General features: G+C 32.6%; 6 protein-coding genes across 6 annotated transcripts; 2 read left to right on the top strand and 4 right to left on the bottom strand.

Moving 5' to 3' along the window:
- The first annotated feature begins 21,052 nt into the window (after positions 1-21,052).
- On the top strand, positions 21,053-23,999 carry LOC131608766 (uncharacterized). Its single transcript, XM_058880299.1, has 5 exons — positions 21,053-21,136; positions 21,367-21,704; positions 22,709-23,016; positions 23,105-23,161; positions 23,246-23,999. The coding sequence occupies exons 2-5, from the start codon at positions 21,370-21,372 to the stop codon at positions 23,758-23,760; spliced, it is 1,215 nt and encodes a 404-aa protein (XP_058736282.1). The 5' UTR covers positions 21,053-21,136; positions 21,367-21,369; the 3' UTR covers positions 23,761-23,999.
- A 132-nt stretch (positions 24,000-24,131) lies between these two features.
- Positions 24,132-26,624, bottom strand: LOC131608765 (pentatricopeptide repeat-containing protein At2g44880). The gene has a single exon (XM_058880298.1). It carries the CDS (start codon positions 26,457-26,459, stop codon positions 24,618-24,620), a length of 1,842 nt encoding a protein of 613 aa, XP_058736281.1. The 5' UTR covers positions 26,460-26,624; the 3' UTR covers positions 24,132-24,617.
- A 2,626-nt stretch (positions 26,625-29,250) lies between these two features.
- On the top strand, positions 29,251-30,129 carry LOC131611061 (zinc finger protein 1-like). The gene has a single exon (XM_058883186.1). It carries the CDS (start codon positions 29,251-29,253, stop codon positions 30,127-30,129), a length of 879 nt encoding a protein of 292 aa, XP_058739169.1.
- Positions 30,130-52,672: 22,543 nt separating this feature from the next.
- Positions 52,673-55,349, bottom strand: LOC131611141 (uncharacterized). Its single transcript, XM_058883246.1, has 4 exons — positions 55,249-55,349; positions 55,044-55,158; positions 53,605-53,665; positions 52,673-53,401 (listed from the first exon to the last, which is right to left on the bottom strand). The coding sequence occupies exons 1-4, from the start codon at positions 55,280-55,282 to the stop codon at positions 52,820-52,822; spliced, it is 792 nt and encodes a 263-aa protein (XP_058739229.1). The 5' UTR covers positions 55,283-55,349; the 3' UTR covers positions 52,673-52,819.
- Positions 55,350-58,522: 3,173 nt separating this feature from the next.
- Positions 58,523-64,336, bottom strand: LOC131611060 (uncharacterized). The gene is made up of 8 exons (XM_058883185.1): positions 64,249-64,336; positions 63,868-64,083; positions 61,687-61,751; positions 61,306-61,447; positions 60,191-60,331; positions 59,603-59,717; positions 59,453-59,513; positions 58,523-59,311 (listed from the first exon to the last, which is right to left on the bottom strand). Exons 1-8 carry the CDS (start codon positions 64,334-64,336, stop codon positions 58,523-58,525), a joined length of 1,617 nt encoding a protein of 538 aa, XP_058739168.1.
- A 2,085-nt stretch (positions 64,337-66,421) lies between these two features.
- LOC131611140 (uncharacterized) lies at positions 66,422-67,647 on the bottom strand. The gene has a single exon (XM_058883245.1). It carries the CDS (start codon positions 67,395-67,397, stop codon positions 66,531-66,533), a length of 867 nt encoding a protein of 288 aa, XP_058739228.1. The 5' UTR covers positions 67,398-67,647; the 3' UTR covers positions 66,422-66,530.
- Positions 67,648-72,089: the final 4,442 nt, after the last annotated feature.

Below are 72,089 nucleotides of genomic sequence, written 5' to 3'. Positions count from 1 at the left end.
AGAACCATCTGTCAGAAGATCATCCAGACTCATCTCTGGTCATTCAGAAGATGTCATTCTTGGAAAGAAGGATGATCCAATCAGAACAAGAGCATTCCTTAGGAACAATGCAGACTGTCAATTAGGTCTTGTATCTTTGATCGAGCCAACTTCTGTTGATCATGCTCTAGAAGATCCAGACTGGATAATTGCTATGCAAGAAGAACTAAATCAGTTTACAAGGAATGATGTTTGGGATCTTGTTCCTAGACCAGATGGATTCAATATAATCGGTACAAAATGGGTCTTCAGAAACAAGCTCAGAATGAGAAGATGAGAAATTCTTACGTATGAGTATCCTTTGATATGAAATTTTTTTTGTCTGTTAAGAAGTTCTGATAGAAATCAATTAGAAATTGTGTTGCAGTTATTACTAACGTTTCAGTGTCTAAGTTGATTCAGAATCTCTCTTCAAAGCAAAACAGCTGTAACTGACTATCCAGATGGTAAACACGTGTTCACTATTCCTGGACAAGCGTGCGTGCAGTTGAGGGGACGTCTTCTTAGGTAACTGTGCAAATCACGTCTTTTGTCATTATTATCTCTCCTCATGTCACGTAACATTAAATGCTTTTCATCATTTACTCTCTTTTCAGTTTTCTTTTTATACTCTTCAAACGTTTCTTTTCCCTCTCATATTTCTCTCTCTCTGCATTCGGTTTCTTTTTCATCTCTCTCTTTTCATATCATAAACCCTAGCTATTTCCATTATCTGAAAGTTCATCATGAATCCATCGTCAGGCTCTGGAAATCAAGACAATGATAAGAAACAAAAGAGAAAGGCATCTGCTGAACCTGAAACCAAACCTAAAAGAGTTAGGATCTCCTATGACCCTCTCAAAATATATCAACCCCTTGACGATTCTCGTCAATCACCTCCCTCTTCAAATACCTCCACCACCTCTTCCTCCTCATTCATCCTCTCGGAACCACCTTCTTCACCATCTGATATCTCCTCTCCTTTAATCCTTCCCTCAGATATTTCTTCATCCCTCTCATACCCTTTTCCCACCAGAACACCTAATCCCTATAGCGTTGTTCTTCCCGACTCAAGGATCACTGTCAACCCTCCAACCCCTACCACTCAAACATATCTGGAGCTCTTACATGCTGATGTAAGTGGCTGGTTGGAGATTCTTGGTGCTGCTCACCTTAATCATCTGGATGAGTATGCTACAAACAACCTCTGGAATACCTTTCGTCAGGATTTTCTGGAGAAGGCTACAGACACTCAGAGAAGGATTATGTCTGAAGCTCCTGGTGTTCGTGGTCTCCGGTTGGAAGTTGGTGAGAGCAGCCATCACTGTCTCATCAGGAACAGAAGAGTTCTTGAAGAGAAGATACCTGCAGATGAGTTGGAAGAAGAAAATCTCTGCAAAGATATCGTGGTGTGGAAACCCCGGTCTTCTGTGCTCTGGTTTCCTGTGCTGACTGGAGATTTTCAGTGGCTGTTCAACTGGTTCAGAATGAACCCTTCTGAAAATGCACCTCACATGGTCTTTCCAGTAGTGGTTTATCGTGCTGAAGTTGCTGGTCCTATTCCTCCAACAAACCTTGCAGCTATTCTTCAAGCATTGGAAGATGGAGCTTCTGAGCTGCCTGAACCAGAATATACTAAGGCTCTTTCTGAGTCAGACTCAGATGAGGAAATGGGAGATGCACAAGCTGAAGATCTTCCAGAAGATCACTCTGCTGAGATTGCTGTCCCTCTGGGCAGAAATACTGGTGCTTCTTCTTCGGGTGAAACCTCAGCTCTGATGGAGACCTTGGAAACTCTTCATCAGAATCAAGATATGCTGGCTTCTCGTTTGGATGCGCAAGAAGCAGCCAATGCTGAGTTTCGTTCCTTCATGGCAAGGCAAGCTGCAAGCACTGACGGGATTCATGCTGTTCTGGCGCGGATTTTGCGTAGGCTAGGATCTTAGTCTTTTAGTCTTTGTAGTCTCCTTTCCTTGTTGCATCTGTTTTCCTGCATTCCTGTCTTGTAATATTTTAATTATCAATAAAAAAAAAAAAAAAAGTTTCTTTGTGTTTTACATTCCAGTAAATGTTTCTTTTGTCGTTTTATACATCTGAATCTTTTTATATATATACTTTTTGATGTTATGACAAAAAGGGGGAGAAAGATAAATGATAAATGATTTGATTTAATCTATCAGTTGCTGGGTAAAGGCTCCCACACATTCACTAACAAGAACTGCAAGTTCTATACGGTTTAAGTGTTTTGCAGGTACAAAGAAGTGAAGTGAATCTTCAAAGCAAACACTAGAAGCAAAACCATTGAAACTGAAGCAAGCTGAGTGCTGTCAAACTTCAGAGATCAGAAGCAAGAAAGAAGAATGAATCAGAAGCACTGATAATAGAATTTGAATATCATTGTCTATCCTGTTCTGACAAAATTCTATTTGCCCTGATACACATAATGTTATGGCTCTGATACATTACTTGCTCTGATACATGTTTTTAGCCTAAAATGCTCTGATACATTTGGCTCTGATACATATCATGTATTTGAATATACATTTTATGTTCTAACTCGTTCATGCTGACTTTTGTCGTTTAGTTTTTGTTCTGTAACATTTCAGGATGTAGAGATGCTCAAATGATGCTCTGGTACATTCAACAATGTTCTGATACAAATCTAGCATGAAGTGATGTTAGTAGACATTCAAAGTTCTGAAGCTATCCGAGGGAAGCAGAAATCAGAAGATGTGAATGTTCTAAAAGATCCAGAAATTCAAGTTCTGAAGCTGTCCTGAATGGAAGCAGAAGTCAGAAGCTGTGAATGTTCTGAAGATCAAAGAAATTCAAGTTCTGAAGCTGTCCTGAATGGAAGCAAAAGTCAGAAGCTGTGAATGTTCTGAAGATCAAAGAAATTCAAGTTCTGAAGCTGTCCAATGGAAGCAGAAGTCAGAAGCTATGGATTCTCTGAAGGCAGAAGCTCATATGATCGTCTCTACCGAAATAATCAGGGAAGTCTTTTATTAAAGTTCTTCGAGTATTTATTTCAGGGGGAGATTATTTATCTCAGGGGGAGATTGTTGATCTCAGGGGGAGACATATTCATATGCTTATGCTATAGCTGTGTAATTTGTCTTTTGCCGTCTACTCTTTCTGATCGCAAATTCATATCATTTATATATGTTTTTGTCATCATCAAAAAGGGGGAGATTGTTAGAACAAGATTTGTTCTTATCAATTATCTTAGTTTTGATGATAACAATAATATGAATTTTGCTTAAGATAATATGGTACTCTAATCCAATGCAATTTCCCTTTCAGGAAATATATATAAAGAGTACGCATAATTCAGCGCTCAGAAGATGTGTCTCAAATGGTTCAGCATGCAACATCAGAACATGGTCTGGCAAGACATCAGAAGATGGTCGAAGCAGAATCAGAACATGGGTCTATGGAAGCATCAGAAGAACATGAGATCAGAAGCACTGAAGATCAGAAGATGGTATCACGCTCAGAAGCACTTCAAGGTCAGAAGATCAGAAGATGCTGTGCACCAAGCTGTTTGACTCTGATGATATTCAAACGTCGTATTCACAAACATCAGATCAGAAGGAAGTACACGTGGCAGACTACGCTGACTGACAAAAGGAACGTTAAAGCTACTAAAGGCTACGTCAGTAGACACAGCGTGAACAAGGCTCGAGGTAGTTGACAAAAGCGTATAACATTAAATGCAAAGCTGTACGGAACACGCAAAGCATTAAATGCATTCAACGGTCATCTTCTCAACGCCTATAAATATGAAGTTCTGATGAGAAGCAAGGTTAACGATTTCGCACCAATACAATTCAAATTAACTTGCTGAAACGCTGTTCAAATCTAAACTCAGAATCTTCATCTTCATCAAAGCTCACTACATTGCTGTTGTAATATCTTAGTGAGATTAAGCTTAAATTGTAAGAGAAATATCACAGTTGTGATTATCGCTTTTAAGAAGCATTTGTAAACTCTTGAATTGATTACATTAAGTTGTAAGGAACTAGAGTGATCAGTTGATCAGTATACTCTAGGAAGTCTTAGCAGTTAGCTGAGCAGGAAGTCTTGGCAGTTGGCTGAGCAGAAAGTCTTAGGAGTGAACTAAGCCTAGAGTGATCGTGTTGATCAGTAGACTCTAGAAAAGTCTTAGGAGTGAACTAAGCAGTTGTTCCTGGAGTGATCAGGTTGTGATCAGAAGAATCTGGAAGACTTAGTTGCGGCTAAGTGGAAAACCATTGTAATCCGTGCGATTAGTGGATTAAATCCTCAGTTGAGGTAAATCATCTCTGCGGGGGTGGACTGGAGTAGCTTCGTTAACAGTGAACCAGGATAAAAATAATTGTGCATTTAATTTTTATCGCTCAAGATTTTAAGTCACACTTATTCAATCCCCCCCTTTCTAAGTGTTTTTCTATCCTTCAGTTATGAATTGTGTTGAATTTCCTCAGTGAATGCATGACATAGACGTATGATGTTTTATTAAATATTGAATTTGTGGCACCCTTGTTTTCATGTACTCTGAATAATTTATCTAATTGTCGCGAGGTTTATAAAGGTGTTACATGAAGTTGTTATTATTAGTTTCACTATTGGAAATCTCAACGATCCCTTATAAATGATACTTTGTTTTTATTTTTCACGTGAAATAACAAGTGGTTGAAATAAGAAGTGGTTGTACCACTGAGAAGATCAAACATCGCTCATTGAATAATGTTATCTGCAACTTTCCAATCTTATATTAGGTTTTGTTAGATATTAAATAATAATTATATCTAAAAAAATTATTTATTTATGATGTTCTTTTTAAAAATATTTTATATATTAATTGCAATTACAAACATTAATAAAATATAATTTATTCATAGTTTGTTAAAATGATATATGATATTAAGATATGTACAAGAAAAAATAAAATTAACTTTAAAAAATATTAACTTTTTTTTATGATAAAATGTTAATATTTATGCTAAAAAATTATACAAATATTATCATAGTAATCAATAATAATAAGTTATTAATAACATTTATAATAACTAACATTAATCAACTTAATAAAAATAAAAATAATATTAAATTAACAGTGCCAAATTATTAATCATAAAAATAATAATATTTTTAAAATTAATATACAATAATAATATCTCTAAAGTTTTTTTTTGGAAGAAAATGTAATTTTATTTCCAAAAGGCAATTAAGCTCACGCCGGTCCAATGACCCAGGCTACAAAAAAACCAACACAAATTCAAAATAAACTACTTCAACTAACACACTAGTGAAGCAACATCAATTCTTTGATCACATGATTTTTCAAGGTTCTGCGACCACAGCATCTCAAAACCACAGCTTGCTTAATATTACGCACCAAATTAGCAGGATCATGGTTCTGGAAAATGACATCATTCTGAGCTTTCCAGATGTGATAAATTGTTTCCGTTATAGTCATCTTTAGGATATCTCTTCGCCAACCCTTATTTGTCGTTTCCACAATGAGCCAATCCTTCTCTCTTTCCCACTATTGCACCGATCGAGAATACCCAGTCCAATTCAGCATATGTTTCCAAATAAGATTAGTGTATCTGCAGCTAAAAAATAGGTGAGTCAAGTTTTTAATACCCTGGAAAAACACACAACTCCCATCCGTGAGAATACCAATCTTCGCAAGCCTGTCTTTAGTAGGGAGTCTTCCTAGCATAACCAGCCATAGAGTGAAACAAGCCCTTGGTCGAGTGTGATTGTTGCAAACCAACTTCTTCCAGCAGACGTCACCACGGTCTCCCCTTATATCTTTGTACATATCCGCTGCTATGTACTTTCCAAGTTGAATGCTTTTTCCCCAGTATTGGCTATTTTGCACCAAATCTCTACACTTCATTATACTACACAACATCCAAGAACAATTTAGAGGCATCTGCCATTGCATAATAGGCATGTCTTTAATGTAGTAAGCATTAAGCCATCGAATCCATAACTTGTCTGCCTTCATATGAAGATTCCAGATTAATTTTCAGATGGATTTCTTATTCCAATTATACAAGTATTTGATGTTTAAGCCACCTGCATTCTTAGGGTCGCAGACACTCTCCCAAGCTACAAGAGCTTTCCTGCCAGTCGCTTTTCCAGACTAGAGAAAATCCTTGCAAATTGAATTAATGATAGTAAGCACTTTTTTTGGAATGGGGAATACCTGCATCCAATAGCCAGAAATCGTTAGTAAAATACTTTTGACCAATTGTTGTCTCCCAGCATAGCTAAGCAACTTAGCAGACCAATGTTGGACCCTGTTCAACACTTTGTCAATTAAAGGCTGGCACTGATTTATAGAAAGTCATCTGCTCGAGAGAGGCACTCCAAGGTACTTGAAAGGTAGCTCTCTCTCCTTAAAACCAGTAGCTATCAAAATTTTCTGCTTTTCCTAATTACACGTACCACCAAAATACGCCTTACACTTTGCAGGATTTGCCTTCAAGCCTGTTGCCTCTGAAAACTGCTGGAATATATGCATCATAGTTTGAACAGAAACTCCATCCCCTCTAGCAAAAAGTAATAAGTCATCTGCAAAACAAATATTACTTATTTGAAGTTTAGCACATTTAGGGTGATAAGTAAAATTCGGGCATCTGCAGAGATTCGCCATACACCTATGCAAATATTCCATCACCAACACGAATAAAAGGGGAGAGATAGGGTCGCCCTGTCTCAAGCCCCTTTTAGCCTTCAGAATGCTGCTCATCTGACCATTAATAAGGTATCTGTAGGACACTGAGCTAACTGCAGTCATAATCCAGCTGGTGAATTTCTTGGGGAAGCTCATTTCCTGCATTATCATTTCCAGGGCTAACCGTATCATATGATATTTGTAAATAAATCTGCAGAGTGCACCTAGGGGACAAATGTTTTCTATTGTAACCTCTAAGAAGCTCATGGGCCATTATGATATTATCATGAATGGTTTTACCTGGAAGAAAAGCTGTTTGGCTATCATCAACAATTGCATTAATCACTCTACCCAGCCGATTTGTAAGGATTTTGGAAATAATTTTGTACAATGTGGTACAGCAAGCAATTGATCGCATGTCTTTCATTGTCTTTGCTTCCTTAGTTTTGGGAATCAGTGTTACCAGAGCACAGTTTGCAGCCTTATGGATCCTGTTATGCTGGAAGAAATCTTTGACAACTTTGATCACATCATACCTCACCACCTCCCAACCAGCTTTAAAAAATTTAGCATTGAAACCATCTACTTCTGGTGCCTTATTATCCCCCATACTATTGATAGCAGTCCAAATCTCCTTCTCAGTAACTTCTACAGTGAGAGCACTTTGTTGATCACCATTGAGCTGAGCACCATTTCTAAGGGCAAGGATATCCACATGCTTTAAGCTATGAGCATCAGTGCCAATAAGGTTTCTATAAAACTCAACAATCTCCCTCTCAATATCTTTAAACTCATGTAGTTTATTTTCCTGGGCATCTTCAAGAGTAGTTATGAGGACCTGCTTATTTTTTGCTTTTAAGTTGGCAAAGAAATAAGCATTATTACCATCACCAAGGGTTATCCAGTCTACCTTGGATTTTTGCTGTAGAATTTTCTCCTCAACCTCATTTCTCCTAATCACTTCATCAGTCCAAAATTTAACAGCTTGACAATATTGTGTATTATATCTCTAAAGTTTTTTAAAGCCAAATAAATTGACAGGTTAACTTTTTTTTGTTTTGTTTTCAAATTCTAATTATTATCCACAAAGTTCTTTGCATTCTAAGTCTTATATCACGTTTTTATATTTTCTATCAATACCATTGATTCTAAAATGCACTACCATTATGTCATTAAAACCTATGGAATTTTTAAATCATTAAAACCCACCCTCATTTTCAAAAACAAAATCTCTACTTTCCAATAGTTTTACACCAATGAAATATTTGTAATTAGTTCAATTAAACACATAATTTTTTAATAGATAATTAATGTAATTTATGATAAAAAAATATGATTTTTTCAATAAATAAATTATTAATATTTTTAATTATAAATTAAACTAATAAAAAATTTTATTTCTTAATAATCTAACTAAAACTATTACACTATAAAATACCTATTTATATAAGAAAATCCTCTTAATATATTATTTTTTACAACTTACATTATACAATGAATTAAAGAATATCTACATGCTTTGCATGATGAAGTTTCGATATTGAATCAGATAGAAAATGATGGTGTATTTTATAAAAGATAAATAATTGTAAAAAATTTCATTAGTGTTTTTTTCATATTTACAACCTTTGAACATATAATTTTATTCCTTTAATTGTTATTTTTGCGTAATATATACCATTATTAATTTTAATATATATATATATATATATATATATATATATATATATATATATATATATATATATATATATATATATATATATATATATATATATATATATATGAAATGATACAAGAGCAAAAAAAAAATTTAACTCCTTCCAACCAGAACTTTAGATAAATTATTTTTATTTCCAATATAATAAATAAAAGAAATATTTATTTAATTTTAATATTCTTAAAATACTTGACATATTATTAATTTAGCTATTTAAAATTACTATAATTATAAATATTTATTGAAAAATCACTCATAAAGTATGAGTCTATACATAAAATAAATGATTATTTTTTCACCAAATTTTTATAGCTTAATATAATATAATGAGTTACTCATTATTTATTTTAAACAAATAAATAATTAGACTTGGTACAAATATATGACATATTTAAAGTATAATGTTTTTGAGAATTTAACATTAATAAAAAAACTGTTTGGGTATATTCATCACATACACGGTGAACGTTATTTAGTTGAAATAATTCTAACACAATATCTCTTTAATAATTAATGAAATAATTCTACACTATATAATTAATTAATATATGGATCGTAAATAAGAATTGACATATTTTTATTTATTATTTTTAATAATATATTTTTTGGAAGTTAAATGTAGTACACTGACTAAGAGAGTAAAATAATTTAACAGTATCATTCAATTGGGATTCATCAATCAGCCCCTATCATATAACTTTTTTTTAAAAAATAGTGTGACTTGATACTTAACATGGTCTTGATTGGTTAACAGTAAAAAATTATTGTACATTGTCTGTGTATATTTTTTTTCTCTATTTTTTATTCGTATTTTTTTAATCATTACTTTAACATAATTTACTCACTATTTATAATAACGTTTTGCGGCCCGCCGTCCTCCAAATAGATTTGATGTTTCTTTATCTTTTGATTTCATTCTTTTGTAAGCTTTTTCAGTATCAATACATATTTATTAAACTCTTTTAGGTCATTTAAAGATTTATATTATAGTTTTAATTATTATTTAATTGATAATACTCATATTTTACTTTATAGGAGACATTTAAAATATTAATTATTTAATTTAATTATATAAACGAGAATAAGTTACAAATATTTTTATAAACATGAAAAAGTTTACTGTTGATACAATTATTATTATTATTATTATTATTATTATTATTATAAACTGTAATAAATTATAAATATTTTTATAAATTGGAAAAGTCAACTGATGGTACAATTATTTTTATACACGAAAATAAATTACAAATATTTTTATAAACAATATTTTGATCACTAACTTTATGTTCCGTTCATATGTTCCAAACCAACCAACAATTGAATTTACTTAATGGTAAAATAAATTTATTTTTTATTAGCTAATTAAATCAAATATTATTTTAAGTATATAATAAAGATTATTAATTGTTATTAAATGAATTTAGTTTATATGAGCCTATTAAAATGTGTTTATTTCAATTATTGAGAAATAAATATTAGTAATAAAGTGTATATGAATATAAAATTAATTCTTATTATCATAATAAATTGTGTCTATTTCCAATGTTTGTTTCCCATTCATTCAATTTATAAGTGTATATTAAACTACTATAGTTTTATTTTTATTTTATACGAGAATATGACTTGGTTAAAATAACAGACATTACCCAAGAGCACTTGGGTGAGATGGCAAGGATCTCTTCCAGCTTAATCAGAGGTCCTGGGTTCGATCCCGGCTCGAGGGATTAGTCTCTGCAGTTGCGCGCACCCCAACAGACATTAACTCATCAAAATATTTTTTATTATTATATATTTAATTATTATTTTTTCACGGGTAAGATATTGTTCTATTAAAAAAATATATTTGAAATAAATGCGCGGGAATATGAAGTTATTGATCAAAATATTTATTATTAACGGGACATGAAGTTATTGATCAAAATATTAATTATTAATGGAACGGGACATGAAGTTATTGATCAAAATATTAATTATTAATGGAACATGAAGTTATTGATCGAAATATTGATTATTAACGGTACATTAAGTTGCTCATTAAAATATTGATTATTAACGGAACATGAAGTTACTGATCAAAATATTGATTATTAACGGAACATGAAGTTATAAATCTAAATATTTTTTAAGGTACCGAACTACAGTTCGATCCCCCGCAACTTCGATCGGGAGGGGGCTGGAACCACTTGATACAGTTCGATCCCCCGCAACTTCGATCGGGAGGGGGCTGGAACCACTTGATACAGTTCGATCCCCCGCAACTTCGATCGGGAGGGGGCTGGAACCACTTGATACAGTTCGATCCCCCCGCAACTTCGATCGGGAGGGGGCTGGAACCACTTTATGCCAGAACTGACCCCCGAACCGGACTAAACCGGTGGTGATAAACCAAAAAAAAAAAAAATTTTTTTAAGGTACACAAGAACATGAAGTTATTGATTAAACAAATATTTGTACATGGGAACATGAAGTTATTGATTAAAATATTGATTATTAACGGAAATGAAATTACTAATCAAAATATTTAATAATTATACATTCAATTATTATTTTTTCACGAATAACCAGACATTTTTCTATTAAAAAATATATATTTGAAATAATTGCGCGTCCCGTATCAGATCCCGTGCGAACACACGAATTTGTTACTAGTTCTATATGAGATAAAATTCAATAAAAAACAAAAAATTACAATAAAATATTCAATAACAAATATGTTAAAAATTTGTACCGAATGTTTTAAAGTTTCAAGTCCTTTTTTATATAATCGATAGAAAAATCTCTTTAACATAATTTATTTTTCCTTTATTCATATAGATATTATTTTAAACTTTTTGATAGCAACGTGTTTTTAACGTCACTATAAAATTTTTCAAATTTTTATTTTTTTGTGAAAAACTAAATTCTTTTTTTAATTATTATTTTAAAGGATTACGACACATTTTGCACGAAGCAACGTCTCTTTGTAATGTCGTGATTAGAGCTGTCAAAATGGGCTAGCCCATATGGGCCGGCCCGCCAGGCCCGAAAAATCATATGGCTTGGGCCTTAAATTTAGAGCCCATATTTTTCAAGGCCTTTTTAGCCCAGCCCGCTACCCATTAGAGTTAGCCCATATGGGCCGCGGGTAGCCCATCAAGCCCGCATTATTATAAATTTTTAAAAAATATATTAATATTACATTATCTTACTCCAAAATAGCATATTGACTTTTCTCACTTCACTAAATTTTATCTCTATTTTATTCGATATTTCTCTTTTAAATATTTTACATTAATATAATCAACATTTTTTCATCATATTATATTAGTTTTTCTCTTATAATAAATATTCAAGTATTATTTTGTGCAATTTAGACATATATTGTATTTAGAAACACATTATAGTATTTATAAGACATAATATAGTATTAAAAATGTATTATGTTTAAAATAATTTAATTTTTAATTTTATTTATAATAAATATTATGGAGTTTTTATTTTAATTTTTTTAAATAAAAAAGCCTATTTAGGGCCGGGTAGCCCGAAGCCCATCTAGGGACAGGCTCGGGTAGTAAATCTCGAGCCCATATTATACAGGGCCTTTTTGGCCCAACCCTGAAAAGCCCATGGCCCGTTAGGGCCGACCTGTTTAGCGTCGGGTAGCCCATATTGACAGCTCTAGACGTGATAGTCACGTATATGTACGGAAACAAGCCTTGGTTTCCACATGCTATGAGTTTGGATATAATTTTTTTTCCTAAAACAAATATGAGAATGAGTAGTATGATATTTATGTCCAAACTCTATACATTTTCATCCTTAATTTATAAGAGGTGCTATTTTAAAGAGAAAATATTAATATTGTAGAGATAAATATAACACCTTATGAACAATTGTAAAATATTTCAAAGAACAAATTATTAATCACCTTATAAACAATTGTAAAATATAAAAGTAATAATTCTATATAAGATAAAATTCAATAGAAACAAAAAATTACAATAAAATATTCAATAACAATTATGTTTAAAAACATTGTATTGAATGTTTTAATTCTCATATTTAATTAAGTCTCTTAGATATAATGGGTAGAAAAGTCTTTTTAACATAATTTATTTTTCCTTTATTCATATAGATATTAAGTGCATGAGCGCGTGTTCAAATCCGCGACATTTCATTTATTCATCATTAATGAAGTGAATTATTCAATAAAAAACCTTAAATAAAAATATTATACATGTATTATTTCATTACTTAAAAAAACAAAGAGTTACATCTTAGAAGTACTATTCCCATCCATTAGTTGAACGCTTTTCCATTCTTGACAACCCTCATATGATCCTTTATAAAGCTTACAACCACCATTTTTATTTATTTTCCAACCACAAATTTTGCAGTTATCCATGGCTTCATCGTAAATGTCAAGATAGTGAAGATAAGGGCTTCCTTTCCATGTAAAGCTACAAAAGAATAAAGTGAAATCCCAACTTGGAAACACTAATGGTCTAAATCGAAACGAGTAAGTTCCTCCAAATGCGAGTGTATGAAATCCAAGATCATCATCTTTTGATTTGCAATGGACAGTGAAATCTAAGGGGGTTGGATGTGGATCGATATCATTCTGAATTATAACCGTTACTTTAGGATTTATAGAAAAATCGATAGCCTCAACTACAAGCATAATGATTAATAATATTGAAAGATTTAAGGTGATTGAGCTTTGATATGCCATAGTGAAATGATACCTACAAGGCTTATATTGATCTTAATTTATAGAACACTAAATTGTCAAACCTACTTCTTTTTTAATTTTGAAAAGAATAATAATTTTTTATACACCTTTTTAAGGGTATAAATATTATTAAAAAAAATATTTATTAAATATGGTCAAATGTTATTATTTATTTATTTGAAAAAAATGAGAAATAATTTAAAAGTCAAATAATATTAATTATCATTTAGAAGTATCTTCCCAACTAAATTTAAACTTAGCAATTAAAATAATAATTTAACTTTTACTAACATATAACAACTCATGGACCAAAAATAGATGATGCAAAATTGACACTATCAACTAATTGAAGATCATGTATTTTGTAAAGTCAGACAAATTTTTTTAAATTACTTATATGACATGGCAGAGTGATATATTTTTATTAAATAGCAGTGTAAAACTTTTTTAAACAGTAAATTTTTTTTACACTATCAATGGATCTCCATTAAACTTCTAAAATATTTAAATAACACGAATGATGATTGCCTTTCCAACATTTTTTATTTTTGGCTAATTTGTCAATTTATCCTTAATCAATAAATACGAGAAAAGACCAAGTAACAGAGTTATTTGTTTTAATAAAATATGTTGAATACAATCGATGCTAAATAGAGTGTCATGAAATATATCGAAGTTTATTGGAAAGAGAAAGCTAAAGTTTCTTGGCATCATGAAGGAGATGTAACACCTTTTTTTTCTCTATAGAATGTCCGAGATATAGAGTTCTAAATGTAACATCACTCACCTGAAGGACGAAGATGATATCATTCTTGACCCTCAAAGGACTTCCTCTCATGCCACAAATTATTTTTCTAATATGTTTGTTAATGCAACTACATGTCCTGTTTTCCCTAATTTATGGGAGATTATTCCAACTCTTATGACTAATAAGATGAACGAGATTGACTTCTTTAGATGGTGGCATCTGAATTTGAATAGTAAGGTTTCTGATTTCTAGATTGATAATCTCTAAACTTTCCCATCTGCATGACTGGATCTTTTCCAATTTTTAGAAGATAGAACCAAACCAAAAACTTTTCCATTAATTCGGACAGTGTTGACTCTCTCTTATGGAAAACTTATAATAATGGAACTTTGCCCTTGAAATATGCTTACCTCTTTAAGCATCATCCTCAAACTGCTCCCGCGTGGATTGCTCATATATGGAATTCTTATATTCACCCCTCACATTTTTTGGTGGTTTGGAGGTTATTACTTTCTAAGCTTCCCTCTGATGATGGCCTTGAAAACTGTGGCTGCCACATGGTATCAATGTGCTCTCTTTGTTCCATTTCCCAAGAATCGAATGATCTCCTGTTTTTCAGATGTCCTTTTGCTCTTTGGCAATGGTTGGGCCGTTTGTTACATGTTTCGGTCCAGATTGATTTATCTACTACTTGGAATCTATATTCGAAATCCAGCTCTCCTCAAGGTATGTTCATTATCCAAGCTGCTTGCTCTTTCCTTATGAATGCAATTTGGAATACTATGAATGTTGTTCACTTTGATGGAAACTCTGTTTCCTTCGCCACTGTTTGTTCCTTGATTTTTACCAAGGTGAGTTTTTCATACTCTAAATCTCCTTATTCTTATAAATATAATGGGTTCCATTTTGTAGTTATTAAGTTTTTCAATATTCCAATTCTCCCTCCAAAAGCTCCTAGTATCAAAGAAATACTGCGGAATCCTCCGTTGCGCAATTGAGTTAAATGTAACTTAGATGACGCTTATTCTTCTAATTCAGGGTCTGTCGGCTATAGAGGAATCTATAGGAATAATTATGGTATTTTCATTCTTGCCTTTGCGGAGCCTTTTCCTTGGGATAATTTTCTTTTACCTGAATTTTGTGGGGTTCTTCGTAGCATCTATATTGCGAATGCCAAAGGTTGGAATCATCTTTGGATGGAATATGATTCTATTACCGTTGTGAAAGTTTTCTCTTCTTTTTAAATTGGATTTAGTTCCTTGGAAATTGAGATTCCGGTGGTCGCTTTGCATTAAGATTATTTTAAACATATATTTCATCATCAATCACATTCATAAAGAAGGCAATAGGTATGTAGATTTTTTTATTTTTTAGGCCGCACATCTATGTCCTTTAATTTACTCTTGTTAAATTTTTACCAATTGACATTATGAGTGTCTATGTAAAAAAAAAGGTTAGATTTGTCTTTTTATAGATTTCGATACTTTTAAGTGGGTTTTGGCCTAGTTCTCCCAACTTTTTTTGGATCAACCTTTTTATTAATATATTATCTTTTTATTTAAAAAAAAGTGTCAAATATCATTTTTTTCTCTTTCTATTTTTTAAAATCTCAAGAGCTTTAGTTTATATCTAAATTTTACTTATTTGATAACAATAAGTTCTTTTTTTTAAAAAAAAATTATTATGAAGATAACTTTTTTAAGTCAACCATAATATTTATAAAAAAAATAAAAATCAATACGTTTTTTTACAAAGATAATACTTTTTCATTGTTTTTAAAAACTTTCATAAAACTTCACATTAATAATTTTTTTTTAAATAGGGGCTATTTGAGTAAATGAAAAGGTGTTACACAAAAAGGAGAGGGGGGGAGGAACCAAACCCTCTCAGGAGTTAACAAATCTGTAAAAACTCATCCCCAATCCATTCTTTACAAAATCACATCTAATGCCTAAGAGGATGACATCAAAAAGAGTTAGCGAAAGGGAATTGCGGCCTAAATTAGCAAAAAAGTCCGCACAAGAATTTCCTTCCCTGTAGATATGAGTAATAAAAAACGACATATTAACAATTATATTTTTACATCTAAACCACCTATCCCGAAATTGCCAAGGAATTAAGACATCCTTTGAAAAAGCTTGGACTACAATTAAGGAGTCACATTCAATCCAAAGCTTCAACCATGCCCTGTCTCTACCTATTTCAATAGCTCTGAAAACAGTAGAGAATTCTGCATGTAAGGAATTCAGCTCCGCTACCGGCTCAGCAAAGGCAAGAGCAAAATGACCAAGAGAATCACGAAAGATACCACCACAGCCACTGGTAGAGTTGGCAAGAGAGCCATCACAATTACACTTAATCCAAGACTGAATCGGAGGATGCCAAAGAACCTCAATAACCCGAGGGGCCCGAGGGAGATTCGCGAAGATCTTAAAATAATTAAGCAAGCAGAAGTCAGACATAAATGAAGAGGCACGCAAAACCAAACAGCTCCCTGCCAATCTAATTTGAGCCAGAATACTCGAGACTGCCGAATGAAAAGAAGGGGTGATTTTCCGATGTCTAGCTCCATTACGGGCCAACCAAATGTAAGAGAAAACATAAACAATGGCAGCAGAAATAACAAGCAGACCTTGAGGAGAGTTACTACTGCGGCAAAGGGACCAAACAGAATCCATGGAATGAATGTTGATAGGACTGTTAATCAGACAGTAGAGCCACTTCCAAATTTTAAAAAGAAGATATGAGAAGCTGTTTCGCTCTAAAGACTACAAAGGCTGCACCACGAACAGAGGCTGAAGCCGCGAGATTGAATGGCGTCATCCGTAGGCATCTTGTTGTGAATGAGGCGCCAGACTAGAAAGGACTTCGAGGGGGCAATATCTTTATGCCAAACAGCAGCAGTCCAGGGAAGCTTAAGCGAAGGTGACGCTTTAAATTTGTAAGCATCTTTCAACAAAAGTGTACCATCATAAGAAGAGGGCCAAACCATAATATCTGGAAGAGAAACATGGGGGAAAATTGGGAAATATGCCGAGGAATAAAAGGAAATAAATTGTACCTGAGGATTGGAATGTTCCATCTCCCGTTATTCAGAAGATCGCAGAGACGAATGTGAGGATCAATGCCATTCATGACGAGAACATGGAGATGAGTCTTCTCTATAAGGGGCGGCCCGCACCAAGCATCCGTCCAAAATTTTATGCGAGTACCGTTGCCAATCGACCAAGCGGTGTTAGAATAAAGGCATTGGATTTCAGGCTTAATGCTGCTCCAGACAGTAGAGAAAATATGATGACGGATAAATCTGAATTTCCTGAGCACTCTAACTCTAAGAAAACTAGCCCAGTTTTCCTCACTATTTATAAGATCCCAGCCAAGTTTTAAATTGGAAGCATTGTTGAGGGTAATCAAGGAGCGTAAGCCAAGCCCGTCGTGAGTTTTAGGTTGACAAACTTTATTCCAAGCCACTGTAACCAGCTTTTTAGGATTGATAGAGCCTCTCCAAATAAAGTTTCGGGAAGCTTGTTCAATGTCCTTAAGGAGAGAAACATGCCAGGAATAAATGGAGATCGAATGACTAAACCAACCAAAGTAATTCTACCTGCATAAGAGAGAAGGGATCCCTTCTAGGCAGCCATCTTGGATATCATACTGTCAGCTAACTCTTGAAAATGGGCACGTTTGACTCTCCCTTTAAAGATAGGGACACCGAGATAACGAAAAGGCAATAAACCTCTTCTGAAACCAGTGAGACTAGAGAGGTGTGTGGCTCTGTTTTTGTCCATAGCTCCACAATAAATAAAAGATTTGGCGGTGTTAACATTCTGACCCGAGGCTACCGAATAATTATGAAATAAATGTTGGAGGGCAGTGATGTTGGAGCTCTTTCCTTTGCAGCAAATAAGGATGTCATCCGCGTAAAGAATATGGGAAGGAATGCACAAGGTTTTGGTAGCATTCATAGGCAGAAGCTTCCCCGTAGAAACCAAAGAAGAAATATGACGACTTAACACGTCTTCCGCCAAACAAAAAAGAAGAGGGGATAGAGGATCACCCTGACGGACTCCCCTCTTGCAGGGAAAGTAACCATGAGTGGAACCATTGAAAGCTACTGACATGTAGGTAGAATCCAAAATAGTGGAAATCTAATGACAGAATGTACTGTTGAAACCGTACCTATTAAGAACTTTGAGAAGGAAGCTCCAATTGATGGTATCAAAAGCTTTTGTGATATCTACTTTTAGAACAACATTACCACCAACATATTTTTTATCCAAGAGGTTTGCAATTTCAGAAGCAAGACAGAGGCAGTCTTTGATATTTCTCCCTTTTATAAAGCCCTTCTGTTCCGTTGACACCAAAAAAGGCATGATGCAAGAAAGCCTATCCGCAATGATCTTGGAAATGATCTTGAACTTAAAGTTGGCGAGGGCAATTGGTCTGAAATTCTCCATAGAATCAACATCTTTAGATTTGGGAATCAAGATAATCAGAGTAGTTACAAAAGAGAATGGTCAACTATTATGTTTTTTAAAAAAACATAACCATAATTTAAATTAGAATTTTTTTGTTTTAAAACATAAAAAAATAATTATTTAATTAGTTAAATTATATTTAAATTGAAACCCTTAATATCGAAAACTGAAAAAATAATGAATGACAGAGGGTTTCAAAAAAATCTTATTGAAAAATAAATTGTATCTAATTCTAAAAATGAAATAAACTTTATTGATTAAATATGATAATATCATAGTTAAATGAATAAACATAGTACTTTGAATTAAAAGAGACAATATTTCGTGTTAAAGTAATTTTCACTGCGACAAATAGTATATTTTTTATTTTTAAATGGGAAGATTGAAGTTATTTGTGAAATGGTCATTTGGATTGCCTGGATATTTGTAAAACAACATGGAGAAATGTTCAAAGTGTTTAAGTTGATCTAGCTTGCTAAATCTATATGAAGGTACATAAGGTACACATGTTGTACATGATGTCCTAGCATGTGGCTTGACATTTGGGCCTTGCGCATAAGGACTTGGCTGCTATATTTTAGAAGATTCTCTGATCAAATATCTGATTAGTTTTTATTGTTATTAAGTTAACAATATGATTATATGATTTGTTGGACAACTCTGAAGATCAAATCAAATTTAAAGAGATTTAAATTTGAATTTGTAACAAACCAAATAATATCTTTTTGTTGAAGACATTCAAGGAATAAATTAAATCCCCAACATAATCTTCATTATTTCTGGACGAAATTAAATCTCAAATCCATGAAGAAAAGCCCAAAAAATTGTTATAAAAGGAGGACACAGACAGCTTTGGAACTCAAGCATTCAAGTGTTGTATATTGAAGATATTTAGAGTGCTAGGTTTCGTGTCTTGTATTTCATGGTAATAGGATTAGTGTATAATCTATATGTAAACATTTATGTTTTAGTAACTTGGCATAAAGTGGTTTTTTAGTTGAGTTGTAAAATTAAACATCATTCAACATGTTGATTAAAGTTGATCACTAGGGTTTAGTAGTTGTAACACCCTGTCATGGGTTGTGTGATAGAGAAAGAAAGTGAATAGATTCTCATATTTAGTGGTAGATCTAAATTGAAAGTCATTGGGTAGTGTGAGGAAGAGGCATCGAACAACATGGAATTATTGTTGCATGTAAGTCTAAATGTACTAAGTTACTAATAGTAAATTTCCTTCCAACTATTAGGCATTGTCTAATACCCTAATGGTTGGAGTGACGACAAAGATTGGTTGATACAAGATACAAAGGAGAAAGGTTGAAAGTGCCAAAATTTGAAAATTGCTACTGCAAAAACTATATATTTCATACGACGGGCTAGAAATGAAAAGCGACAGGTGCCATATTTAGGTTGCTTGCGACTGATACTTTTAGGGATTATTTCCATCTTCCCTTAATTAAGGGATTTAGATAACATCCGATCGGGAAAGAGCCACTACTTGGTTCAATAATTAATTGAAGGAAAATTATATCCCTCTTCGTCATCAGATTCTTATCCTTTTTTCCGGGGAAATTTTGGTTTCACAAAGATGCATAATTCCCCGTTAAAAGAGAGTATAATAAAAAAAATATAGTTATGAGATGTAAGATTCATAGGAAATCAATTTACATATGAATTTTACAAATTACATCATAGTGTATTAGAAGTTGGGGGTTGCCAAAATAATTGTGTAAGATTGTTTGAGATAATTGCCTAGAGTATATGAGATCTACTAAAAGATTTTGGATAATAAGAAAGCAGTGCTCTGGTTAAAAAATATCAATATTTTTCCATATAATACAAATTAAGATATTTTTATTTTAAAACACAAACTCATAATTATTAAATTAATGAAATTATATTTTAATTGAAACCCTTAATATCGAGAACGAAAAAAAATAATGTGTTTGAAAGAGTATTTTTAAAAATATCTCATTAGAATATAAATCATAGCTAATATTAAAAAAAATATTAAAAAAAATGTATTGATTAAATAGAATTATTTTTCAAATAAAGTTTATCATATTTTATAAATCATTATGGCTTAAATACAATGTTTCAATATTCTACAATTAATTAATTCTATTTTTCTAATAAAATTTTAACATATTTTATAAAATCAATAGGGCTTAATTAAATACAATGTTAGTTCTTCAATTTCTTTCAAAATTAAACTTTAATCTTTTATTTTTAAAAACTTAATTAATGATCCTCATATTTATCACATATGAGTTTCCTTCTTTTTTTTTTTTTTTTTTTTTTTTTTGATTCAATCACATATGAGTTTCTTGGTCACCAAGGATGTGGCAATAATTTTTTTATAGTAATTTATTACATATCATAAATAAATTTAAAAGTCGAGAGTTCAAAAGTTGCAATAAAATATATTATATAATAAATAAGTGAGTGAATTTTAAACTAACAACTTATATTGTGAAACAGTTGTATAAAATGAATATTATTATTGTTGTTATTATTATTATTATTATTATGTGTTAAATTAACATTATTGTTATTAATAATAATACTTTTATTATATTAAAAAGTCAAATAATATAAGTAACTAGAAGAATATAATTATTTATTAAATTAATATTATTGTTATTTTAGTAATAATTTTTTTTCTAGTAAAAAAAAAATCAAATAATAAAGTAGATATAAAAATACATAGAATTTAACTAAACAAAAAACACAGAAAAAATCTGAACAGTCACAACAAGTTCATGATCAGAGGCAATTTTACCTCGTAAGTGGTTCTTTTTCTCATCCTTTTCTCCTTAATTTCAACCGTTTGATTCCTAGGTTTTTCGTATTTGACTGTTGTTTGTGTTTTTTTGCTGAATTTTGTTTTTGATACAACCATAGTGTATTGTTTTCTTGTATAATTTGTGTGAAATTGTTGTTTTTGATGATTTTAACATTGGTTTGTGAGCCTGTTTTTTTGAATCATGAGTTGTTAATATGATTTCTGAACAGGTGATGATGGAAGAAGAAGAAGAAGGTGACCTAGGTAAAGAGAATGATGTAAAAAATGTTGAATTTGATGTTTCAGTTTCAGACCCAAAAGGGAAAAATGTTGTTTTGGATTCTGAAACTGAGAAGAATGGAATTGGAGATGAGGGGGATGTGGAAGTAGATATAATTGGGAATTCTGGGTTCAAGGGTGTGGAGAATAGTTGTATGGAACTTGCTGTGGTTGAGAGTTCGAGTAACAGCTCGTTTGGGGATGCGTGTGCTGGTTCGGAGTTAACTGATTCTGATGAGGCGGAATCGTCGATGCGTGAGGAACGGAGTAAGGGGTTGCCTCGATTGAGGTATGTTTTGTATTGTATTGAAAATCAGACCTAACTAGGATCGGATGGTTGAATCTCGTTTGTAACGAGATTGAACTGTTTTTTGGTTTAATTGAATTTGATTTTTTCCATTTATTTATTTATTTATTGTACTTGTTAATACCGCCGAAGATAGAGTTAGGTGGTTTCGGCATGGAGAGAGAATACTTGTTGATTCTGTGGTAGGGAGTGTAGAGGTAGAGGAAAACCTAGAAAAAGCATCAGAGAAGTTATTAAGAAAGACCTCGAGATTAACAATTTGGATAGAAGCATGGTCCTAGATAGAACATTACGACGAAAGTGGGATAAGGCTTGGTTGTTGTTAATAGTGTTGAACCGATTGAACAAATCAAAGCATGACCTGGAGGTTAACGATTTGGATAGAAGCATGGTCTTAGATAGAACATTATGGCGAATGTTGATCCATGTAGCCGACCCCACTTAGTCGGATAAGGCTTGGTTGTTATTTTTTGTTGTTAATACTGCTGAACCGGTTGAACAAATCAAAGCATGACTCAGAGGTCTCATTGGTTTGATACGCGGGTCTGAATTTTATAACATTGATGTTTTAGACTAGTTTCAATTCTTCTATTTTTGAGTTTTAGGTGTATCCCGCGTCCAACACAATTCAGACACGGACATCCTGTGCAGCATATTTCAGACACCTCATTCAAGTGTCCAATTAAAAAGGAACTCTTAATTTGGCTTCGACAACCCTCCGACATGGCCGGGGCACTCGTAACAGACGCCTTTTCGATGATGTATTTTGCCTATTTTTTATGATTTTTTTGCTGCGGGATATAACGGGTACATATTTATCTCTATGAAAATGTTTCTCTGCTTTTGATTGGTTGAGATAGGCCCTTGTGATTGAAGTTGTCTGTGATACGTCGTAAATGACATGTTTGTATCCTCAAATTACCTTGTGGCTGCTATATGTTTTCACTCGGTTGCATGTTCTAACTTTTACACGGGTAACGATTCAGAAAGAAAAAAATGACCGATCATTGGAAGAAGTTCATCCATCCTTTAAAGCGGCGATGTAAATGGTTAGAGACGCAATTGAGGATACTTGACTCTCAAGCAAAGAAATACGAAGAAGCAATTGCGGCATATGATCAACAAAAACAACTTCGATTTTTGTTGCCTGCAGGAGATGATTCGTATATCAAGTCGGTACCTAGATCTGACGGAATTCAAAGGAATGAAGTCATGATGAGAAAGAAAAGAAAGAGAGTTGAAGAATGTGATTTATCATCATATATGTCTAACCATTGCTTATTCTCTTACTACGGTACGACATTACTTCGTTTGTTGTAGTATTTTTTGTGCTTGTGTATTTCTCTTTAATAATAATGATTTATTATTCTGCCATTGTCCAGAGAATAAGAACCGTGGTCATGATGTTCCCGTAGAAGATTCTCGTAACGATGTCATGAGTAAGTAGCAGCAATATATATGTTTCTACATTCTATGACATTCAAATTTTCTAATCCTACTTTTTGTTTCATTGATATGAGAAGGTTGTAATGCTGAGGAGTTCAAGTTGAATGATACGCGGCCTTCTGTAGATCATCGTACAGATACTGATAAATCCTTCCTTGAGTTCATTGAAAAGATTGAAGAGTTGTCGTCACAAGTTGAGAACTTGAAAGCTCGGATTAATACTGTCATGAATAAAAATCCAGGAAAGTTGAATTCTATAACTCAATCGAACAGAATTAGGCCATCTCAACGTAACTCTGAGTTACGTGCACAAGATCAACCTTTGACGGATAATCCATTATCAACTTCTGAAGGGATAACTCCTTCCATGGAAGCTGCCAATACGACTCAGTTTGAGGTTCCAGGGGAAGTCAAAGAGGAATCCAAGGAGTTAGTTCAGGAGCAAAAACCTGTTTCTCCAGCTCAAGCTTTAGACTCTGACATGGTCACTGAGAATGTTGTACCGAACGATCGTTCTTTTAAACCGTGTTCATCATCAAGGTCGCCTTTCCCGAAGAACACAAGAACGGCAAGGAAGAGATCTAGCTCTTAGAGTTTGGAGATGATTGGTGGCATTGTATATACAATGATTGTTTCTTCAAGAGCTTGTGGATGGATTCCATGAGTTCAAGAAATGAGTTCATTTTATACTGTGTGAATATGAAGAACATGTTCTTTGTTCAAGAATGCTGTTATTTTTACTTTTCAGAGAAATTTTATTTAAAGGAATATTGTTTCTTAATGTACTTTGGGATTATTACTTCAATAATTGAATGAATACTTTATTTTTTATTCTTCATTTTGTCATTGCATGTCCTCTGGTACCTTTTTTTAATGGTAAGAGGTCGTTTTGATATGCGAGCGAGTACATCGCTATTTTGGTCCCAGTAAGCTGAGAAGAGAGTGAGCATAAAAAACGGACTTAGTCGGAGAAGAGTTTTGTAGGTTAAGGCAAAAAAACAAGGATTATTAAAGTAATAACCAAACTGAAAATAACATTCATTCATCAATTGAGACTTTTCAACTAGTACATGGCCAGAGCAACAACTGTCCTTAATAGCCTATGGCCAGAATCATTGACACACAAGTCACAACAGGAACTCATCTTCTGCATCATCAGTGACAGAGTTGCCTCTTCAATCATACTCACTTTTGATGAAATACTCAAGACAGTGAACTAAATTCCAATAATGTGGTTTGCGCTGTGAGCTCTAGGTTCCACAAGTCATCGATAGGTACGTTTCGGCTGTTTCCTTAAACTTCTTAAGGGTATTAGAGTGAACTCCCCCAGATGTTGATACATGATTTGATCGGGCATCCCTTTCTTTGGTGTTGTCATGAAATTCCTTTCTTTTCAAAATTTAACTTCGTTTTAACCTCGCTCTTTCAACTTTTGTCGTCTTTCAAATTTCAATAAACTGTTTCAACTTTCATATGCTTCCATAGCTGTGCCAATGTTAACTGAATAGCTTCCAGATGCGAATGCGAATGCAAGTAATAACCTGCCACAAACTCTCTAAATCTACCATCGACCTCAATAACACTCCAAGCAACCTCTTTATTTGATCCTTTTTTCTTCATCATTTGTTTAACATCCTCCACATCAGCCCACCGTCGTTCTGTAGCATACAGATTTCTCAACATCACGTAATCTCCAGCACCTTCCTTCTCCGTTTTCACTGCCTCTTTAAGCACTCTTTCAGCCCTTGAAACATCTTCGAAGTAACAACAAGCAAACAGAAACGAAGTCAATATTATCTCGTTAGCATCGTAAGGCATGGCCTGAATCAAACTCTCAGCCTCATCCAAACATCCAGCCCTTCCTAGAAGATCAACCATACAACCGTAATGCTCAATCTGAGGCACAATTTGAAATCTCTTCATCGCTTTGAAGCATCTTCTTCCTTCCTCTACCAAACCGCAATGGTTGCAAGCAGATAACACACTAGTCATAGTTATCTCATTCGGTTCAAATCCTTCCCGTAACATAACATCAAACACCTCCAACGCTTCCTTCGCACATCCATTGACTCCATAACTGTTTATCAAAGCATTCCAAGAACCTGTATCTCTTTCCCCCATCTCCTCAAAAACCAATTTCGCTTTTCCTATCTCCCCACATTTCGCATACATATCAACCAACGCATTACACACATGAATAGATTCGCCAAGCTGCTTCCTTTGCACAAACCCATAAATCCACTCACCCAAATCCAAAGCACTCAAATCAGCAACAGCAGGAAGAACACTCACAACAGTCACTTCATTCATTTCCACATCCACATTCCCTCTCATCTCACAAAACAACTTCAACGCGTCATGCGGCCGTCTATTCAAACAATACCCCCTAATCATCGCATTCCAACTCATCACATTCTTCTCCGGCATACAATCAAACAAAACCCTACCAGAATCAACATCCCCATCCTCACAATAACCATGAACCATACTAGTCCACGAAATAACATTCCTCTCCCCCATCTCATCAAAAACCTCCCTCGCCAAATCCATACACCCCATCTTCACATACCCATCAATCATCACATTAAAAACCGCAACATCTCTATCACTCATCACATCAAAAAGCTTCCTCGCCTCCCTCATATCACCCTTCCTACAATACCCAACAATAACCGCAGTCCACGAAACCAAACTCCTCACAGACATTTCATCAAACACCTTCCTCGCACAACCCACCTCCCCAAATTTCACATACATATCAACCAAACTAGTCCCCACATACAAATCAAAACAAAACCCATTTTTCAAAACAACCCCATGAACCTCCAAACCTTCCTTCACACCATCACAAGCTCCACAACCCTTTAAAATCGAAGTAAACATATAAGAGTTTTGCATAAAAAATCCATCTTTACAAAAAGACCGGTAGAGGGTAAAACAATGATCAAACTGACGAATGGATAAATGGGAGTTAATGATAGTATTACAGAGAAACTCGTCGCGGTTATTGGGTGACGTGTGGTCGAAGAAACGACGGGCGTGTTGAACGATTTTGATGGCGTGGGTTTTGCGGGAGGTGGAAGAGGCGAGTGAGGTGCAAGATGAGATGAACTTGGTGAGGAGGTTGAGGTTGTTGTGGAGGGAGTTTGTGAGAATGAAAGCGTGGATTTGAAGGAGGGTTTTGAAGGTTTTGGTTTTGGTTTGAAGTAGGTGTAAGCATTTTCTTTCTGTGATGCTCCATAGTGTTTGTTGTGACTTGATAATGGTTTTTTCAACCATAGGTATGCTCATTGTGACTCAATTTTGAAAAGAGTGTGTTATGAATGTGATTGTTATAAAATGAGATTATTTGAACACAAGAAAGAGGAGTATGTTGGTGATCACCATGGTGCAAAAGTTTTTGGCGCGGTGGTGGGTGTCTCTAATGAGGGAAAGTGAAGAGATTGTATTTGTAAGAGTGTGTTTGTTTATGAGATAATATTCATTGAAATCATATGTTTAGGATATTTATTTCTAAGAATAATATTTGAGAAAATCTTAATGCACTCCATGAAATTTCATAGACATTTGACGTCATTTATGTCTCTGGTTTCGTAGATGTACATTCGAGAATATATATATTTTTATTTATAAAATTTGGTTTTTTTCAGAGGTGCAGCTACGAAAGCATTTTAAACTAATGAACGTTGAGAAAATTTTAAATTAATCCAGTTCGGGATTTTTTTCATTGGTACATCTACGGAATGACTTAGCGCTAGAATTTTATGTAGATGTACCTACAATACTATCTGATATAGTTTGAATAAGCATGATCACTCCTCCATTGTTGATTTTCTTCTTCAACACGCACCTCCACAACCTAAAAACCCTACATCATCAATATCATTTTTTACTCTAAAACTCTAACTTTTTGGTGCAACATATCAAAGGGAGCAAGAGAAGACAGAATTTCAGGTAAACATTCATCTTTATTTGTTGCATTGCTCATATTATCAATCAATTTTCTGTTGAAAAATGCAACGTTGCTTCCGTAGGTACATCTACGGAACGCGTTGAAGATGAACACGTTTTAGAGGTGCATCTACGAAACATGTCAGTGTTTTTTTTTCCAGTTGTCTTGTGATTTTGTGTTATTTGTGTTATTGTTTACAAATAGGTATGATGCACCCCGATAATATCTCAAGAGAATTACTTCCTTCCGTAGATGTTTCTCCGAATGTTGAAGCAGTAGTCGTAAAGGCGGTAGATATCGGCAGCGACTTTAATAACAAGCAAGAGTTTGATGATCGTGAAAAAGCATGCTCACATGGATTCGTAGGAATGCAATTGACCTTGGTTTTGGTGTGGTAATAGGAAGATCAGATAATGGTACGACAAGAAGAAACACTTTCGTTCATCATCAAATCGAACTAAAATTTTAAGGGCATGTTTGCAACTCATGTATCTAAATTTTGACTGTTTTGAATTTGAAAACAAGGTCTGGGCTGAGAGATATGTGCCTCACATTGAGCTGCAAATATGAGTTATTTTTCAGCTTTTTTATTCTTATTTGTAAGTTAGTTTTTCTTTGTGATTTGCGGTTGTTAGCACTTGTTTGTGAATCACTTTAAAACTCTATTGTACCCTTAATTGATTACAGTAGATCTATTTCTTTGGTTTGGACGACTCATGGTTTTTACTCATATCGAGGTGTTTTTCACGTTAAAAATATCGGTGTTCTTTTGTGCATTTACTTGTTTGATTTGTCGTCTTATATTTATTGTTGATTCTCAAGGTTCCTACAAGTCTGGAGAAATTTATATCCGTTGCGTATTGGTCTGTTATTGTATCTTAATTTCCCATCAAACATTGGTTAGTTGTCAAACGAATCTTAAGGTACCTAAGTGGCACTATTTCACACAATCTTCTTCTCATGCAGCTTTACTCTTCACGCTTATAGTGACTTGAGTAACCCGGATGATAGACGCTCTATTTGGGGTTCGAGTGTTTTCTTTGCTCTAGACTTGGCTACTTAGAGTTCAAAGAAGCAACCTCTTGTAACCTCTTGTGACATGCAAAAAAGCTGAATATCGTTGTTTGGCTCACACTACCTATTAACTACTTTGGATAGAGCCTTTACTCTCTGAATTACATGTTTCTTTCCCACAATTCTCTTTGATAACATGTCTGAAAATAAAATATACAAAAGTTTAACATTCCACTATACTTTTATGACCACTTACAATAAACACCATATATTTAGTTCATATTGTTAAGAGGTAGATATATTACATCCTTACATAGTTCATATCAAATGATCTTAAATTCTTATTTAACTTTTCAACTTAAGAGGTTGTTTCTCTGCATAATTAAGCAAATGTCAAAGGAAAATTGTGATGTTTTTTAATAGCAAAATAATACATATTACTCCCTCCGTCCCAAAATAAGTGTCACATTTACTTTTTAGATTCATTGAATATTTAATGTATCTGGTCTCTATACAGACCAGATACATTAAATATTCAATGAATCTAAAAAGTAAATGTGACACTTATTTTGGGACAGAGGGAGTAATAAGGAAAAAAGTTACAAAGAAATATTTGATATATATACAACTTATAAATAATATATACTATTTTATTATATTTTCTTTACTAATTTAATTATTATATGTTGAAACGTTTAAGCCAACCCATGTTAAAGAAAAAATATATATCATCCATCAATGAATCCACAATTACATCCGAAATTATTTCCAAGTTTCCAATTTTACTTCTCACTTAGAAATCACATTTGAACTAATACAAATCATCCAATATGATTTAAATTATTTAAGGAATGCAAATATATTTATGCACAAATCAACCGGTGCACTATCCTTCTTCACATTGTTTCAAATTTTCAATCTTAGCTATTATAATTATAACTCAAATAATGACTTAAAAAAATATGCATATGATGAAATCTCTTTCCTTAAATAAAGATATTTGCATTAACTCAAATATTTTAAAAATAAATAACCCTTGTCATCGAATAAAAAAACCACAACTTCATTCTCCAACAATAGGTTTGTTTAGTTTGCTTGCTTTTCCTAATTTTTGCCATGGCATCTGAATCCTCTAACACCTCAGCCACTTCACAAGAGCAAAGTGATTCTTCTCACTCTAAAAAAAGGGTGAACATGAAGGAGATTGAACAAGATCAATCCTCAAACACAAATTCCAACAATCTTTTTAGTTTCGTCAAACTACTAGAAGACGATTCCATTCCAGAGTCGTCGAATGTGCAAGAACATGATTTTTTTAGTCCGACTCAAGTTGATTCAACATCTCGTTTTCCTACTAAGAACAACAACGAAGGGAGAGATGAAAACAAAAAGGAAGAGAAGAATTCGGATTCAAAGCTTTTTTCATGCTCTTTTTGTAAGAAGTTGTTTTCAACTTCACAAGCTTTAGGCGGACATCAGAATGCTCATAAGGCAGAGCGAACTTTAGAAAAAATGCGTAAAGAAAGGTACGACGACAATGCTTTACGTTTTGGACAACCTCGGGTTCACCCTTATTTTAGTTATCAAAATACTCTTTATAAACCTAATTATTATAACTCACTTGGGGTTAGAATTGATTCAACAATTCAAAAACCACCTTATTTTAACCCTAACCCTAACCCTAGGATTACTTCACATAGTTTTGGATATGCTAATGGTGCTTTGTGTTTACAAGAGAGATTAAACCCTTCTCTCATGTCATTGACAAACATGAGGAATGGTAATAGCATGGTTGGAAATCTAAGTATTGGTGGTGCAACTACTTTGAAGATTGAAGATGGTTCTCATAGTAAATTTGGACACTTTTCTTCAAATATTGCTACAAGTTCAAATTCAAATTCAACCAAGGTTGATATTCATCAATCAAAGTCCAACATTAAAGAAGAACCCTCCAATTCTGAATCTTGTGAACTTGATTTGACACTCAAACTTTAAATAAGTTGTTATTAATTTATTTATTTCCATATAATAATGTTTTGTTAATTTGATTGCTAGTCTCTAGTTGAACTTATGTCTTGGTATTTATTTTTTGTGGTACTCAAATTATTAGAGTATATTTAAGAAGGCAATTATTATTATTAATGAAGTTTTGATTTCCTAATTTTTTTTTCTGGAAGTTTTGATTGCTATTTGATTAGTATTACTTTTCCTTGCACATATTAGTTTTTGATTTAATTTTTGCAAAAAGTATTTTGTTGATATTAAAAATTAAACTGGGTTTGCAGTATTGTGCCATATTTATAAATAAAAAATATTGATAGTATTTTTTGTTTTGTAGACTAACATTTAATAAGCAATATTAAAAGAAAAGAAGTTAAAAAAAAAAAGAAAAGAGCACACTTCTTAAAATAAGAAATCACTGCAACGCCTTATAGAGATATAATAATAAATAATGTTATGTTACTTAAGCCCCCACAAATGAGAAAAAAAAATGATTACTAATGTTAAATAGATATTTTTTGAAATACTTTTTAAAATTAATCTAAAAAATTAAATTATAGAATGATGTGATGTGATACGATTAGATGCATATGCAATCATTCATATATATATATATATATATATATATATATATATATATATATATATATATATATATATATATATATATATATATATATATATATATATATATATATATATATATATGAAGCATATCAAGTGAGAGCATTTTAAAATGAGAGATGAGAGGAATAAATACCAATCATTGGATTCATCAAGAGAGAGAAGGTTAATGCATTAATGTGGCTATTAATTTCTCTCTCTTGATGAATCCAATGGTTGATATTTATTCCTCTCATCTCTCATTATAAAATGCTCTCACTTGATATGCTCCCTATATATATATATATATATATATATATATATATATATATATATATATATATATATATATATATATATATATATATATATATATATATATATATATATATATATATATATATATATATATATATGAGGAGGGATCAAATTACACCCTAAGAGTTACACCACGAGTTACACTCGTTCAATAACTACATTTCGAATTAATATTTTTTAAATTCAACCGTTGGATTGAAACATAATATCATATAGATCATACCTATAAAGTTTGAGCTTAATCTATAATGATTTGTTATACGATCAAGATATCCAAAGATTAACGTCAAAATGAGCTTTCATATAATGTTAATTTTGATGTAATTCAATGACATAGTAAATCATTATAGATTAAGCTCAAACTTTATAGGTATGATCTATATGATATTATGTTTCAATCCAACGGTTGAATTTAAAAAATATTAATTCGAAATGTAGTTATTGAACGAGTGTAACTCGTGGTGTAACTCTTAGGGTGTAATTTGATCCCTCCTCATATATATATATATATATATATATATATATATATATATATATATATATATATATATATATATATATATATATATATATATATATATATATATATATATATATATATATATATATATATATATATATATATATATATATATATATATATATATATATTTGTAGCTGTCAAATTATTAGAGTATATTCAAAAAAACAATTATTAGTACTAATCAAGTTTTAATTGATTATATTTTTTATTAAATTGTTTTGACTGGCAGGCTTTTTAGCGTTATTTTCCTTGTTCATATTAATTGTTTTCTTAGAGATGTGTTGTTGAGATTAAAAAATATATTGACCTTAAAATATTATGCTATCTTAATTACTTTATTTTCTTATTTTTTAAGTAGAAATAATTAAAAACCTCTACCAATGTCTTTTAATAAAATTTTAATTGTCGAAATAGAAATCAAATACTACAAAATAATGTTGCATAATACTCTTGCAAGGTTTTTTTTTTCTTTTTCTTTCAGAACCAAGAAAACCTAAGGAGGAGTAAGATATTCCCACTCATGAAGTCGGAAAAAAATGGATGATTTATTGAATGGATCATCCGCAAATTTATGGATTAACACATGTTTTTTTTTTCTTTTTATTGAAGTCAAAGTGAGTGCATCAAACTTGTGTAAGCACCGTAAACTTATGGATTAACACATGTTTGCCACACTCTCTTTAACTTCATCCTCTTTTCCTTTCATTTTGTATTACATTATGAGACATGTACGTTTCTGACACATTTTATGAGTTTATGTTGTTGTTGTTGTTGTTACATATAAAAATTGTCTGTTGTTTAAGGTTTGTTGTTTATGAATGTTGTTGTTAATATTTGTTTAAGATGAGTTTATTATATCTTATGTCGTTTGCATGTTTTTCCAACATCTTACCGAATATATAATTTTTCGGATTGCATTAGAAAATTGTAATATGATAGATAAAGTTATATTAGAAAACAAGTTATAGTACAATTCTAGACAAGAATTCTGCAGACAATTATCTGCATTTCACTCTTTAACTGTTAGGACTTGGTTTAACGCTTCTTGTTCTTCAATCTCCCCTTCCTTCACTGATAATTTTGATTGCAAAGTAAATAATATGTTGCAAAATGAAATAGAGGTGAAAGAAGGGGGGTTGAAGATGTATGAACATTAAATCAAATTCTAACAGTTAAAGAGCAAAATGCGGTTAAATAACTGAAGAATTCTTGTTTAACATTGAACGTGTAACTTGTTCTTCTAATATAACTAAATTTGTCATATTATAATATTCTAGATCATATTGAAAGATTATATGTTTAGTGAGTATTGGCGAAATAAGACTTCCACATAATTTATAATAAACTCAGTGTATATACCACAACAATTGTTTAGAAGAACCGTTGCTAAATATTATGCGTTAAAGAATATCATAATGCTTGTTTGCAATAACCGTTGTGGTAGGTAACACACCACTTGACTTATAATTACGATTGCAGGACCGTGGTGGAAAACATGATACACACAACCACCTCTTACCTCACAACAATTAGTCATACATTGTTCTTCAATCTCCCCTTCCTTCACTGATAATTTTGATTGCAAAGTAAATAATATGTTGCAAAATGAAATAGAGGTGAAAGAAGGGGGGTTGAAGATGTATGAACATTAAACCAAATTCTAACAGTTAAAGAGCAAAATGCGGTTAAATAACTGAAGAATTCTTGTTTAACGTGTAACTTGTTATTCTAATATAACTAAATTTGTCATATTATAATATTCTAGATCATATTGAAAGATTATATGTTTAGTGAGTATTGGCGAAATAAGACTTCCACATAATTTATAATAAACTCAGTGTATATACCACAACAGTTGTTTAGAAGAACCGTTGCTAAATATTATGCGTTAAAGAATATCATAATGCTTGTTTGCAATAACCGTTGTGGTAGGTAACACACCACTTGACTTATAATTACGATTGCAGGACCGTGGTGGAAAACATGATACACACAACCACCTCTTACCTCACAACAATTGGTCATACATTGTGGTATCTCTTTTCCAACCGTTGTGGTACAATACTACGGAAAAATTGCAAGATTCCGACCTTCGTGCTTAGTGGTTTGTTGATGTTTCCTTGAAATTTTTGTCTTTTGTTGGAGTTTTGGGCGCCTAAACTCTAGTTTGTTAATCATTGGTTGGTTTCTGGCCGTCTGTGTTGTTGCAGAGTTTTTTATCTCTTGTTTTTTTATTATTGGTGGTTTTTTTGCAGTTAATTTTTTAGTTTTTTTTTCGATTCTTTTAATTTTTTTATTGTTGTGTTGTTGTCTTGACACAATTTGTGTTCATGTAACTTATTTATATTTTTTTATAGGCTTTTATCTTTTTTATATTTATTTATATTTATTTGACTATTTTAAAATATAAAAAAAGAACTTTGCAAAAGAGTTTTTGAAAGAGAAAGACATTCAAGAGACTCCAATTTTATTTGAGATTAATGGTTAAAAATGCTATAATCGTGAAAGTTCATACCTTATTCTTACTTAGAAATATTATTTTATGAAATTGTATTCTAGACCAAACAAAAAAAAGTAATTGTATTTTTTTAACTATTATTTATAAATTTATAATTATAGATAAAAGATACATTATTTTGTGCTGATTATTTCCTAAAATACTTATACAATTAAAGAATTTATAACATCCATGGGTTACCAATTTTTTTTTAAGGAAAATGGAATAAAATTAGAGCACTAGGGGTGCTACAACCCAAACATACAACAATTACAACAAAAAGGGAACAAACCCCACAATCCATCAACAAAAAACTAGCCTAGGGTCCTTGCACCAAACCTCCCAAAAAACCATTAACAAACCCTTCATAAAAAACTAACAACCAATCCCACGAGAGCAATTTGATCTACCCAAAATTATAAGGAGTTTAATATCTTCACCTTTTCAAGAACACATATGAAATTCATACTATTTTGAGTTAACACACTCTCTCACTTAACTCATTTAAACAAAAAAACTTTATCTCACTTTTCCAATTTTTATTTCATGGCTTGTATTTACATGTTTCATTTCTAACTTCTTCTAATTAGATTCTCACATTGAAAACATAATAAAAAAATGAGAGAAGAAAAATTGTGGGCAGTCTTGCAATATTAATGAATCAACCCACCATAAAGTGGAGGTTTAATTTTGTATGGTTTTTTTTATTTCTTTTATTTTGTAAATAGAAAAGTAGTTATTTACTCTCTTTCTTTCCATTTTTAAATCCACATACATAATAAGAAGAAATATTAAATGATGTATATGAGTGTTCTTATCTTTTCCATTATATTATGTTGTGGAAAAGTAATAAAATTACTTTTAACACATTTAAAATAATTAATTTTTTTATACTAAAAAATAATTGTTTGAGTACTGAAGAAGAGAATTGATTTTAAGGTTTAATTGCAATTTTGGTCCCTTATTTTGTATCTTTTTCCAATTTTAATCATCCGTTTTTAAAACTACGATTTTGATCCTCTTTTGAGTTCTATGTTGAAAAAGAAACAAAAATATAGACTAATTTTACAGAAAAAAAACAAAATAGAGACAAAAATTTTTAAAAAAAAAACTTAAAAAGAGGATAAAAATAATAATTTTTAAAATAGATAGGTCAAAATTGAAAAATAAAATAAAATAGAGGGACTAAAGTTTGCAATTTAGATTTTTTAACATAAAATTATAGAGTTGCAATTTAGATTTTTTAAGTTAGTTTTTTATACAATAAATATACACATAATTTTATGTTGATTTTAGATTTTATTTATTTATTTATTTATATCTCATAATCTTGACAGATTTAATAAAAAAATAAATTATTATGCATAAATGCATATCCCAAACTTTTATCCCAAAATTAAATTAAATAAAGTTAAAATTATTTTTATATTTATATTTTGACAATTTGAATACAAAATTTTATGTGGTTTTTTTAAAGTGCAACTATTTGATAAAGAATAGAAATATATTACAGAATTTTAAATTTAAATCAATTTGTATTTTAAACTCATATATTGTCAAATATATATATATATATATATATATATATATATATATATATATATATATATATATATATATATATATATATAAAGAGAGAAATCGTTAAGATTTAAAAAAAATTATACAGAGTAATAAAATAATACATTTGATTAACCTATTTTTAATTTTTGAAATATTATAATAATAAAAATTATATTTAAATAATTTGTCTAAATCTACTAAAACTCTCTAAACCCCATCTCTAACATAATTTTTTTAGTTATCTCAAATTAAGAGATTTTGATATTGGAATAAATATAAATCTTCAAAACCCTCCTCATCTAAACCCTTTCCTCTCTTTTTTTCTAATCTGACAAACAAAGTATAAGAGAGAATTTCTTTTTTAAACAAGAACAAGATGAGATGGCACACATGATAAATATGACATCTCAATTAAGTTAGCCTCCTACAACTACTATCTATCATTTGGGTCACATGACTGAGAATGAATTCATGAAATATATACAATCAAAGTCATTGTAACTAATAACTTTTAACACACGCATGAAGAATGTATCGAATTAAGAATAAGGTTTAAATGACTTTCACTCCCTGCAATAGTAGCGAGATTCGGTTTACCCTTTTTTAAAAAAAAAAATTGGATTACCCCTGTAATATTTGGACACCTCCCTAAACGTGTAAAAACTAGGGGGAAAAATAAAAAAATATATTTTACAGGGAGTAATTTTCCTTCTTAGGGGACAAAAGACTTACAATTTTAATATTGTAGAGAGTAATCCAATATTTTTTTTAAAAGGGGTAAACCGAATCTCGCTAGGAGGGTGAAAGCCATTTAACCTTAAGAATAAAGTTAAATATACTGTTAGTCACTTTAAATATTACAAATTTTATTTTAATTTTTATATAGTTTTTAGTCTTCCATTTTAATAATTTATACTGTTAAATATAAGTGGTCTACTGTTTTTATGAAGGGTCTTGCTAACTAGTGTCTTCAGGGCAATGATTAAGCATTTAAAAAAATATTTTATAAAAAATTTAATATTTTGATTTTCGAAACATTAAATACGTAGATTATCGTGATAAATTTATTATTTTAAAATTTTAACCATTACCATGACGACACTAGTTAATATTAAATATTATTAGGAATTTACAACCACTTAGTTCAAATAACGGCAATGCTATTTCTACATCTGGAAGTTCATTTTAACTCTAGCACATATTCTAAGACAGGCAAAAAATACTAAAAAAGTAGGAAAAGATAGACTTGATGGTATATTTCTACGGTCTATATCTCATTTTTAGTGTCATTATAGCATTTTTCTTCAAATAACGCATATTAATTGAGTTACATCACTCACTTTAATATGTTTGATTGTCTTTATTGACACGTTATCTTGGTGCTTGATTTTTTTTATATAAAATTTAACTTCTATATATTCAACAAGTATTTGTCTCCAATTATAACAATATTATTGAAGTGTTTTAATATATAGATTAATTTTATTTGTATCCCTAAAACCTCTTACAAATATATCTAAAAAAAAAACCTTTAAAATTTTGATTTGGAGCCTAATTTAGAAGATTTTAGATTATAGAACTCGAAACCCCCATTTAAGCCACAAATCTCATTTTCTTCTTTTATTTTTTACTTATGCATTTTCATGCATTTCATACGTAGACTGTCCTATTTCTTCTTAATTATTTTACCCTTACATGCCTTATGCTTCAAGGATGTAAACTGTCATAAACATTGTAGCTAAGACAACATCAATGATCTCCATCAATCATATTTCAATCACTTGGATCCCACAAGGACACTTAAAAGGGGCACAACGAGTTATAGGACATGAGCTGAACACGTGGGGAATGTGAGAACATCAAGTTCTAGCGATCAGGAAGCCCTAGTGGAGATGCAAGTCGCTATGGATGAACTACATCGCTAGAATCAAAAGTGGTAACTCCGCTAGTCATGTCTAAGAGATTTATTCCATCCTCTGCATCAATCGTTCATTAGGTGTCATCAATCCATGAATTCCATGATGTCGTGAAATTCAACCGTCCTTAACAAGATTGCCTTATACTCATGACAGACACTGGCATTCAACAAAGCGAATATCAATTGGAGTTAGGATTTCTAGATCGTGAAAAGATCAATGGAATTCAAAACTTCGACCTGCCTCTAATTCTTGCAGTCACCATCGCTGAACGAAACCTGACATGATTCCCTGTGGATGACGGAAGCTCTTACAATATCCTTTACACGGACAAATTAGAACTATTAGGCTTCCAACAACATATTTGAATTCTTATAGCGGGGGGTATATTTTAGCCTTCAATGGCAAATTTGACAGTTATGATGTGAGAAGGAATGCACGAGAGATATGTAATCCTTAACTTCCTTGTAATCTCGTGTAAGAGCGCCTTTAGAGGTGTCCATAGGAGATCTTTCCTAGCAAGACTAGACATCGTGGCATCGCCGATCCATCTAAAGGTAGGACAACCATTATCAGTACCGGCGTGGAGTAGGCAAAGCATATCGAGGAGCTCACCCGCAAGGGCATTCTCATGTCAATGACAAGAGCAGAAAAAGAACCAGTGAATGCTGTAATGTTTGACCTAGTCGCGCACGAGGATGAAGTTTGATATGTTCCAAATGGTGAGTTTGACTTTGTCCAACTTCGCAATAACACTTCCGAGTTGGTAAGGGTGGGTTCCAAGCTTCCCTTGGAGGTGAGGTTCACCTTGATTGAATTTGTCCAAGCCAACAAAGACCTTTTCGCTATCGCCCCGCATGATATGCCATCAATTGAATGTGGGCTCCACCTCCCACTATGTCTCCTATCGGTGGAAGAGGTAGTCCACATAGAAAGTTGAAGTCACAACAAGCATGGTGAATGGTCTATTAGGCGCTAGATTCATTTCTAAAGAAAAGTATACATAAGGGCTGTCTGATGTTATTATGGTGAAGAAGGCCTCGGGAAAATGTGTGTCGATTACATGTATCTTTATAAATCACGCTTGAAGTATTCTTACTTGCACATTAACAATGACAAACTCGTAGATAATTCAGCCGGGTACCAGTTACTCTCGTTCATGGACAGTTCCTCCTGATACAATCAAATACTTATGTTTGGGGCTAACTGAATAAAGACGACATTCATGATCAAACATGTCAATAACTAGTACGATGTCATGCCCTTCGGGTTAAAGAACGTGGAACAACTTATCGAAGAATGATAAATAAGATCTTTCAGGAAGAGATAAGGGATACAATAGAGGATTACATAAACAACAAGATCGTAAAGTCCAGTCAGGAGGAGCTTCATGCTAAACACCTTCAGTGGGTGTTCTAGAGATTCTGGCAGTATAACTTGAGCTTAACCTAAAAAGTATACTTTCGGGGTCATAGTCAACAAGTTCATAGACTTCTATCTAACTTAGTGAGAAATTGAAGCAAACATTAGCAAGTGTGAAACAGTTATCAAAATGAGTTAGCCAATGTTGAAAAAGGAAGTCCAAAAGTAGAATGGTATGTTAACTTCTTTGAATAGATTCATTTCAAAATCCTCCATGCATGCTTTGCCATTATATAGATTTTTGAGGAAGAATATTGATTTCAAGTGGACGGATGATTGCGAATATGTGTTTGAATCCCTGAATAAACCATGGATACAGCTCCGGTACTTACCCAATAACTTTCGAGGGAAACATTGTACATGTATTTAGGTATTGCCAAGAAAGTTGTAAGTGTAGTCCTAGCGGGGGAAGAAACACAATACTAAAAAATTGTGAAAGAATCCTTGGTGTTGGTGACAACATCACAGAATCTCATAAGATACTTCCTCGCACGTTCCATAGTAGTCTGGACATATTTACCCCTGAAGTTGGTGCTCTACCAGCCATGAAAATATATGTGTTAGACGAAGTGGGCCAAAAAATTGTATGAGTTCGAGGTATCCTTCAAGGAAATGAAAGCTTTGAAGGCTCAATTATTCATTGACTTCTTGGCCGAAATGACCCTAGTACATCCAGAGCCAGATTGTAACACCCCAATTCTACCCGATAAAGTATTCGGTAATTATAACGAAAAATTAGAGTTATTCAAAAACTTTATCAACAATTGAGATGTCACATTTCGTCATTCAAATCATTTACGACATATATATCACGTCATTAAACAAAATTATTTAATCTCGCAACGGAATCACAAAACTTCACAAAATTTCAATTTAATCATAGCATCTTCACAGTATAGCTTTAAGCTACAGTTCAACAATAAAACATCACTAAAAATTCAGTAATTAAAAAATAATTAAAACACACGTTTATCCTCCGAGTGCTACGTATCAAAGCGACCACCAAAGCTGTCAAATCTATCACCTGCAGGTTACTAGTATAAAGGTAACGGCGAGACAAATAAAAGGTGAGATATCAAACCATATAAATGAAGTCATGATAAAAAGTATATTACGGTTCAAGTTATAATATATCTCAATTCACACCACCAAAAACGATTTAAAAATCAAATCACAATATCTCACACAACGTCACAACAAATCAAATGAATGAGATACGACATATGCAATATGCATGTGGTACCTAGGGCTGCAGCCCCCATCACCAATTGCCAATAAATAGAGGCATTCCAACAGGCATAAGCCTACGTCAGAGTTGCCAAATCAAGGTCGTTGCTAAAACATGCAATTCATGAGACACTGATGAAATGCAACAAATCACAAACATCACCGAATAACGTTGCAAAGGCATTCGCCTACATCACCAAAATATATCAATAATTATTGATAAGTAATCGTCACTTTATTTTTCCTACAAAATCACAAAACTCGCAATATTTCATAATATGCGTTACGTCACAACATGGCCAAAAACGTCACTAAATTACATATACCCAAATCATTTCCGGTCTCGCCTAAATTATAATACCCGATTAAATAAATTCCGGTCTGCTATTATTTAACTCCCTGTTACGGATATGCTCAAAATTACTACTCTGCTACTTCAAAACAATTATTCTGCTAATTAAATTAACAGTGCTAACAATTATTCATAACTGCTACTTGTCTGTTACTGATATACTTCTATTTCTTTATCATCCATATGCACCAGTTATACTACTACACTACTATCTTCTATTTATTTCCTTTTTATCCTATGTCGGATACTTACATTATTTAATCTATCTGTCACTTCATTTCAATTGTAATTATTCAATCCATAGGTAGTAATTTAATTATGCAATTTACATGTTCATCCCTATTAATTTAAATTCATATGGTACAAAAATATACTAACTCGGTTTACAGGTACCTAATTAGTGGGAACATACTAAATATATCACTGAGAGATTAGGTGTGCCAGTTTTAAAGAGAATTGGAAATGAAGCAATGCTGGTGGCCCCCATCCCACATATGGGGCGCTTACCCCAGGGCCAAAGGGGCGCCCACCCCACACTCTGGTGGCCCTCGCCCTCTAATATTTTCTTTAAGGGGCGCCCACCCCTTTTGCTGGTGGCCCCCACCCCTAAGCAATTTTCCTTCTTCTTCTCAGAGCCAATTTTCAATTACGGTCTCAGTTTCCAGTCCACAAACAATTTTCGATTTCAAAAAATTTCACCGTCACAGCATCACAAACTCATTCACATCACAAAGAATATACATTTATCATCATCGATTATAAATTTAATTTGTTTCAACATTACAATATCACAGAGTCACATAACAACACAATTCTTCAAACAATTTCCGGATTAACAACACAACAACATCATCACACATATTTCATGCAATTTTTAGACAATCAATCGAACAATTACAGAGATAATAAAATTCCCCAAACCCACATACAATCCATCATGTCCCCGTTTATAGAGAAAGAAACCCACCCTTACCTTGTATTCAGAGTTCGCTCTACAATTTGTTCCCGTTGAATTTTCAGCTTCCGGCTTCGCACAATTCCTCAATTTATTTTCCTTTTCATGGCAAAGCTCCCGTACCACCACCAAAACCTTATTTTCAGCTTCATTACTACTCTTCTATTGCTCCCAAATGTTATGTTTCCGGTTTTCTAAAAACCTAGATGTATACCTCACTTCTCCATTATTCCAATTTTGGCCTATAAAAAATCACATGCACATTAACTCACTTATTCACTTAGCCCACTTACTGAATTAATACACTCCCTTATTACTCTATGTCTCAAATTTTTGGTCTAATCTTAATTACTCGGAAAATCCCAGAACGATAGAGATCACTCTAATAATATCTCTAATACTAAAAATATTAAAATTCTCGATTAACTATCGATCTGCTATCCCGAAATAATACCGACTAAATCGCTCAAAATACGCCAAAACTCAATAAATAATAAAATAATCCAAATTAATAATAAATCAAAATACGGGCGTTACACAGATCACATCTAGGTGGAATTCACCAATATAATGTCTAATAGACAGCAAAGCGATGCAAACTCTGGGATGGTAGTAGAAGTTTCCCTGAGGTTCGAGTTCCCTACCACCAACAACCAAGCTGGGTACGTGAAACAACCGGATCGAAATCATCAGATTAAAAATCAATAAAGTCGCCATCGATTGTTTATTTATCCCAAGAGATGGAAAAGGAAAACATCGAGTAAAACCTAAAGGAGAAAACAAACAAAGGTCTTACGACCAAGAGAAAGGGTAAGGGTGTCGGTTACGCAAGGAGAAGGGATTAACACTCCTAACGTCCGTCGTACTCGATAAGATCCGCTCTTGTTAGTCTAATCTATGAGTGTTATCTAAAAATTTAAAGCCTAAAGCTAAAGGGAAACACACAAAAAGAAAGAGAATAGAAACACGAGGAAAAGAAAAAATATATACAAGATTGTTCTCGTTCAGGCCCCGGGACCTAATGCCTACGTATCCCGATTAAGGAATCAGAGCAGCCGTAGTTCGACTTAAATTTTTTGTATGTTTTGTGTTTTTTAAGTGAACGATTTTAAACGTCTCATTCCACTGCTGCTCAACCTTTTGAGACTTACACAATTGTCGTGGAAAGGAATTAACATGTTCTTAAATAAAAAAGAAAATTGAATTGGTTGGTGTTTTTTAATGTAGATAGTTGTGAACTGAATCCCAATGCAAGGATGCTCACCTTTCTCTATTTTTTAAAAGTCTAAAATTTATTAGGTATTTTATATTCGGAAATGCGTGTTGAACATGATGATGATATGAAAATCACTGTGATGCTTGATATTGTTTGCAGGTCGCTTGAGCTAAAAATGAAGGATATGATGCTGTTGTGTATAGAGCTGAGGTGAATCGTGAAGATGGAGGTCCTGAGCGATTGTTGGTGGTTCGTTCTGTTATGGTGCTTTGAATTTGAAGATGCGTTGGATTTGTTTTGTCAGTGAGGATGATATGAAACTATGAAAGAAGTTGTGATATTGAAGGAAAGTATGACAAAAACGGTTTAAAAGTAGGAAAAAACCGATTCGAGAAAAATATTAGCAGAAGGACTAATATGATCCGGTTAAGTTTTTGTAAAGGATTAAGTTGGGTCTATTTTTTTGTGAGGGACTAATTTGTCTTGCGTAAAGTTTGTGAGGGACCAAAATGGGTCTTCACTCTAAAAAATTAGTTGGTTTTGATTTTGGATGAGGGGTTAATCTATGAGCTCATTGATGTCTTTGATTGTAGATTGTTGAGGAAGAGAGTTTTGGTATCTTTTGATGTCTTTTGCTTCGCCGTTTTTCAGTGATTTGTTTGTTTGTAAGTCTGATCTTTATTGATGACAAAATGGAATTTCCTATTGGATATGATTTTCCCTTGAATTCTTCATTTTCAAGGTTGTATCTTGTTTCTTCTAGGATCTTTGTGATGCGATTTCCATATGGCAGGGATGCTCCTTCTTTCCTACTTTCTATCATATATTTGATTATTTGTTTTTCCCAATTTACTTTGATTTTTTTTTCTAATGACAAAATGGTTTCTACCTTAGTTTGGGTTAGGTGGTCATGGTTTCCTTGCCTAGGAAGGAGAGTGTGAGAGATCACATAGTGGGTCATTCTTCTTTCTAGAAGGACATGTTCCTTCCAAATTCGCCATATTTAGGCCTTCTAATCGGTTGTATTTCTCTTTAACTAGTTAGATTTCTCAATCTTTATATTATTAATGAGATCTTCATTAATGTTGAGATTTGATTTTCTAGGCACATCATCAGGCTGACTTGGATTTGATTTGAAATTATGGGTTTTAAGCATTTATAATCCGTTAGCACCTTGTGCTAATAGGTTGTAATTTCTCATACATGCCTCCTTGGTGCTTTGATTGGATTGTTGAGCTTTGCTGCTTCCTTAACACCTCCAATTGGTGCTTTTAGTACCCCTAAGCATAAAATACTTGAGCAAACTCATTTTTATGGGTTAGAAGTAATTAATTTAAAATGATTTAATTAAAGCATGAGCAAAATAATTAAAATAATTATTTTAAGGGTTTTAATCTGATATAACTAATTATTTCAACCTTAAATTAATTTCATACAGTAGGTACATTTGTATGCTGAATGCTTTTTGTTTTCTATCCACCTTGAAAATATATCTTCCTTGTAGAGTGCCTTTGAGCATATTTTATCCTCTTTGTTGGAAGATGACTATTTCATGTTACTCCCTAAGTTGGATGTCTTTCCTCCACTTTACTCAACCATTGAAGAAACTTCCTCATCTACTTTGTTGTTCTTTGAACGGGAGAATCCTTTGTTTGATGTATATCATTCATAGATAGAGTATGTTCTTTTGAAGGATTGAACTAGAGTTATATGATATGAACAGGGTGAGGACGGTGGCTCTTCAATTTGGATTTGTTCATCTTTAAATAGTTGAATCATTTCGTCTATCTTTATGATTTCCTTCTTTCTTGATTTTTGCTGAAATTCATGAAGGTTTCTATCTATAGATTTAAGAGTTGGATAAATTTTCCAATTCTTAATATTTAGATATGTGTTACCAAAATAGATTTTAATAAAAATCCTTTGTGTCTATATTCAGAGTTTATATTTAAAGGGGGTGAATTGTGTAGTTTGGAAAAACTTGGTTTTGAAAACTTTTATGTGATATATTCAGAGTTTAAAAATATTTTTCAAATATTTAAGCATGTGAAAGTAAAAATACTGAATTTACATGCGGAAAGTAAAAAGATAAAGAGAAGAAAGAGAACACCTAGAGTTACATAGGTTCAGTCAAAACTAAAAGGACCAGCTCCTCTCTCCAAGAATTGATCTCAAGAGTTTCCAATAATTCACACGTGCTTTTAGTAGGAAAGACTCATGAACCCCCTTATACAAGAAAATGGTGGTTATGATACAACCAAATGATACAAGATTATAAATATGGGTGTTTGAGTCTTTTCTCTATTAACTTGTTGAGATTGAAGTGGCCAAGCTTCCTTCCAAAGTTTAGATTGAAGCATTTAGTCTTCTCTCCTTGGACACAGACCTTGTAGCGATTAGTCATCAAGTTCTAAAATAACTGAGCTCCCTTTTGGTTTAACAAGATAACCAAATAACCTATTAGATTTTAGCCAGGATGATCTCAAACCAATGATGATTTTGAGACAAAGATAATCTTCAACCTTATAACCAGGTTTGATCATACAATCTCCAAAAGTAATATTTTAACGGGTTTAGCTTATAACTACATACATAATCCTTATTTAGAAAGTATTCAACCAAGGTTTATAAACATGATTACCTTGGTGAGTGCTTACATTTCTATCCTTCTAGAATTACAATGGAGATCTGACTCACAAATTGTACTTTCCATACAAAAGCATTTGGCTATAAGAACTAGTGAGAGAAAGTTTAAAATAAAACTAAGAGAGAGATATAGAGAGTGAGTGTCAATACACAAATTCATGTTCTGAATTATTTGAAATGAGAAATGAAGTATCTATTGATAGGCTTGAGGTTCCCCAAAAAAGGAAATAACATTTAAGCAAAAAGTTGTTATCTAATCGATTGGAGTTTTTTCTAATTGGTTAATTTTTGAAAATCAATCGTATATAAGTTTACAATATGGAAAAGTAAGATATATATATATATATATATATATATATATATATATAGTCGTTGTATAGAATCTGGGTGCATTCAACTTTCCTTGCGCCTTAAGTTCGCACCAATCTAATCAGTTAGCAATTTTCTCCAACTGATTAAATATAGTGAAAAAAATCTTTTTTATGGTTTTTTAACTGCTTCCATCTTTTTCTATATAACTTCTATATTTTTTTTCAAAGTATTTTATTTTGATAAATCATTTTAAAAAAAAATTAATGTATGTGTACTCATAACCATGAACTTCTATGAAAAAGTCCCTTTGCTTTTACATACTTTCACTCACTTACTAATTTAGGATATTTTCTATAAGCCTTTGTCGGTTGTAATATTTTGCATTGACACTAGCTTGAGATCTCTTGAGGCTTTTGATAGAATCTAGTTTGTTTGTCTTCATCTAATAGTCAAGTTTATCAAACCTTTATATTCATGGCTTGTATCTTTAACTACTTAAGTTCATTACTTGGCTTATCATTAGTTGCATCTTTATCATGATGCATGTATTTCTTCTTTTATTTATAGTTGTCATCATTAAAAGATTATGTCTTTACTAAGAGTCTATTACCTGTTAAACAAGATTCCACAAAGACCCTTTACTGTAGTGATACCTGAAGACCACTAACGAGATATTGGCGAGTTTCTGGGTGTTTTAGATTTCCCATGTTCCACGATAAGAGAACATCCACACCGAATTATTTATAAGGTGCCCTAGGATCAATCAATATTTCGTCCAAGAAACTAGAAAACCCCAAGCATCGAGTACCGAGGGAAGTGGTAGCAGTCGTGGAAAACTTTGGCGAAAAGAAGAGCAAGAAAATATACGATGTTTAAAGGGAATTTGTATATAATTGGCTTATCTACATCCTTGTTCAAGTGCTTAGGGAAGGCAAAAGCCATCTACGCTCTTTTGGAAGTGCACAAAGGGATAGACGAGCAGCATCTCGGAGCTAGAGTATTAGCTAGGAAAATTATGAGGACAAGATATTTTCTGCCGACCTTGGTTTGAGATCCGTGAGAATACGTGAAAAAAATGCAACCAATGTAACCGAAACAATGATGTTTTCAATTCCCCTACTACAGAGTTGCATGTTTTGATGTCGCCATGGCCATTCCTACAATGGGGACATGACATCCTCAGCCCTTTCACCTCGGCATTAGGGCAGTTCAAATACCTTATCATAGTCGTTGATTATTTCTATAAGTGGATCGAGACAGAAGCTTTGGCAAAGATCACAGTAGCAAATGTCTTAAAGTTATTCAAAAAGTAAGTATAAGCCAGGTTCAGGGTACCTCAAGCCACTATAATAGACAATTGGACGCAATTCAGAGATAAAAGTTTGAAAAGCCTTTTTGAAGATTTGATTATCAAGCAACACATTGCGTCAATGGAACATCCGCAAATGAACGGTCAGGCCAAGGCAGCCAATTAGGTGATAGTAAGAGGCCTGAAGCAAATACTAGAGGAAACCAAAGGTAACTGGGCCGACTAACTACCAGACGTCCCGTGTGCTTATCGTACTACCCCTAATCAACTATAGGGAAAACCCTTTTCCGGCTCACGTACGAGGTAAAAGCGGTCATTCTAGTAGAGATTTAAGAGATGAGTTAGAGGACGGCTAACCCGTTTCCAATAGAAGGGAATGGAAATGCCATCAAAGAAGAAATAAACCTTTTATAATAAAGAAGGATGGTGGACACTTTCACTAGTATCGTCGTTAAGCAACCCGTTGCCTCCAGGTATAATTGTCGCGTCCGACCAAGGTAGTTCCATATTGGGGATTTGGTGCTACGGAGCCGACACAGGGGGGAAAAATTCCCAATATGGAAAGCTAGCAGCAAATTGGGAAGAACCTACCAGGTGTATACCTGCACCGGGAAGATGGCATACAATTTGAAGTTCCTCGAAGGGGAACAAGTACATAGTCTAATGCAACTGAATGCAACTGGTATTATAGTTGAAGAACATGTTTATATCATTTTTCCACCCTTTTAATGTAACACATTGTCATGACTATAAATGCAACTGCTTTTCTGTCAATTTTTCCATAATTTTCTTTTCTCTCATTATTTCTTTTATGATGCTAAAGGTCGGGAAGATAAAAATGACACACATTTCTACGTAGATGGCGTACCCCCCAAATCTAGCCAATCCAAGGGAGTTAGGCAGTGGAACTCAGAGATGTCCACCTTGATCCAAGTTATGCCTTGGGGACATGGACGAGGATCCACGTCTCGCTGTTTCCGATCCCTACCACGGAGAACAAAGACAATACGCAAAAATAATGAATGCTAAATATAACTAACAAACACTAGGATAATGAATGCTAAATACATCAAATACACACTGAAAAAGTAAACCCTAAATACAACGTCCAAACAACACAAAAATCTAAACATTGGAAATGAACAATATGGAAAATATCATTCAACGCATTAAATAACAAGTTACAAAAAATTATGATCAAACAAATGTAAAGGAGTCATTAAAAGCCCGAAGTTTAGGCACGAGGAACTCGAGCTAGCGTAAAACATTATGAAAGGCCACTTCTTTCAGAATGTCAAATGAGAGACCTAGCAGTTTTGGAACCTAGTTTTGCAGGTAATAGATCCTTATCAAGACAATATCTTTTAATAATGACAACTATAAAAGAAATAATAGATATATCCATCATGAAAACTATGATAAGTCAAACAGAACACTTAAGCAGTTAAAGATGCAAGCCATGAGTATAAAGGTTTGATAATCATGACTATCAGATAAAGGCAAACAAACTGGATTATATCAAAAGCTTCAAGAGATTTCAAAACAGAGTCAACGCAAAAGATTACAACCGACAAATGGGTAGAGAAAATACCTTAAAATAGTAAGTGAGTGAAACTATGTAAAATCAAAAGTACTTTTTCATAGAGGTACATGGCTATAAGAACACACACACACATTAAAATATTTTTATCAAATTATATTCCAAAAGAAAATAATTTGAAAAACATATGGAAGTTGTATAGAACATAACCGAAGCAGTAAAAAAGCCACAAAACAATTTTTCACTATATTTAATCTGTTGAAGCAAATTGGTAAACGATTAGATCGACGCGCCCTTGAGGTGAAAGGAAATTTGAATGCACCCATATTTTATGCAACAAATATATATCTTATATTTCCATCTTGGAACTTATATACGATTGTTTTATAAACCTTAACTGATTGAATCAATCGATTAACAACATCTATTCTTTCTTAAATGCTATTTCCTTCTTTGGGGAATACCAAGACTATAAATAAAGGCTCCCTTTCTCATTTAAAATTATCCAAAACCCGAATTTGTGTATTGAGACTCACACTCTCTCTCTTTAAAAATTTATTTTAAACTTTCTCTCACTAGTTCTTTTAACCAAATGCTTTTGTGAGGAAAATACCTTTTGTGAGTGAGGTCTCGTAAGTAATTCTTGATAGGTAGCATTGTATACATTCACCAAGGTAACTGTGTTTATAAACCTTGGTGAATATTGTCCAAATAGGGATAATATATGTGGTTCGTAGCTAAACCCGCTAAAACCTTATGGTTGGGAATTGTGTGATCAGTTCCTAGGTTGAGGATTATCTAGCTTTGGTAATCTTCCCTTGTGTATTAATCGGTTGAATATTAGCCTATATAGAAATCTTCATAGGTTTTGAGATCAACTCGGTTAAAATCTTAAGGTTATTTTGGTTATCCTGTTAAAACCAAAAGGGAACTCAAATATATTTTAGAACTTAAAGACTAACATCTACAAGGTCTGTGTTCATGGAAATAAGACTAACTGCTTTAATTTACAATTGGAAAGGAAGCTTGGCCACTTCAGTTTCAACAACTTATTAGAGAAGAGACGTAAACGCTCATATAATTTGTCTTGTAAAATTTTGGTTGTAGGACAACCATCATTTCCTTGTATAAGAGGGTTCGTGAGCCTTTCTTACTAAAAGCATTATTGGAGACTCTCAAGACCTAGTCTTGGAGAGAGGAGTAGGTCCTTTTTATTTTTGAATGAACCTATATAATTCTCGGTGTTCCTTTTCTTCCTTTAACTTTTTAATTTCTGCATTTCAAATATTTTATACTCGTTGCTTATAATTATAAAATGTCTTCAAACTCTAATTTAAACTGCAAAAATTTTTCAAAACCACATTTTCTAAATCACACACTTTACCCCTTCTTGTGTGTGAAGTCTCAAGTTCAACAAGTGGCATTAGAGCCTATCTCTTGTTTAAGGATTAATCGTCTCAGGAAGAAGATGACTTCTAACACAAGATTGTTTTTAAACACACCACCTCTTTTCGAAAAAGACAGTTTTGATATTCAAAAAATCAGATTGTAAATTTTTTCTTCAAAGTATTAATCATGATTTACAGAAAATATTAATCAATGATCTAGTTTACAATACTCATCAAACAAATGATGAAGTATTAGAAAAACCTTATTCTCTTTGGACCAAAGAAGAAAAGATAAAAATAGTTTTAGATCTCAAATATTTCATAATAATGTGTTTAGTTGATAACAAACTTTTTGATGTTCCTCATTGTAAAACCGCCAAGGAAATGTGGGATACTCTAGAAAAGATATATGGAGCTTCTCCAAATATCAAGATAGAAAATATGAACACACGAGGCAAATATGTTAACTTTAAATATACTCATAGGAAAATTTATTAGAAATTATCTTACTAACATATATCTAAGAATTAAGAATTGGAGATTTTATCCAACTCTTAAATCTATAGATGAAAATCTTCATGAATTTCATGAAAAGTCAAGAAAGAAGGAAATCATTAAGAAGATGAACGAACTGATTCAACCACTTAAAACCAAAGAGTCATCGTCCTCATCTTGTTCGTATCATATAACTCTAGTTCAATCCTTTGAAAGAACATACTATATCATTGAACGATCAACATCAGACAAAGGATTCTCCCGTTCAAAGAACAACAAAGAAGATGAAGAAGTTTCTTCAATAGTTGATCAAAGAGGAGAAGAGACATAAATCGTGGGGAGAAACATAGAAGACTCATCTTCCAATGAACAAGATAAAACATGTTCAAAGGCATCCAATGTACAAATGTACCCACTGTAAGAAAGCACGTCACTTAAAATATTTTGGTCTTAAACTGAAAAGATCTAAAGGTAAGAACCTTAGATCTTCTATGACTAATGAAACCTTAAAGTATGTTGCAGATTTTTGGGTTGTAGCTTGAAATTTCTAAAGAAGAAATTATTTGAAAAATATGAGTAGAAGTATACTCCAGAAGTATACATGTTTTAAGCCTTTGATCCTGAAGATGAAACAATGAAGACAAATGTCTACCATTGTGATTAAAGCAGCAAATTTTGAGTATTACTCAAAATTCATTGATCTAAGATGATCAGTAGAATGAATAAGCCTTAGATGGACTTATTCATTGTTGTAATTTTGCCAACTCTCGCATCCAACAATGTGTGGAGGACACACCAGTGAGGTATTTTCCCTTAAGGGTTTCTCATCAAGAAATTTCTTGATAAAATAGGTAAAATTATTTTAAAATTAAAAAAATAAATTGAATCTGATTAAACTCTTAAAATAATAATTTTAATTATTTACCTCATGCTTTAAAGATTATTTTTAATTACTCTTTCTTCAAAATTGTTTATTTCTAACCTATAAAATGAGCGGGTTCAAGTATTTCAAGCTTATGGGTACTAAAAGAATAGATATAAGGTGTTAAGGAAGGAACAAAGCCCCTAACAAACCAACCAAAGCACCTAACAAACCAACCAAAGCATCAAGAAGGGCTGAAGAACTAATTATAACTGATTAGCACAAAGTGCTAACCGATTATAACTATTTGAAACACATAATTTCAAAACAAATTCAAGTCATCCTGACGCGATTGAAAGATCAAATCTCATCATTAATGAAAATCTAATCAAAATATGAAAGACTGAGAAGTCCAGTCGGCTAATACAAAATGCAACCGATTAGAAGACTCTAATTTGGTGAATTTAGATACGATTTTTGGACAGCACAGTCTTCACTTAATTATTACTCAGAATACAGGCCCAAGTCCATTAGAACTCGCGATATATATAGGTATTGTATTGTTACCTTCTCTTTCTTATCACACTTTCTTGCCTCTATACACAAATAAAATTATTCTAAAAAAGTTCATAATGAATCCTAGAAGATTCAGCTTCACATCCAGCCCTCTCACCGATGAATTCACAACCAAAGAATAATAAACTAGATTCTTCAAAATACTTTGCCAACTGAACAGTCATGAGAGTTCATACCATAGACCCCAAAGACTTCAAAGAATTCAAAGAATGCTACTTATTCAAAACCCTAGAAGAACTCAAATTCTCAAACTTCCATTTCACACCCTCAAAAAGAATTTATACCACCTTAATAAAAATGTTCTTCTCAAACCTTTCATCTAACAGATGGAATTCTCTAGAGCAAAGTAAGAAAACATCACATAAACTTGTCTGTAGAAGAATTTAGGAAACTACTAGACCTTCCTCAGGAATATTATCTCACCGAGTTAGGCGACAAATCCAATAGGTACAACTATGTCGCAAGTGCACCCCCTTAATGAAAAATCCTTTTCACACTTTTCTTATCCAATCACAGCAGGATATATCATTCTTGAAAGTAGGATGATTCACTACATCATGATTCACATCCTATTTCCCAAAACAAGAAACTTCGGTCCCCTAACCCAATCTGATGTAGAAACCATGTGGTATATTAAAACAAAGTTAAAATCAACTGGGCCCAACAAGTAATTGACGACATGCTGGAAAGCAGAACTAAAGGAACACAACTACCCTATGGAAACTTGGTTACAAAAATATTGGAATAAACAAGATTCAACTTTGAGGAACAAACATATTTCAAATAAGGAACAACTATAATAGGGAAATTTGTCCTAACCTCAATGCAGTATGAGCATGATATTCTTTTCACTATTGATAAAAATATATATAAAATTACACTTACTTTATATATAATTATGCTTGGAAAGAGTATATGACATGAATATAAAATAGTATATAAACTATAATAGAACAGTTAATCATTAATCATGAACCTTTTTACACAAGACACAATAATCTCCCTTGGAGGTGAGTTGATGTGCATCAGATAGTTTTATCATGTCTTGTGTTGCATTGGATTCTGATGTAGTGTTTGGTACGTTTTGTAGTGAATGATCCGGTGCAGTTTCAGGTGAAGGTGGAAGAATGTTATCAACACTTGAGGCCTTTGATGTTGCATTAGATTCTGATGTAGTGTTTGATATGTTTTGTTGTGAAGGATCCGGTGCAGTTTCACGTGTAGGTGGAAGAATGTTATCAACACTTGAAGCGTTTGATGTTGTGCCATTTCCTATGAACATTAACCTTAGGATTTTGACAGTAATTAGAGCCAATACAGTAGCTGAAGGAACAAACACAACATCAGGAATGGCATTCATAAATTTTAGCTGAGGCAGCGTTTTTTGTCCAGTTCTTTTAGCCACCATGGCTGCTGGTGGTGCCACAATTGCAGTGACTATCATAGATTCATCTACTTTGTTGAGAATCACATTCTTTTTCACGAAGTCTTTGAAAATCTCCTCTCTAGCTTCTTCATTAGATTCCTTCCAACGATTGAAAATTTCCTTTATGATGGAAAATATGTGAGCATTTTTGTATACATAATTTGTTTAGCTACTTTGTGCACAAGTTTGAATGAATTTTCTTTTATACACCAAAATTGTATCACATAGTTAGAAATTCGAGATCACGAATAATTTTTAAAATCACATTTTTCTATCTACCAAGACACCTAGAGGAGGACAAATTGTTTTAGAAGATAACTAACCTTTACATCCTTATATGATGGGGCATCATAATGCTTTTGCGTTACTGCCATGTTGATTGTGCTGCATAAAATTAGATTCTTTGTTATGGTGATAATTTGATCAAATCATTGTAAGTATGCTAATTTTATAGTGTAATTTTTTTATTATCATGTAATAGATATGAAGTATTAACTATAGGGGCAATCAGGCCGACAACCCAAGAACTTAAAAAATAAAGGGTCTCATAATTTTATTTTTTGGCTTTAGAAATGATATAATATATTATTAATATATAGAGAGAGTTGATAAGGTAACAGTAAACATGTTGAAGCCTAGCTGATCTATGTCTCTAATTTTACCCTTGTGACTGTAATTCGATCCCCGCATCAAGCAGGAAGGACCTCTATCCGTTGTTAATTATTTCTTTAGTTTTTTTTTTTCATTTTTTTAACATAAATTTTAAATAATATTAATATTTAACAAATAAATATTTTAAAAATTATTATTAGACAATCTCATTTATTATTAAACTTTTATGATAAAATATAACACACTATTATATATATATATATATATATATATATATATATATATATATATATATATATATATATATATATATATATATATATATATATATATATATATATATATATATATATATATATATATATAGAGGGCATATCATATGAGAATGGTATTTTTATATGAGAATGTGAGAATGAATCTGAACCATTAAATTTTAAAATAAATGGTGGAGATTATATGTGAATCTTTTTTTCTCTCTCCTATGTCATTAATTGATTAGAGATAAAAAAAGATTCATATATATATATATATATATATATATATATATATATATATATATATATATATATATATATATATATATATATATATATATATATATATACAAAAATCTTATTTGTAGGAGTCACATTTTTAATAAAATATACTCAAAAATCTTATTTGTATGAATCATATATATATATATATATACAAAAATCTTATTTGTAGGAGTCACATTTTTAATAAAATATACTCAAAAATCTTATTTGTATGAATCATATTTTTAATAAAATATACTCTTTGGATTAAATAAGTAAAAGAAAAAAAACTATAATTTTAAAAAGTAGATGCATAAAACTTCAATTGCAAGAACATTGCTGAATTTCTTTTATTAATTTTTATTGTTAATTACAATTAATATAAATTATGACTTTTTTAAAATTTGTTTCATTTCTTTTTGTTAAAGACATATTTTAAAATTAAAATATTGCCTCCAAATTAATTATAATATAATATTTTTTTATGTTAGTTACATAAATAAATGACTAATTGAAATGTTGTTGATATTATTTATCATTTAAATAGATATGATGTTTTTTAAAAGTTTTTTGGGTAGAAATCTATTTTAATTATTTCTATAAATGTGATTAGAAACTAATTGCATGCTTACTTGAAGGTATCAAGAATAGCAACATGGAATTCTTCAAAGTCCTTGACATCTTTCTCATTAAATTGGTCATACAATTTATTCATTGCCAAACTCAACACCGGAGATGTTGAAAATCCTGTCATGCAAACTCAAAATGATAATAAAACATTAATTTGTAGAGAAATAATGAATATTATGAAAAAAAGAACAAAAAATAAATATTGACCATTTCCTCTCATTAAACTTGTATTCATCCCCATAATCCTTTGTATAGTTGTACAATTTGTACTATGATGAGTTGAATAAATAAATATTGTGGAACAGAAGGATAGGGTGTTGTGCAAGGTTAATAAATGGCATCTATAATTTTGCTGTTAAAGGAAAGAATTACTTTCTACTTTCCCTTAACTTTTACTGTTTATCTATCTTATTCTTAGCATGGAATAGCTTGTAACTTAAGCAATATAGTTTAAGACCATTTTCAATTGCATATCACAAAAGACACTTAAACCATTATAATGCCTCTATTTGACAAAATTTAGTACAAAATAACATATATTAAACAACGAGAATTGTTTTTAGAGACGAAGATTGGAACGTTTTAGATGTTGTTTGGAGTATTAAGGTTTTGGTTTGGAGATAATGTTACATCGGAAATATTACACATTTCAATTGTAATTTTTATGAATTTAGTAAAAACCCTTTGTTTTATCTCTTTTAGGTTGCTATTGGAGTGTAATCTTTCTTTGCCGAGCTTCGTCTCGTCCATTTGTATCCGGGTTTGAGAACCTTTGTTCTCTTATTATTGAATCTTGCTTAAAAAAAAAAAGACCACAGAAAAGGATCTTAATTGTATGATTCAGTGTTAATATCAATCTTTTAACCATCAGATTATACTCAATGGCTAATCATGAACAACTAGTTTGGATATAGGAAACGGTCCTTTGCCAATGGTGTATGTTGGAGAATTTCCAAAATATATTTGAAAAGTTGCAATGGTTAAAAAAAGACCTTTTAAAGAAATGGTATAATGCTTTACAATTGAAGCAATGTAACCATTCATCAACAAACTCTTTCGAAGGGTTGTTTCCCTTCACCAAGTGACATGAATTTCTCTATAAATAAAGATAATTTCCAAACCTAAAAGGATACAAACATAATATATTTCAAGATCCAAAAATCATATCTAAGTCATTTTTTTTATTTTTCTAGTGCACGAGAATAAATGAGGAAACTTTATTCGGTAAAATATCGTTGGTCGATATGCTTAATGTGAATGTGCGATTCATGTTAAGGTTTCTAAAGTATTCTGAAGGAGATTCGTCGGTTAACTCATTTGCATCCAATTGCCTAAATTGGTGGGGGCGAATCGAACCTAAAGCTTTGTGTAAACACACGCTTTGGAATTTATTTTGTGCAACTTTCATCGTACCGTTTTTATCTTCTTCTTGTCCTGTAGCAAACCCCCAACACAAGTTCTAACAGTTTACCTGTTCATCATTCCTTTGTCGTTATTTTTTATCTTTTGGTAAGGAAATTGGGATAGCTCGACATAACCAACAAGGCATCTAAAGGTGAAGATCGAATGTGATGGGTAGATCAAAGATAAAACTTAAATTGCAACACCAACAAGCTACATTAGACTAGGATTTACAGTAATACCAATTATTGTAACAATGATTGCAACAGTAACCTATGAAACACAGACTCCGACACATACACCAACACGATCAGATACTCTAATACGGATAATGTTAAAATATATAAGATTGACACTGTTACATATGTGATAGTATTTGAACTTCTTTTATCCATCTATAATTAAAATAGTTTATTATAATCAAATTAAACACTTTAATTATTCATTGGTAACAACATTGGCATTAACACTTTCTAGATATGTATGTCGAAAAATGATATGCTTAAACTATTTTGTAACACCTACACCGTATTTCTATACATAAAACATACTATTTTCATTTTTTTAACAATTGATTTTGCTTTGATTTGTGTGCAAGACAATTTTTCTTTGTTGCAAGTACGGTGTAGAAGTACAGTGTATATAAGAGAGGTATGTCATTTGAGTTGACTGGTTGTCTGTGTATTTGATCATATTTTACTATATTTTGGATTGTGTATATGGTGATGAGTTTTATTCACATATGTATGATATCTCTGTGATTTTCTATATTCTATTTGTTTTTTTTTTTATTTTCTTCTTAAATTGCGTATTTGCGATAGTTAATTTCATATGCGATTTAATTGGTGCTTGTTTAGTTCTCTAAGTATGACATCCTATTTTTGGATTTTATTCTAATTTGGATTCACTTGGTTTCCTTTATTTGTTTCTCTCTATTTGATATTCGTCAAACAAGGAGAATGTCTCGAGATATTATAAATATTCACGCACATTAAGTGTTTAATGCACTGGGAGATTTAAAGTTTTTACAACTTAAGCAACAAATTGTACAGTAATACATCAGATTCATCTCACCGTCAAATTCCAAATAGCGCCCAGAATAATTGATCAACAATAATATCTCAAATTTTCTAAACAAAAAAAAGGGGCGACTAAAAGTGTAGTCATGCTATCGTATGGTATCATATTTGTTTTGATTTTTTTGTCAATTTGATATAGATATTTTAGTACATGTGTATTTGTAATTTGACTTTATAATTGTGTGCTTCAACTTTATTCTATTCCCATTTCATTATTAATCGCTTCGGCTATTGTGTTGTTGTATCACTAAGAACCATCCTTACTCATTATAATAAGAGTTTTTGATCCTTGATAATATTTCTTTTTTATCCTAGCTTGTTGATACTTTGTTGTTACATCAGGCGTAGCTTGAATCACAAGTTAGAACTCTCATATCTATATTTTCATTCATTTGATTTGAATCAAGTGTAATACATGATACGAATCAGAAGCTGTGTGAAAAATGAGATTTGTCTCTAGAGCATTTGATTCGAATCACAAAATAAACATGATTCGAATCACAAACTCATTTGATCTCAACCAAGTGTAAAAATTGATTCAAATCAACTGATTTCATGAAGCTATATTTGAGCTCTGCTCAAATTTATTTGAATCACAGTTTTCACTTAATGTTTATCAAAGCTTCCAGACCCATTTTTCATCCTTGATTTAAATATTTGTTTCTTTGATGAAAGTAACAAGTGGGTGAAACATATGGGAGAAACCCATAGAGACAAAGTGTGATTTTGACTTCTCTTCTTAGTGTGTCTATAACCATCACCATGAATCTTTTTCTTCTGCTCTAGAACAACTTCTTTATTATGAATTCATGTCAAACCCATTCTCTTTTTTTGTTGCGTCTTGTTCTTGTGCAATTTATTATTGTTTTGTTGCATCTTAATTTTAATAAGTTGTTCATGATTAATCAATATCTTGATAACGATCAAAGCCAAGACCCATATACCCTGAAATTTATGAAAACCTTGTGTGTTGTTCATTCAAATTGATCTAAAACCCTTGACTAACACCTTGTATCTTTAGAGTGATTGTGAGATATTCTAACAGTGTTCAACATCGTCATCCTTAGTCTTTGTCCATTTTTTAGGACTTTTATCTCTAAAGATTGAGCGCTAAGGGGGTCTAGTGGTACATTAGGGTATCTAATATTTTTGTCTTGTTGTGAATAATTTGATGCAGTTTTTGGTATGTCTTGCTCTGAATGATCCGGTGCAGGTTTTGGTATGTCTTGCTGTGAAGGTTTTGGTATGTCTTGCTGTGAACGATCCGGTGCAGGTTTTGGTATGTCTTGTTGTGAACGATCCAATACAGGTTTTGGTATGTCTTGCCGTAAATGATCTGGTGCATGTTTTGGTATCTCTTGTTGTGAATGATCCGATTCGGGTTTTAATATGTCTTGCTGTGAATGATCTGATGTAGTTTCAGGTGCAGCAGGTGGAAGAATATTATCAACACTTAAAGGCTGCACTACATGATCAACAAGTGACCCTGTTGCAACCTTTGATGTCGTGCCATTGCCTATGAACATTAACCTTAGGATTTTGACAGCAATGAGAGCCAAAACAGTAGCTGAAGGAACAAACACAACATCAGGAATGGCATTCATAAATTTTAGCGAAGGGAACGTTCCTTGTCCGGTTCTTTTAGCCACCATGGCTGCTGGTGGTGCCACTATTGCAGTGATTATCATAGATTCATCTACTTTGTTGAGATTCACATTCTTATTCACGAAGTCTCTGAACATCTCCTTTCTAGCTTCTTCATTAGATTCTTCCCAACGTTTTGAAATTTCCTGTATGATGGAAAATATGTGAGCGATTTTGTATACATAATTTGTTTTGCTACTTTATTCACAAGTTCGTAAACCCAGAGGTAGATCCAAACATTACATATTGGTGTGGCTAAATCATAATTGTGTAAGAAGATAACTAACCTTTATATCCTTATATGACGGGGCATCATAATGCTTCCCCGGTAGAGCCATGTTAATTGTGCTGCATAAAACTTGATTCATTTTTACTCGTATTAACGTAATATTGTCATTAGTATTTCTATAGCGATTAAAAATTAATTGCTTACTTACTTGAAGGTATCAAGAATAGCAACATGGAATGCTTCAAACTCTTTGATGTCTTTCTCAACAAATTGCTTATAGAGTTTATTCATCACCAAACTCAACACCTGAGATGTTGAAAATCCTGTCATGCAAAATCAAAATGATAATGAAACATTAATTAGTAGACAAATAAGTGTATTATGAAAGAATTACAAAAAATCAATATAGACCTTTTCCTCTCATTAAACTTGTATTTGAACAGTATCGGACCGAAGCAATTAATTGTGACGAGTTGAAGAAATATTGTGGAACAGAAGGATAGGATGATGTAAAGGGTTACTTTCTAGTTTGTAACATAAAATTAGTATAATATGTCATATCTTTTTACTGTTTATTGATATGATTCTTGGCAAGGAATAGCTTGCAACTTAAGCAATATATAGTTTGTGAATTTTATATATTTGTGTTCTCATTTTGAAGTTGAAGCTAATTCACAGCGAAAAGATAAAGTTATTAAATAGTACACTATTGAATTAGATCCTAATTTACAAGAGAGTGAAGAGAGATTAGGTTCCTAGTGAATAGAATAGACATGGCTTTGAATATGGTACATACTAACATTAAACTGATCTTGTAGCATCCTAATTCCTAACTCTCTCATCAACATGCTAGCAAGAGTCCCTTTCTTCTTCTCCTCAATGATACAACAGTTTTCACTTTGTTCTCCTAACTTTCTTAGTACTTTCTTAGCACTTCCTAATAATATTTCGAGTATTACATCATGTCTCAGAGTCTACATGTAAGAATAGTTAGAATAATTTAGTTTATTTCGATTTTGCAAAAAACATATAAAAACTCAAATATAGGGAATAAATAAATTTAGAATTTAAAGAAGGAAAAGTAGAGTTAGAATTGGTATGTTTTGTGATGAATAAAGTACAAGTTTTTGGTATGTCTTGTTGGTATAATACTTTAATAGCTCATAACAAAATTGCATTTTTCATCACTTTCCTATCATGTTTTGAAAAGAATTGGTTTGAAAACAATGTGGTTACGAGCTGTATTGAGCATTTTCAAACCGTTGTAATCAGTTACACAACCTGTAATCGGTTATAGAAACAAAAATTTCAGTATTTTGAGAAAAAATAACCATTGTAACAAGTTAACCAAACCCTGTAACCGGTTACAGTCACATAAATTTTGAAAAAAAATACTTTCTCAACTACAGCTGTAATCGGTTGCTCAATATAGTACGTAACTGGCTACGCCAATAGTAATCATTCATGAAGGAACCAGTGAAGTAAAAAGATCAAAATTGAAAATATTATGTCAAGAGTATGAATTGTTCAGAATTCAGTGTAGAGATCCTTGATTAGCAAAAAAGATTTGTGCACTTGACAAATAACTTGATGACTCATTTCTCTAATGATGAACTTAATCTTAAAGTACTTAGATCTTTGACTTAAGCATGACAAACAAAAGGAAAAAAGTTCTCTTTGACCAGGGTCTAAGCAACCATAAACCTCCATTGATGGAGAAAAGAAGAAGAAGATAGTTTGCAATTGAACATAATGCATTGATTGATTCAGAAAGTCAGTTACAAGTAGTTATATATACAACCAACTACCTAACTAACTAAAGCTAATAATATGGTGCAATATGGTCCATGCAGCTTATCATACACATGCAGCCTACGTATCCACGTCATCATAATATCTATGCGTTAATACCCCCCACAAGCTTGAGGTTGGTGGATGTCGACCAAAGGAAGCTTGCAAAGACACTCAAAGAAGGGATGAGGTCAAGAGCTTTAGTGAAAACGTCAGCAGCCTGAGCTTGGGAAGGAACCGGAAGCAAACGTATCACTCCTGCCTGAATTTTCTCACGCACCAAATGACAATCAATGTCCAAGTGTTTTGTCCATTCGTGAAAAAATGGGTTAGCAGAGATATGAATAGCACTCTGGTTGTCGCAATATAGAACATGGAGCCTCGAGGGATGTTGCTTAAGATCATGAAGAAGAAAGCACATCCATTGCAACTCACGTGTAGCAGCAGCCAAGATACTAACGATTTCCTTCTTCTTCGATTTCCAAGATACTAAGGACTGACCAATGAAGAAGCAATAGCCAGAGATAGATCTCCTGGTGTCAATACACCCTCCCTAATCAGCATCACTGAAGCCAAGAATCTGTAGATCAGAAGACTTAGACAAAAATATACCACGTGAAGGAGGGCGTTTGAGATATCGCAAGATACAAATAGAAGATTTATAGTGCAACTCAGTGGGGGCACTCATGAATTGACTTAATTGTTGCGTGGAAAAAGTAATGTCAGGACGCGTAGTCGTGAGATATAACAATCTACCCACCAATCTTTCATATGTAGTGACATCAGAGAAGGGAGAACTGTAACACCCACCCTTCTAAACCCCGCGGTAATTAAATAAAAATCTCAGAGTAAACATGAAAACAAGGGTGCCACAATTCAATAAAACGATTTATTAAAACTCACTTGTCATGCTTCACCAATGAACAATCATCAATTTAATAAAATCATGTTTCTACACAGCGAAATATTCATCATACGGATAAACATAACATCATCCATGCAATATCCCACAAAATTAATACAATAACAACAGAATAGAGTATCATCATAGACGCTAAACTAGCGTTCCCCAGTGTTACAATATTAGAGCATGACACCCGACGCTAATTAAACAAAGACTCATGAGCTAATCCTTACAAAGTCGAAAGCCGCTATCCTTAATCTGAAAATGTCAACATGTAAGGGTGAGTCTCATCGCAATTAACAAATATTATTGCATCATAAATAATAACACATCATAGTTATATTAATAACCCAATTGTATTATATTCAGACAATTCAACAAATACGCAACCAACACATCATTAATTCATAACACTGAAACAAATTCAATAATGTTATGAAAATCATGCATATGAATGAACTGACACTATGCATGTGGTACCATACATGGGCTAAACCCATCCAACTGATCTTTTCATCATCAAGATACAGTCCAACCGGCACAAATTCCGCACAATGGGAATTATGTCCACCATTTGATCCACAACATCACCGAGATCCATCATCAAAACGCGTATGAATGAATGCACCCATATGACATACTTATAACATCACCTATCCGATGCTTCACATTGTATCATTACAACTCACCATTTCATCACCAATAAGCATGCACATGTATTAGCAATCATTCAGTTATATCACATATAATCATGTCAAAACACTCCCAGTCACAATTAATTCAAAGTAGTTACATCACCATAACAGCACATTGTTACATTCACACATATATGTACACAATGCTACAATCCATCAATTAAATTAAATCAAGATTTAAAATAAAATAGGGCCACTTCCCATTTTATCAATTCATCATATAAAGTTTTAAATCAGCTTCACAACGCTCAAAACGGTGCTCAAAATGGATGTACGGTTTGAAAGTTATGGCCTTCGGAAAATTTGTGAAAAATTTGTATGTTGTATGTCGACGCACAAGATCCATAGGTCGACGCATAGAATTTTCTGTCCCCCTCGGGTTTGCTCAGGCCAACCCATGAGTCGACTCATGCTGGTCTTTTGGGAACCTATAGGTCGACGCATGATCTTCATAGGTCGACGCATGCTGCGCTGATGCAGGATTTTTTTCTGTGATTCTGACATCTTTCCTCTCCCAATCTCAATCAAATCGCACCATAACAATCCCCACACCAAAACATCATCAAATAACACAACATAATACAATTATAACACATTTTAGTGGTCATTTAACACTAAAATCATTCATCAATTCATCAATCACATCAATTCAACAAAACAACCTAAATCTCCCAAAACCCCAAAACCTAAACATACAATCCAATTGTTCTGACTAATATATATAATCAATATCATCACTTAAGATACGATAAGAGAATTTAATCGGAGAGTCCCCCCTTACCTTAGCCAAATTTCTTGAAAGCCCTCTTCCTCTTTCCATGCTCTTTCACGTTCTCTGCTCTTCTCCTCTTCTGCTCCTCTTTCACCTCTATTTTCCTTTTTCCCTTAATTCCTTATTTTTATGAAAATAGATTTTAATTTAGTAAAAGGCCTACTAACATAGAACCCTCTCTTTACTAACACCACACTTGGCCCAATAGCCTATCTCATAATTCTTTTCAATTAATTTCACAAAATATCGAATAATTCTAAATAATAATTTAAATTCCAATTAAATTAAATTTAGAAAATATGGGGTGTTACAAGAACCGTTATCATTATGGAGGCGAATAGAGGCATCTAAAGGGGTAGATGCAGGTTTACAACCTGTTAATCCAGCATCTTGAAGTAATTCAAGACAATACTTCCGTTGACATAGTGTAATACCTTTAAAAGAGCGAGCCACCTCAAGCCCTAGAAAGAATTTGAGTTCACCAAGATCCTTAATTTGGAATGACTGATGCAAGGAAGTCTTCAGATCTGCAAAGACATTTAGGGATGTTCCAGCCAAAATAATATAGTCCACATAAACTAAAATAGTTGTGAATGAAGTAGAATCAGATTTGGTGAAGAGAGTATGATCAACATGAGGATGAGAAAATCCCTGTGCCTTGATAAATGTGGCAAGTTTCTCAAACCACTAACGGCTAGCTTGTTTCAAACCATAAAGAGATTTCACAAGCTTGCGTACCTGGTTAGGTGCTGGAGCTGAGACACCTTGAGGAATATTCATGTAGACAACATATAAAAACTCAAATATAGGGAATAAAGAAATTTAGAATTTAAAAAGGAATAGTAGAGTTATAGTTGGTATGTTTTGTGAAGACAATCTTCAACATCATTTTGTGTTTTGATGAAGACAAATAATCAAGCTCTAATGTACTACCAAAGAAGGAAAAAAATCATAGTTTCAAAGAAATCTCTTGTGACAAGACTTGAAACTTAAGCAATTTTCAAAAGTCATTGTACATTGATGAAATGATCGTGGGAATAAGGTACAAGTTATAATTGTACTTTGTATAATATCTTAATAGCTTAGAAAAAAATTGCATTTTTCACCATTAAGCATCCTAACATGTTTTGAAAAGAATTGATTTGAAAACAATGTTGTTTCAAGCTATATTGGACATTTTCAAACAGTAACTGGTTACACAAAACCTATAACCGGTTATAGGAACAAAAATTTCAATATTTTGAGAAAAATTAATTGTGTAACCGATTAACCAAACCCTATAAACGGTTATAGCCACAAAAATTTTGAAAAATACTTTTTAGCTACAGTTGTAACCGGTTATGCCAATATGGTAAGTGGTTACCACTAAATCAGTACACTATTTTCAAAACTCATATGGATTCTAATGATTTCCAAACTTCATTCATGAATCATGGAAATGTTTCATGATAGTGTACTCTTTCCAAAAGCTACAATTCAAATATAAGTAGTTGTAGTTTTTGACACAATTACAAAAAATACATGTAACGACGGACGCTAAATGCGTTTGATGTCGGTTACGAAAGCGAGGTAAGCAATGGTGTCATAAAAGGTTACTAATTATCACCTCGGTTAGTAAAAAATCGAGGGGTTAAGTTAACTACACGTGGGTTTGATTCCCGGCGTCAACATTTTTATTATTTTTATAACTGGATAGCGCGCCCAATACTATTACCTCGATTTATTTTAGAAACCGAGGGGTTATGGACTTATTTTGGCAAAGCACTTGTCATGTTAGTCTTTCCAAAATGCTGTCAATTTATTTTCGTGTGGAGGGTTTTACTCAATAGAATCCCAACTAGAGATCAGCTAGTATGGAGAGGAATTTTGCACAACATTCATGATAGGTTTGTTGTTACTTTTAGGAAGATGAAAATCTTGTTAACTTATTTTTCAGTTGCAGGGTGAGCTTGAAGGTGTGGGAGAATGTGTTTACTTGGGTGGATATAGAGGCGGTGAAGAATGAGGATTGTTGGAGAACTTTCAAAAGTTTCGGTTGGGTTTGAGAAGGAAAGTGAAAAGTTTTAAAGTAAGTTTGATTTGGATGTCTGTTGTATGGTGTTCGTAATTGAGGAGGAATGATATTATGTTTAACAACCTTATAAGTTCAATCATATCGATGATTTTTTGTCAAATATCAAATTTATTTCTTAGGATTGGATTGTTATTGGTACCAATCATAGGGTGAGTTGTAGCTTTTACGACTGGTGTAAAAGTCCTTGTGAGCACTCCTCTTCTCAAATTCTCACAACCACAGACCTGATTAAAAACATATCCTCAATGACAAAATAGACTTCATTGTTCACCACTTCATTCCTGACCAATCCAAATGACCTCATCACCCTTTCCACCATGATGATCTTGATGAAGAATAACTCATATTAGCAATATCTCTGAAATTTATTCTTTGCACTTGTGTTTTCAAAATTATTGGAATTTCCCTTATGTAATTTCATTTTTCTTGCATTTCTCTTTATATATTTTAAATTTAATAATATTAGTATGTTTTTCCGTTTCTAAATAACCTTAGCCCCTTTATTTGCATATCCCTTAAACTTTTTGATAAATATGATATTTTGTTACTATACTTAATCCACATAAGCTTAAACATGATGTTTTACATAAAAACATTTAATCCTTGTTTTGCATAATTATCCTTAATTGACGTATTGTGAAATAAATACTTTACCCCTTCTCACAAAAATAATAATGTTATGCTTAAGTATATGATTAAAAAATATATGACGCCTTGGTTGTTTAATAATATCTTGTTGCATATCTATTGTGGCGTCTCTTATTAAAGTATGATATTCTTTGTCACGATAGATAAAAATGTATATAAAATTACCCTTCCTTTTACATATAATTATGCCTGGAAAGAGTATATGACATGACATGAACATAAATAGTATATAAACTATAATAGAACAGTTAATCATTCATCATGAACTATATTACACAAGGAACAGTACTCTCCCTTGGAGGTGAGTTCATGTGCATCAAATGGTTTTTTCATGTCTTGTGTTGCACTGGATTCTGATGTAGTGTTTGATATGTTTTCTTGTGAACGATTCGGTGCAATTTCAGGTGTATCAAATGGTTTTTTCATGTCTTGTGTTGCACTATATTCTGATGTAATGTTTGGTATGTTTTCTTGTGAACGATCTGGTGCAGTTTCAGATGCATCATATGGTTTTTTCATGTCTTGTGTTGCACTGGATTCTGATGTAGTGTTTGGTATGCTTTCTTGTGATCGAGCCGGTGCAGTTTCAGGTGCATCAGATGGTTTTTTCATGTCTTGTGTTGCACTGGATTCTGATGTAGTGTTTGGTATGTTTTCTTGTGAACGGTCCGGTGAAGTTTCAGGTGCATCAGATGGTTTTTCCATGACTTGTGTTGCGCTATATTGTGATGTAGTGTTTGGTATGTTTTCTTGTGAACGATCCGGTGTTGTTTCAGGTACATCAGATGTTTTTTTCGTGTCATGTGTTGCACTGGATTTTGATGTATTTTTTGATATGTTTTCTTGTGAACGATCCGGTGCAGTTTTAAGTGCATTTGATGTTGTGCCATTTCCTATGAACATTAACCTTAGGATTTTGACAGCAATGAGAGCCAAAACAGTAGCTGAAGGAACAAACACAACATCAGGAATGGCATTCATAAATTTCAGCTGAGCCAGCGTTCTTTGTCCGGTTCTTTTAGCCACCATGGCTGTTGGTGGTGCCACTATTGCAGTGACTATCATAGATTCATCTACTTTGTTGAGATTCACATTCTTATTCACGAAGTCTCTGAACATCTCCTCTCTAGCTTCTTCATTTGATTCTTCCCAAAGTTTGAAAATTTCCTGTATGATGGAAAATATGTGAGCGGTTTTGTATACATAATTTGTTTTGCTACTTTATGCACAAGTTCGAATGAAATTGCTCTTGTACACCCAGAGGCAGATCCATAGATCCAGACATTACATATTGGTATAGCTAAACCATAATCGTGTAAGAAGATAACTAACCTTTATATCCTTATATGACGGGGCATCATAATGCTTCCCTGGTAGAGCCAAGTTAATTATGCTACATAAAACTCGATTCAATTTTACTCATACTAACGTAATATTGTCATTAGTATTTCTATAGGTGCGATTAAAAATTAATTGCGTACTTACTTGAAGGTATCAAGAATAGCAACATGGAATTCTTCAAACTCTTTGATATCTTTCTCAACAAATTGCTTGTAGAGTTTATTCATCACCAAACTCAACACCTGAGATGTTGAAAATCCTGTCATGCAAAATCAAAATGATAATCAAACATTAATTAGTATACAAATAATATGTATTATGAAAGAATTACAAAAAATAAATATTAACCTTGTCCTCTCATTAAACTTGTGTTCATCCCCATAATCCTTTGTATGATTGTATAATTTGTGCTATGATGAGTTGAATAAATATTGTGGAACAGAAAGAGAGAGTGTTGTTAAAGGAAAGGATTATTTTCTAGTTTCTAACATAAAATTAGTATAATATGTCATATCTTTTTACTGTTTATTGATATGATTCTTGGCATGGAATAGCTTGTACCTTTAGCAATATAGTTTGTTTGTTTTTAATAGTAGTATTTTCTTCCATCCTTGTAATTTCATCTTTTGTTCACGACATGTAAAAGGTTCTCTTACTCCCTTTGAAACCTTCATACACTTATGACATGCTTGATAGTTGATAGTATCAACCAAGTTTTGAAGATTTCATCTTTTTAATGATAGCAACAGTAAAAGTAGCATTGTATTTATTTGAGACAATTTCCTATAAGAATGAAAGTAAAGAATGATTATATCCACGGGTTTTATAATGTCAATGAGTGGAAATAAGATAGCACTTGACATGAATTTATCATAAGCACTCATTTTTGAAGAGGCATGGTTGTGATTGTGTACTCAAAATATGACTTGAGCATTTAATATTTTATGGCATGAACTCACATTATTAATAATGATAATAATAGTTAGGGTTAATATTAATTCACCCCTGTAATGTAAGCGAATTTTGTTTTTTCTCCCTCCCTACCTTTTGACAACGGTTTTTTCAAAAAAACTGTTTCTAAAACCTGCATTTGGCATCGGTGGGGGTAAACCGAAACACGCTCATATTCCAGGGGGTAAACTATTATTAATCCTAATAGTTAATATATAATTGTAGTAAATATATATTTTTTTATAAAGTTTAGTTAAGAATAGCACTATAAATTAATGGGTTAATGAACTTTTTGGTCCCTATAAATATTGCAGATTTCGTTTTTAATCCCTCCAAAATTTTCCTTTAAGAAATCGTCCTTTCAAAATTTTTCGTCTAAATTATTGGTCCCTAACGTCAAATTTGCTAGAGATTAGCTACGAATTTAGCCACCGATTAGCTACGAAATTTGACGTTAAGGACCAATAGTTCAAAAGAAAATTTTTGAAGGGACTATTTCTTGAAGGAAAATTTTGGAGGGACTAAAAACGAAATTTGAAATATTTAAAGCGACGAAAAAGTTCATTAACCCTAAATTAATTATATTAACAATTAAAAAATATCAAATAAAATTAATTAAAATAATTATCTTAAAGTAACAAATAAATTTCAAATATTTTGTATTAGATCATTAAAAATTCCACCTTGGGCCTCAACATGTATTGGGCCGACCCTGGTTAGGATATATTCCCTCAATTCTTTATTGAAAATTATACCCCATTGTTGCACCCCAAAATTTGCCCTCTCTCTATGCTATAAGTTATGAAAGACGTTTATTTTGTCATTCAAAAATCAGAGGAAATTAAAAGAGTTTCTGTTGTTTCCAGATCCTTATTGCAGGAGAATGAGTCATGGTACAAGGTTATAAGTTTAAGGAAAGCATTGTGTTCAAGGCGCCATTATTCTTTCAATTTATCGGCGGCTTATTGCACAAGTTTGATTTGGATCGAAAATTGAATTGATTTAGAGTTTTATTGAAGATGCGGTTAATTGGAATTTGTTCCTTGAGATTTGAAGAGAATTTGAGTTCAAAGATAATCAAGATGAATTTACAAGTTACAAGAGTTAAGATCATTCAACAATTTTCATCTTTCATTCATTACAAAAATACTTAATGGTCCATGTTCAAGTAATACAATTCATACAAAATTACAAAAAATACACAAAGATGTTTGGCCTCGTATCCTATCTCCTATAATCTCATCAATACAATGCTTCCATGTTGCCTTCCACGTGCTTTCTTCGATACCGGATTTAATGCTAACGGTTTCAAACCTTGCATCTACACATAAAAACCAAAATTCTGCATCAGAGGAGGAGAACCGAAACTTAAACCAAGTCTGCACTTCGCAGCCTGCAAATAAACCAAACCAGTTCAACAAAAACTGAAAACAATTTAACGGAAGCTCATCGGAATCGAAACCGGATCGGAAAGCTAACCAATACAAAAGGTTCTGCATAACAGAATTCTGGGGAAGACTGAGAACAGAAAAATTATTAACAAAAAAAGGCATAACAGAATTTGAGAGGAGGGAGAACTCACAACCGAATCGTAACAAACTTTTCTCCCTCGATCTTCTTCTCCAAGCTTCACTATCTTCAATCTTCACCAAAGAAAATTCAGCAAAAGAAAGAGAGGAGAGAATGAGAAACCGGTAACAAACTTTGGATCCAATCTCCATCATCTTCATCGCTTCTTCAACCTTCTCCAAGAACCTTCAATTCAATCTTCATCATCTTCAATTTCTCTCGCACAATCCATAACAGAAAAAAACTCGGAAGAACAATGTTCTCTCTCTGAATCGATTCACCTCTTCACCATTCGCACTTCATCTTCGCACGCATACGTCTTCAATTTTCCATATCATCACCGCTTCCTTCCATATCCTCAGTCATCAATCTTCAAACACAACTTCAATCTCGGTTTATCTGCAGATAATCGTAACAGAAATTCAGAAAAAAAGAGAGAAGAATCATCACGATAATCACCATCCTCAATAAACCTGCAACGAAGGCAACGTCATCTTCGCGTCAATCTTCATACTAACCGTGATTCAATCATCACCTTCACATCGATTCTCCAAATCCGTGAGCAACTCCGTTGAACCTTCATCACGTACCTACAACCACATCACGACATCACTACACGTCTTCACCTGCAGACAACAATAACAACAACATCACATTAAGATTCGAAAGTGAGCAAAAAGAAGAAGAATGGTCGAACGGAGATGAGAGACTGAGACAGAGGTTCGCGATGTGACTGAGATCGAGAGATTAAGAGAAGGATGAGAGTGATTGTCGCGCCTTCTAATTCACGGCGATGATTCGATTGGAGAAGGATCTCCATCACCGCGCCGCCGTTCACTGTGCCGCCGTTCACCGCTTGACAAGAAGAACGTGAGCATCTCACGTAAACACAACCCTAATCCCTTTCTTATTTTGATTATTGGTCTTTTAATTAGAATTGAATGAGATTAGTGGTAGATGTGTATTAAATCTGAGAGTTAATTGAGTTTGAATTGGTATTAACAATCATTAATGAGAATCTGATTCATTGAACCAAAGTCTGAATGATAAAATTGTTGATGGATCATCATGTTTTGGGCCAAAGAACGAGATTATTGCTGCCATACACCCCATTTGAGCCCAACATCACTTTTTTGCCACAAAATTCTGAACAAAAACAGTTTTGGACCAAGATGCTATGGGCCTGCGACCAAACTACCCTATGTACCACTGATTTCAATCTGAACCCCCCTTGTTCAAGTTTTTTTAAGTGTTTAAAATTAGATTTTGTACATATTTTTCTTCTATGATTTTCTATGCAATAATAACATGAATATTATATTTGATTAGACTTTTGCATGATAAAAAATAATCAAAAACATGTAATATTTTGCTTGTTAGACTTTAATTGTTCCGTACATAGTTTCGTTCTAATTGTTAGATAAAAATGTCATAAAAAACAATTTAAACTTTTTAAACTTTGGTTTAGGGTTTGTTTAGAATTTAATTTCTCTTATTTTTTATGGTTGGCGGGTGCATGCCTCCTTGTTATTACTGATTTGGGTGTTGAGATGTGCGAGGTACTTCGAGAGAGTCTTTGATTGTGATTCGTTTGCTTCGTGCTCCACTTTATTTGTGGGACATGAATTCGATTCCGGTACGATTGATTTGCATCGTGTTCCACTTTATTTGTGGGACACGAACTTATTCCCGATGCGATCCACCTGATCTCTCATTCATTGAGATGTATATTCCTGTATGGTCTGGATTGTATTTCTTGCAGGTTGCTTGTGTGGTTGCGTTTAATACGCACCACATAGCGGTTATGATTTATTTTCACACTGCATCGCTTTGACGCTTATGCTGGACTCCTGGCTCTGCTGGATGTTAGATTACGTGAAGTTTCTTAGTTCTGCTTGCGTTGCTAGCTCACTGCGGATTTGCTATCCGCTCGGTATCTCCTGGTCCCTT

This window comes from Vicia villosa, linkage group LG6, assembly GCF_029867415.1.
Source record: "Vicia villosa cultivar HV-30 ecotype Madison, WI linkage group LG6, Vvil1.0, whole genome shotgun sequence".
NCBI classification, from domain to species: Eukaryota; Viridiplantae; Streptophyta; class Magnoliopsida; order Fabales; family Fabaceae; genus Vicia; species Vicia villosa.
The sequence above is the reverse complement of the archived record's forward strand: the minus strand, read 5'-3'. Positions and strand labels throughout refer to the sequence as shown.

Coding starts and splice junctions, on each gene's coding strand:
- LOC131608766 (XM_058880299.1), top strand. CDS start 21,370: ATGATGGAAGAAGAAGAAGAAGGTGACCTAGGTAAAGAGAATGATGTA. Junction 23,017..23,104: donor TTGCTTATTCTCTTACTACG/GTACGACATTAC, acceptor GCCATTGTCCAG/AGAATAAGAACCGTGGTCAT. Junction 23,162..23,245: donor TTCTCGTAACGATGTCATGA/GTAAGTAGCAGC, acceptor TGATATGAGAAG/GTTGTAATGCTGAGGAGTTC.
- LOC131608765 (XM_058880298.1), bottom strand. CDS start 26,459: ATGAGCATACCTATGGTTGAAAAAACCATTATCAAGTCACAACAAACA.
- LOC131611061 (XM_058883186.1), top strand. CDS start 29,251: ATGGCATCTGAATCCTCTAACACCTCAGCCACTTCACAAGAGCAAAGT.
- LOC131611141 (XM_058883246.1), bottom strand. CDS start 55,282: ATGGGGATGAATACAAGTTTAATGAGAGGAAATG. Junction 55,159..55,248: donor AAGTTTAATGAGAGGAAATG/GTCAATATTTAT, acceptor TTTGCATGACAG/GATTTTCAACATCTCCGGTG. Junction 53,402..53,604: donor CATCATATAAGGATGTAAAG/GTTAGTTATCTT, acceptor TCCATCATAAAG/GAAATTTTCAATCGTTGGAA.
- LOC131611060 (XM_058883185.1), bottom strand. CDS start 64,336: ATGAATATTCCTCAAGGTGTCTCAGCTCCAGCACCTAACCAGGTACGC. Junction 64,084..64,248: donor TGGTTTGAAACAAGCTAGCC/GTTAGTGGTTTG, acceptor ATGTCTTTGCAG/ATCTGAAGACTTCCTTGCAT. Junction 59,718..60,190: donor ACAAGATCAGTTTAATGTTA/GTATGTACCATA, acceptor TTTGCATGACAG/GATTTTCAACATCTCAGGTG.
- LOC131611140 (XM_058883245.1), bottom strand. CDS start 67,397: ATGTTCAGAGACTTCGTGAATAAGAATGTGAATCTCAACAAAGTAGAT.